A 66,876-nucleotide genomic window follows, 5' to 3' on the forward strand; every position below is an offset into this window, starting at 1 on the left:
CACATCTTTTAAACTACAGGTGGTCATATGCAAACAATTTTTGCTTCAAGTGCTCCTGAGTTTTGGGGTCATCATGCAATGCTAGACAGTATTTGGGATGTGTGGCAACAAAAAGGTGAAGAATACAAGTGGGCTGCGTTCACAGAGAAAGACGCCTTCTTGTATGGCTTCAAACAGACGAAAAGAAGTTTGTACATCGATAATGATAATTTAGCAGGCTGTGGAATAAAAATCAAATATGAAATATTCGATATGAAAGATTTGATTGAAGATGAAAATAACTTCGAGGAACCTGAAGATTTTGATGGAGGTAATATTTCTGTGAAAGTGATTAACTACGTATTGATTTTATGGGTTTGTTTATAGAAACTAGTTTTTTCCTTTTGTCGCTTAGTTTGTTAGTCACACTGAAACGTGCCTTGATTGATTTGACATACGCGTCACAGCGACGCTGTTCTATTTTATATTTTCAAAGTTACAAGCAATTCTTGCGACAGGATAAGAGCAGGAATGATTGTAAATCGCGTTGTAAATTTTTTTTACTGAACTAAAACACTAAAAAGGCCTTTCCTTTTATTACACAAGGAAGCGCGTGTCTCTGAATAGTTCTGTGTTGATCTCTTAGAAAATGTGATACCGCCGGCATGACATTATTTAGGAGGTTTAGCTGACCGCGTAATTATTTTCGTATTTATGCCATGTGCTCGAAGTAAGGAAGTAAACCATAAGAATTTTGGAAGTGCTGTTAAGAAATAATTAACTTAGTTTATACTTTAACCGCGACGACTTTTAACAGTATAATGTAAAAATGTACGATTTATTTTGTTTTAGAAGAGGAATTCCCAAGCCGAAACAGTGCATTTCAATTTGACGAAAATGGAGCATACAAAGTCAGTGATGAAGAATTCCAGGAAGAGAAAGACTTTCACGATTCGAACTTGTAATTGTAAAAAATAGAAAAAGGGGTGACATAGATGGTTACGAGAATAGATTATTGTAAACTGGGAAATGTTGTTTTTCCCTTTCTCCTATTTATTTATTTATTTGTTTGTTTGTTTGTTTATTTTCGCTTGATTAATTATTTATCAGTTTTTTTAGCTGCAAAACCTCTAGACCACTGTTAAACCACTGTTAAACCTCTGCTAAACCACTGTTAAACCACTGAGAAAACCTTTGCGCTTTAACCATATAACTGGTGTAATGTAATACATGCATTAAGTATGATGACTGATCATCAGAAGATAAAAAATAACTATATAAAACATTTATGTTATGGTGTATTATGTAAATGTTTCGCAGAAGTTCACACAATTTTTGAACAATTTAAATCATGTCTCCCTCAAACTCTTCATTGTATATACACTATTTCATTTATTTTCTGTAACATTATACAGTTCTTGGTATTTGTTAAGAAATTCTGGTTCTCGAACAGAAGTCGTTATTGAAGGAAGGTGATCCTGGAATAAAAACTGTTTCTGGAAAATACAATATTTTTCATATATTGCTCCGAAGCTACATCTTTTATTTAAGAAAGTGGTGTAATTTTATGCAAACCATGCTTGAATCGGTGTATATTTTTTAAAAACAAGGATGGTCCACCAATAACTTTGAAATTGACTTTTGATGGAATCTGTAAAATGGTGGAACTGTAGGCAATACTTTTGATGTATCGGAAGGTATCGCCTACAACTGGTCCACTTGTAAAAAGAGTTGGTTTAATTCCATGCTTTTTCTGTTATAAGAATATGCTTCATGAGAATGCTAGGGTTAACTTTCGGTTAAAAACAATAGGAATATTATTTAAAACAATAGAAAAATAAGAATAATGACTATTCTGATTGGAATTTGGGTGTTCTTACAAAATATCCTTATTTGCTTATATATAATTTACGCATTTAACGGGTTTGGTGACAAATTTGAAAGACAGGATGCTAGTGCTAATTGCTTCGGTTATGCCAAAGTTTGAATGATTGCAGGTTGCAATAGCCCGCGGTCTTTAGAACGTCACTTTACAGGATAATCCACATTAGGGCCCATAAAAACCTTTAAATTTGCAAAAAGTGGTCACGCTTGCATCAGCAGCAATTAACAAATTTGAGAGAAAGACTCTAACCACACAAGCTAACATCCTAAAATTCTAATTTCACTGTGAACAGTTAAACAGTTCGTTACAAACAGTTCGTTGCAAACAGTTCGTTGCAAACAGTTCGTTACAAACAGTTCGTTGCAAACAGTTCGTTGCAAACAGTTCGTTGCAAACAGTTCGTTGCAAACAGTTCGTTGCAAGCAGTTCGTTGCAAACAGTTCGTTGCAAACAGTTCGTTACAAACAGTTCGTTGCAAACAGTTCGTTGCAAATAGTTCGTTGCAAACAGTTCGTTACAAACAGTTCGTTGCAAACAGTTCGTTGCAAACAGTTCGTTGCAAACAGTTCGTTGCAAACAGTTCGTTGCAAGCAGTTCGTTGCAAACAGTTCGTTGCAAACAGTTCGTTACAAACAGTTCGTTGCAAACAGTTCGTTACAAACAGTTCGTTGCAAACAGTTCGTTGCAAATAGTTCGTTGTAAACTGTTCGTTGCAAATAGTTCGTTGTTAACAGTTCGTTTCAAACAGTTCATTGCAAACAGCTCGTTACAAACAGTTCGTTACAAACAGTTCGTCGCAAACAGTTCGTTGCAAACAGTTCGTTGCAAACAGTTCGTTGCAAACAGTTCGTTACAAACAGTTCGTTGCAAACAGTTCGTTGCAAACAGTTCGTTGCAAACAGTTCGTTGCAAACAGCCCGCTGCAAAAGTCTGCTGTAAGATTGACAAGTGAACTTTGACATGTTTAAATTGCGTTATTTTGTATAGAAAACCCCTAAGTAACTACTTGTGAGGACAAACTTCAAAATTTGCCGACTTGTCTCAATATATTTTTTCCGGGATTGTAGTTTATATGTATTTTAGATAATTTAATGTGATAATCCACTTCGAAAATGTGACCTGTCGAATAATAATTCTGAGGGCTCATTTATGCACGTCCCGATTTTTTTTACGTATGCACCTTTATAACATAGCGCGAAAGCGTGGCCGGGTAAATATTGGGATATCCATGCTAAAAACTATTTGGAATTACCGCTGTTCTTCGTTCGGTCTTGTGAAAGTTCAAATTAATGGATCCACTGTATACCGCGAATGCAATGTTTATATATGGGTAGCACTACGAAGTTGTTAAAGCTTACCTCCTGCGAAAATAAGCTATCTAGGAATATTTTTATTTTTTTGAAAAATCTTTAATAATACTCGAGATATTTGTCTTGAAAGTTGCACTAATAACTATTATAATTGTATAATTTCGATTCTCTGCAGTTATATAAATAAATTCTCAACATCTTTTTACTTTGCCCGATGATGGGAGACGAAATGTTACCTACGAAACTATCATGTTCAAGAAATGCTAAACTTTCCACAATCATAAAAAATATGTCCCTTACTTTATGATCGATCAAACTCTCCTTAAGTAGACAATTTAGATTGAGAGTTTATACGTATGTTGTGGTTTCTTCTATGTTTATTACGTAATTTAAAGTTTATAATAATTGTTGAAGACAGCGGTTGTGTTTGTGGGCGCTAATAGTCAATTAAACGATAGGAGAGTACATGTGTTGCATATCGTTCACCAGGTCTGCAAATTCCACTTACTGTTAGTCATTGTGTTGTAATGTTCCTATAAAGATAATCAAAACAAAAATGCTATTTTCTGATTTTCTGATAAGACAATATGAAGTATTCGAGAATATCCGTGACTGAATAATTAATCACTCATTTTAAAATAAAAATTACGACGTGTGACATTTATTATTTTTCGTTTCCGGTGTCTGTTGCCTTCTTTATATCAAGACGGTGGGACGCTGTCCTGATATCAGAGAAGATACAAGATGCGCTGAGAGCGAGGTTGAGTTGTAGGTCATTTTTTGACCTTTATATTTTCTGAAAGCTTTTTAGTTCTGTAATGTTTTTTCTCTACATGTCAAGATAAATATATTGTTATATTTACTAGTCATATATGAATCATAAACCAATTTTAAGATTTTGACTACAAACTTAAATTATAAGGGAGCATCCTAAATCCAGATAACTAGCTGCACTTATTCATTGCTATCCTTTTAAGGTTTTCATTCAGTTAGGAATAAGTGCTTTTTATCCTAGTAAATGTTGTTGTTTCTCTTTGTGGTATTTCAACAATCTGAGTTCTACTTTCACTTTTTAGCAAGAGGTATGCAACAGCTCTACCAGCTGTTCCATACCTCTTGCTAAAAAGTGAAAGTATCCGAATACCAGTTTGCTGTAACAAAGTCTTTCTTCTGCTAAATAAACTTAGGTAGCTCCTTTTATTGTAATATAAACTTTGGCGAAAGTCTAAAGTTTATTGGTTCAGGGAGCCAACAGTTTCAATTAACCTGTGATACTTAGCCAGGGTTTTTTTACCCACAATTAATTTTGCAACGACAAGCTTCAGGATGTTTTTTTTTTTTAAACTGACATTGAATTTTGTAAGGGTCTGTACAATTTGTTTAACAAAATAAAATTACTCCGTGATTGTTTTAGCTGAACGGGCTAACAAAGAGTTGTTTCCTGTGTCGCACTTAAGTTTTTTTAAAAAAGAATATTACGCCTATAGCTGTACTAAGCTCTCAGTTCGGTGTCACAAATTAATTTTTGAACTAACACGTGAACCAATTCTGCAAAATAAAAGACTGCGGTTGCGGGAAAGTCATTTTAAAAATATATATGTTACACCAGAAACACTATAATGATGTGTGCCCTTCAAATGATTTACGACATGTGGTATACCTGTACTAAATATCTATTACACGGCTGGTGTCGTACTGAATTACGCATAAAATCTTTAAGATGGTATAATGAGCGATATATTCACCAACTATTCTCTGATCACGCGTATCAAACAAATAACGAAGATTCCAGTTAAGTAATTAGCAATTTTTTAAAAATTTAAGATTTTTTTAAAACGATGGAGCTATCATGAAGATAGTTCGGTCAAGACGACCACTTTAAAAGCCGTTGAGCTTAATTGATGAGAATTTTAGAGATAGCCCCTTGATAATTTTTTGACATCCAAAAGCTTTGTATTTTACGAATATACATCCTAAGATAAAAACCTAATCTGAATTTTAGCCATTTATAGGCCTTATTGTGCATGGGTACTTTGCGCTTAAACTGACGGGTGACATAGAGCGCCCACGCGCAAACTACTTCTGCTCTGCAGTGATAAACAGTTATGTAATGTCTTTATAAACACTTATTCCAAGTAAAAAAGTGTGGATGACGTCACATATACTGAAAATAAAACCATCTTTTATTATTCGCCCCTTTAAAATCGTTTTTTTTTTATGATAAAAAACAGTTTTAAGTTTTTAGCTACAAAATTTAAAAGAGAGCAGTCTATTCAGCTAGCTAGCTGTATTTATGCTATTCCGTTAGCTATGTTTTTCAGCTAAGCATATGTGTCTTTATCACATCCAACTTTATTGTTTTATATGTGTTATATTCTATTTCTTACCAAGGTGCTGCATTCTTGTGTCTGTATATATAGAAAAGTAAAAGTGACCACATACAGTTGGCGGAGAACAAACCTTACAGAGGGTTGGCTTGTTCTTTCTCCTGTTAAAAGTTATTAGATAGCTGCACCTACCACTGTAATATAATTTTGCTTAAAACTCTAAAGTTAGTGATTCGATGAGACGATTAAACCTGCAATAACTGTGATGTATGAATATGAAAATTTCACGATTTATCAATTTTCATGTGAGGATTTTGAAAATGACATTCGTTTTCTTTAAAAAAGTTGAAAAAGTGCTGCAGCACAACAAAGAAAGTAAATTCGGGAAAGGTGTATAGTGTCGATCCTTCCTAATATTTTTTAATTGATATTATTATTTTTTTCTTTTTTTGCATAGTTGGTTTAAATTAGTTCTTAACTATTGTAAAAATGACTTTAAATAGTGGAATACATACATACAATTATACTGCAGATTTATTTAGGATACTTCGTAAAATAAAAATGTCATTCTTTGCTAAAAGGCGAACAAGAATGTACGAAATACAGATGTAAGAGATTTGTGCGACAGAATGTCCTTTGATTTTTTCCTTAGCTAACAACTAGTCTCTAAAAGAATAGACGCATTTTGTTTAAAATATTAGCAGGAATCGCTACTTTATGCGAAGGATGCAGGAACAAGCGATGCCCGGGATATGTACGGCGTGCGAAAACCTAAGAACTGGACTTTGTTAGACGGTAGAACCCGTGTTTTTTTTCTAAAGGGTTATCCCTTTAGTAACCGGTAAAATCTTTTTTGCCGACAAAATATTTCGCGATTTATGTTTGCAGATTATGTAGATAGTAAAACATGTTTATATTTTATTGTACTTTGCAACTTTAAGCATTCGCAGAATCTACTGTAAATCTGAGAGCTCTTACATAAATCAGAATCACAACGACCTATGCACGACCTACATAGACGACCTCCCATTACAGAAACCAGTAGTATTGAGTACAAACTAAGGACTAGAAATTAAGTGCGTATTTGTATTAAGTAAAAATAAGACACACCATTTCTATTGGGTATAAGGCCATTGCATTTGTATTATTTCAAGAAGTTTATTTACCCTCAACAAGCGTTTAGGCATTGAACTTTCTCATCTTTCTATTTTTGACAAACGTAATTTCTAAGTATTTTGCCTCATGTCGGTGTAAATCAAAAATAGAAAATGGAGGAGATATGAGTAAGTAATAATAAAATGTTGTCTGCCTTTTTTATATACTTACTTGGTTTGAGTTCAAAATGCACTAAATTTTCCTGGTAATCAACAATTCGGAACACAGAAAGTGGTGTTATTAGTTCACAGAGAAAAACACCGTAGATGCTGACAGATGCCTCATACTTGATCGGCAACACTATCAAACCAGGTACTATAGCTTTACACGACTTTTTGTTTTGCACTGTCATCTCCCATTGCTTGTTTTTTAGTGGATTTGAAAAAACTTTTACCATGGCACTATCTTTTTTAGAACGAACCAAGCATAGCACAAAACAAAGTCTCCTAAAATTTCTATATTTGTGTTTTTCCCATGTTTATGTTTGTAGCATTCTGGTCTTTGTAAAAATCGTTGGGTCGTACACTCTAGGGTCTCTGAATCCCGGGTCCCATTTTTACCGTATGTCAGTAATTTTTGGGGAATGTCTTTCTTGGTTCAATTTTTTAAATAAGTAACGGGCTTCACTCGACCAAAACTTTGCATACGGTGGACTGTAAGGATAGTACTTTGGTGGATATTTAGCCCACGTAAACAAGACGTAAACACCCGGGCTGCACTGGCTGCACCTTTTTGCACAAGTCAGCAAAAAATATTTTTACATATAATCCTGGTAAAAATGTGTGATATAAGTGTCTAATGTTCAATGCTATGCAGCAACAGTTATTACATCTCAGTAGTTTCGATTTAATCAAATAACCAAGTCCTAAGTCCACTCTGAACATTGTCAAGTGAACTTTTAAAAGTTGAAAATGCGTGGGCCGGATAGAGAATTAGCCTATGCAATTGCTTGTGATGGTGAGCTCTAAATTTGGCTGCCTCTGTCTCCATATTTCTTCACCAGATTGTAAATAGCAACGATCCCAATGTTTTGTAGCTATAATTCTCAAAAAATTGGCCCTCACTTCCACTATATTATGTTAACGTACATAACAAGTATGCCGTAATGTCGTTGACAATGAGAAAAAAGGATGAAATTGAAACTCCATATACTAGGAAGAGGAAGTTTGCTTTGGTTAAAGCTACATTTTTAAAAGAAAGCGTAGGATAATTTAGAAAATTTAGGGATAAAAATAAAAACCATATTTATGTGATTACTTTAATTGTTGTGTAAATTATAAAATGTTAAAAAAAATTATTTCAGCACAGGTATTATAGCTATGCTGTGCGTGTTTTGGTAATTCTTTCCTAGAATTTAAAGAGTATCTGTGCTATATAACTCAAATTTAAAGACATTAAAACATTGAGAAAAAGGCCTTTCCTTGTGCAAAACATTACAGTGGTCTCATGCCATCATTATATATACACGATATCGGGTTATTTCCATAAGATTACTGTCAGTGAGATGACGACAAGTAATAATAATCGCACGTCAAATCGAATCCATGTTGCATGAGCGGTATTACACGAATTGGAATCGCAACACATCAGTACCTGAAGAAAAAAAATTAAAACAATAATAATTATTAATCGCTGTTAATCCTTTCAATTAAGTTTTCTTGGTGGGGTACCGTGCAGATTTTCAATAATTTTTAACCTACCTTGCAATCATTTTTTTTATCACAAAGAGCTTTCTTGGCTGCGTCACTGAAACACTCTCTTTCGGTACTGCATCTCGCTTCATATACCATAGCTCCATTAGAATTTCTAAAACAATCAATCAATTTTCTTTTATTCAATTTTTAATGAAATTTTGTTACGTTTACATAGACAAAAAAACATGATTTAATCGTGAATAACAGAAGCATTTGAATGGTATTCATGTTTGCTAAACTTCTTTCCTTAAAGCGAGAAAAGGCCAAACGTAAACAAATGTCATTGGCCTCTTTTGCTGTGCTATCGTGTACAAGCTATTTTATTTATATTTAAATTTTTTGTTTCTCCTAACTTTCAAGGTTCTTTTTTTAATTTGATAAAATCAAAAAGGAATTTTTACTTTTCTTTCATTAACAAGCATCTGTCATGTGTAGCAGCACACCAATCTTTGTCTTTGATGCATTGTTTAGCGTCAGTCAAAGGCGTGTCTGTGCATTTGTAACACGACTCTAGTCCGCAACCTAAAGAAGAAAACACAGTTTTGTTGAAACATGGATGCTTAAACAAAACATTTACATTAAGTTGAAATTTGAGCATTAAAAAATGCAAAAATTCAAAGAAATTTATCTCATGTTGTTTTCGTGATATACAATAATCTTATTACAAAAGAAACATATAGCTATGTAGTTTTTTTACGTTAGTTCTCCTTTATGGTTCAGCTACACTATAACCCGCCAAGTTGAGAATTACTGAAAAAAAAGTAGTTTATTATTTTTAATTTTATATATGTATCTACCTCTCACCTTGGAGGAAAGATTTCATTCCCCCAAGCTAATAATACTTACTTATAAAGTGGGCAAAGAGCAAAATTATGCCGATACTGAGTTGAAATGAAGACATCACAGCAATCAAATAAAAAATTGTTTTCTGTACAGATATTTCGACCGTCTTGTTTTTTTTACTATATCTTCATAAAATGACAGAAGTACAAAAATAAATATTTTTTAAATATTCAATCTATCTCCAGAGAGACAACAGGTTACTAATGGAAATTGCTACAAACAGCATATGTAATGTATTAAAGTGATCTAAATATTTGATAAGTTCAATGGTTGGTTTGGTTTTACCATCGATTGGCAACATACAGTAAAAAAATTGGAACAACCTCCGTTGCCATGCCTACTAGCGTTTTTTTTTATTATAAATGATGTTACTTAAAGAGGCTACGGAACGGCTGTTGGTTTTCGACTTTAGTGACTTACACAAAAGTCGAGCTGGAAACAGCGAAAAACAAAAATCGCTATTTTTCCGGCATGTATGTAATTTACAGACTCGCACATATAGATATATCTAGAGTTTTCGTCCAGAATGAGTCTTGCTGAAATATTTCTTTGTAATATACTTTTCGGAAAAAAATATTGAAGCAGCAAGCAAAGTGCGCTGGTCTGTTTTTTTTGTATTTGTTTTTTTTTCGCTATAAGAAATTTACATACAACTATTTCAATATTACAGATACAAGTTCTACATACACATAAGTACAAGCATAAATTTCTACATTGCGATATATTTCGCCTATCTAACTTAATGTCACTAGATGAGAGGATATGATGAAAACAATAAACAAGTTACACCTAGTTGCTAGCACAAAGTTTTAAAAATGCAACAACAAAATATAACATAGAAGGACAAACACACATGACTTTTATAGCGGCGATCAGGTGCCTTTTCTCCAACTTTTGAGAATCTAGTGCTTTCTGCATTTTCGGTTCGAACTTTTTGATGGTAAAAATATAAAGAGGCTATTTACGCTACGGTAGTTATATTTAATGTCTCCAGGAGGGTCAGATATTATTTTGCCCGGTGGATCAGCAGTCGGTAACGGTATTGAAAGTCAAATTGTTTACTTTCTCTTGCTCGTGGCTCATGGCTCTCAATAAGTCGAGAATCAATGAAGATTTTTTTGAAAAAAAAGATTCCTTGATAACTTTCAAATTCTATTTTTTATCATCTTTGCCTCTTTACGAACTTATTATTTTTTAATTGGATGTGGTTGCTATGTTATAAAGTGGTTAAAAACGGGATTTTGGTGTGAGGAAAAAGACACTCTGGGTGCGAAAGTACTCTCTGAAAACATCCCACAAAACAACTTTTCTTAATAATGCGGAAACGTTTTAGAACTTGGGTTGATTTTTAACTGATTTCTATTGATATAAGCAACCATCTGCGCTTTGGGGTATATAATAAGAGCTTTCTTTTTCGCTTATACAAATGCACTTTGACACGTATCTGTGAGATTCACTGACTTATAAACATATTTTTGCTTTAAAAAGCTGCATACCTGAAGGAGTGCCTATGGTAAGAAATTTGTGTATATTCTTGCATATTATATTTCATTCAATTTAGCATAGGCTCGGTCCAATATTAACAGCGCTTTTTTATCATGTCCTGTTTTCGCGACAACTGTTATGTGTTTCCTAATTTTAGTAAATAGCTAGGTTTTTATTCATAAAAATTTCAATACACTTTAAAGGGGCTACAAACCGGTTCATCAAGCTTCCAGTCAAATCTTGCGCACTCCAAAGAATGGTTTGTAACAAACGGACCACTCAAAAGGTCAAGGCGAAAGAAGTGACGCACATTTAGAACCATGTGGTCGTCTAGACAGCTGTTTAGAAATAATTATTTTATATGATAAACTTACTATTTTTAAATAAAGATCTAAGAATAAAGACACTGACTACTTTGGCGGGAAACTAATTACAATCTGCAATATACACAAATGTCAGTAGAACGGAAATCTTTTTTACGTGAAAGTAAAGAAGTTGTAGTTCTCATATAATGCTCCATGCTGCAGGTAATAAATATCCCCAAAGAGGTATTAAAGCCATTGCTTCCTCGACCTGCTTGGTATGCCATATTCTTGTACGCTTCTACAAAAATTTTAGAAGAATACGACCAGCTGACTAGGTAAAACGTTTGGGTGCTGTCTGCAGTCAGGAAATGCAAATGTTGCTAGTTTCATTTAATTGCTTACTGCATGAAAAGTTGAGAATCAATAGAAAAATAAAAGGAATATGTGTTTATTGATTGACTCGGTGTAGTAAATCTCACAGACTCTTGTATTAGACGATTGTTGACGGTGATGGTGGTATTAGTGAATGTTGCAGTGAGGTTCATCTTTGAAATTACAACGAATCTTCTTTATGGTGTTTCGACTTATAAGTTGATACAAGGAAAAAATGTTTTATCCCGTAACATGAATTATTGTCCTTTGTATATCGCATTTCATATTTCCGTAACAAACAGTCAAACAGACAGACGACGGCTATCATTAAGGAGATGCTAGCAGAAACTTTGCCGTTCTGTTAAGTTTTTTTGAAAATTAAAATTTCTAGATATTGAAGAGAATTGGTTACGGTTTAAGAGTTATCTTGGAGTTGAAGTGATTCGTAGTGTCAGGCTCTTCTCCCTGCTTGATCAATCTTAACATGTTTCTTTCAACGATTACCAACACTGTGTGGAATGAAATTTAAAAACGTCCACCTCGAACTTCCAAGGGACCGAGGGAATGGTTCGAGCTAAAGAAGCTTTCGTAAAATCGAGTTTAATCGAAAATAAGATTATAGTTCGAGTTAAAGCGACTTTCTTTAGAGGTAAGCCAACAATTACTAGGAAAAGTTCCAATTTTGGCGATGAAAAAATCATGCAATTTCTTTGTAAATTGAATTGGCATGCAATATTATCTATATACATCAGGGGTTAATAAAAACTAACAAAAAAAACAAAAAAGATCTGACATTTATCTATAGTCTTTTTCTTAAGTAAAAAGTTGGAGTTGTCGGAAAAATTAGCCTTACGGGGATGAAAAATGGGTCGAGTGTTCAAGTTATTTAGTGTTCGGGTTACCTGGAGCTAACTTTTTATAATGCGTTGTTTCTGTCTAGGAGTATAACCTGCTTCTACATTGGATATCTTCTGTTCCTGTATCATTTGTGATCTGTATACTGGGTCTAATTGGAAATGTATTATGTTGCATTGTATGGAATCGTATTGGGAAGAAAAGTGAAACATCAAAATCATGCTCAATCTATCTGATCGTACTGGCTGTCGGAGACAGTGGCGTTCTTTTGTTCTTTTTGCTGACTACCTCGCTTCAAGTTGAATTCCCAAGTGTAAGGAAAACTTACGCGTATGCAGTACTGTATTCATGGGTAGCTTATCCGTTAATGATTTACTTCAAGGTATACAGTCGATGGGTGATGATTGCTGTGACACTTAATCGTTTCCTTGTTCTTCGCTTTCCACTGCAGTCTGCCACATTTAACACAAGAAGAAAAACAGTAATTGTATTAACGGTGTTAGCAGTTGTACTCGTTCCCTTTGTAGTACCGTTTTGGTTTTATTTTGCACCAGAAAAAAGAGGAGACGGTTATAAATTAAACAAGACAGATTTTGGAACAGGAAATGGTGGGGTAATAAACCAATTTTGGGTGCACTGTGTGTTCTTAATTTTGGTTCCTTTCTTGTCGATTTTGGTGCTGAATATTCTCATTATACGCAAGTTATCAACGCGGGCAAAGAAGACGTATTCTATTTCTAACAAAGGTAAAGATTTATATTCTTTTATTCATTCATTTGATTTCATACTCGAGAGAAAAGGCTGGATAAATGAAAAAAGGGTTAAAAAGGATAACAAAAAAAAATCCCAGGCTTTTTCTTTGTTTAGTTAAATGGTTTCAATGTTAAAAAAGTGAGCCAATTTTTATATCACAAAATGATTGGCTTCAGCATATCATTCACACATGAAAGGTGCATAAAGAATTTCTTCTTTCATAGGTTTAACGCGAGCAAAACAAATGAAAACACAATTGACCAAATCATTACTGGCTGTAACTTTCTTATTCATTGCATTACTCTTTTGGCAATGTGTATCAAAATGCTTTTACATGCTGCAGTATGGAAAAGAATCACGTCGAGTTTGGAAAATTGTTGATGGTAATTTTGCCTTGTCCAAAATTGGTTTGGTTCTAAATTCATCCATCAATACTTTAATCTATTCCGTGATTGGAACAAGATTTCGAAATGAAGTTCGACGTTTGTTTTGCTGTTCGGGAGGAGCATACACTCAGTCGCCAGCTAAAGAACAGACATTAAGTATAACTTTGTCAAGAATATAACAACAATGACAATCTCAGACGAAGAACAATTCAATGTCAAACTTAAAATCATACATAAGTCAAACATCATACACAATAATACACTCGTTTAACAAAAAGTATATCAAGATACTGTTGAGTGGATGTGTTTAATTAAAAGTATGAGATCATCTATTGGAGTAGTTAATACAGTTGGTTCTAAAATTTATGTTTTTTTAGTGTGTCAACCTTCATTCACTTTCCAAAGTCTATATGTTGCATAACTTTCATATTTGTGTAGTTAACATAAACATTACATTAGCGACTTGAAACAAGGACGGGGCTATCTACGACGAAGAATAAATTAAATATTATTTTGAAGCGCATGTGCAGATCAGGGTAAAACCCTAAAAACAAAGTTGCTGTTCTCCCTTCGACTCAAAAAGAACGATTTTAAGGTTGTGGCTAGAACGTTTTTACAAAGTAAAAATTTCATATAGAAATGGTAAAAAGCACGCAGATGAAGCTAACATATTAGGAATATATTCGTTTTCTCTAAATTTTGTGTGTTTTAACGGTTTGTTGTCAGTTTCACATTTTTTTTGCAATTTTTAACAGCAGCGATATATTTGTTTATTTTTTGTAATCAATTTTTGGCAGGGAAATTTTAGTTTAAATGTTATTTATTTTATTTAGCTTGTAACGTATTGTATCTTATCGACTTTAAATTACGTTTTCTTATCTTATCTGATCTGCTGGTTTTACTGTTTATCGCGTCGTCGGCTGCAGTCGTCAGGACATCTTTACTGAAATATTTTTAAACTGGCCGATAAAGCCCTTGGTAAAATCCACTGAGGCAGGAGATAAAAATGAAAAAGTAGTGTTATATGAATTTTGGTGATGTCAGCAATCCATGCACAAAAATTATGTGGAGCTTGAAACACTGATCAAAATGATGTATAGGATCATATGCTTTCGACAAACGCCTAAGGAGATATAAGGGTTTGAAAATTCAGCAAAGACCCGGAAAAACACACACAATTTTTTTTTTTTTTTTGATTTTTATATGCCTGGATGCCTTTATCGTATAGATCTTGAAACGCTGGTTAAGAAGATGTATAGGATCATGTATCTTTGGCAAACGGTTGCAAAAATATTAGGGTTTGAAGGTTTTTTGAGTAGGTGATCAACCCGTCCATTCCGAAAGGGATTTTGGGATCCCAGGTTTCGGAAACTTACCCAAATTGGTCCTAGGTGGTCCCTACTTACCCACGCGGTGAAAGATTATTGACGTCAGCACCTCGTTTCCAAGTTATTTGGCCACAAAGTGTTAAGTGCACTGTAATCGCTTCATTAATTTAATATGGATATTGACGTTAAATTAGTGTTATCGACGTAGCGCCGCAACGTCAGAAAATTTAACATTTCAGACATGCATTTATTGGCGACATCAAAGGAAAAATAAACATATCCACTATGCCTGTTACAGACACACGGAACTGGTGTATTTTAATGTAGATTCACTATATCTAGAATCTAAAAAGGTTACTCAAGTGTGGAATAAATATGAATGTCATTTTTTCATCTGTCATCTATGCTAACTAGTGTTTTCTTTTTATGTTTTCTTGTAGCTGTTATGAATTACTGCGAAGTTAACGTTACTAGGTACAACTGTATAGCTGTTCACAGGGTCCGTTTCATTTTTTTCTTTTCTTTATTGCAGAAGTATATAAATTTAGCAATTCCTTTAAGTCCTATTCTGCACTTTCTCATTTAGTGTGAGCGGAAGTCACTCAACTTTAGGGTTAAATTTAGTATGTATCATTTTAACATTGCTGAAACGTATTAGAAATTAATCCGTTTCTAACAGCTTGTAATGATATAAATGTCTACAAATTAAAAGAGAAATCAAACATCTGCACAGGGATATATATTCCCAGCATTATCTTTCTGTTATATTCACATGACGCTCCTCACCTATCCATATGGTTTATTTTAAATAATTTGACTTAAAAAAGCATTTATGGTAAGCAAGTTTTTTGTGTGATACATTTTTTTCTTGTATATGAAATATGAACATAAAAACAGCTAGTCTTAAATTTTAAGCAAATTTTTCCTTTTTTTATGTGTTTGTCCCAAATAAAAAATTCCATGTAGTAAAATTATATATTGCAGCATTTCATGATAAGATTTACTTTCCGATTCTAAAAATGGTACGTTATATTTGTGGTACGAGGCACCATAACATCGCTTTATTTATGTAATATATTGCAAACATGATATTTCTGTTAGAAAGCGTTCACACACAACTACACAGCACATTACACAACTCCAGCGGTTTTTTATGGGTCTATTTACGCTGTTTCAAGCACTTCTTTCCTTCATCCTGCTTTTTTCTTATTGTTGCAGTTATTGTTTTGTTTTGGCATACAAATACTATAAATACTCTAAATTCAGACGGTTTTGCCTTGCCTTGCCAATGGGAATGTATTAGCTTAGGAAGTGTCAGCAATGAAATTTTTATAGAAACAAAGAATTTAGAAATTGTTTAAAAATTTAACATAAAAGTAGCAATCGAAAAGCTTAACTTTTTTCTTACCAGGACCATCATATTTTTAGTGGGTAACTCTTCTCTTCTGTCTAGGAATATAACCTGCTTCTACATTGGATATCTTCCGTTCCTGTATCATTTGTGATCTGTATACTGGGTCTAATTGGAAATGGATTATGTTGCATTGTATGGAACCGTATTGGGAAGAAAAGTGAAACATCTAAATCATGCTCAATCTATCTGATCGTATTGGCTGTTGGAGATAGTGGCGTTCTTTTGTTCTTTTTGCTGACTACCTCGTTTCAAGTTGAATTCCCAAGTATAAAGGAAACTTACGCGTATGCAGTACTGTATTCATGGGTAGCTTATCCGTTAATGATTTACTTCAAGGTATACAGTCGATGGGTGATGATTGCTGTGACACTTAATCGTTTCCTTGTTCTTCGCTTTCCACTGCAGTCTGCCACATTTAACACAAGAAGAAAAAATCTTTGGCAAACAGTTGAAGGTTTTTAGATGACGTTTGACGTTTTTAGTGTTTGAAGGTTTTTAGATGACGTCATCAACCCGTCCACTCCGAAACGGATTTAGGGACCCAGGTTTGGAAAAGTTACCCAAATTGGTTCTGGTGGTCCCTAGCTACCCACCCGGTGAACCATCATTGACGTCACCACCTCGTTTCCAAGTTATTTGGCCTCAAAGTTTTAAGTGCACTGTAACGGCTTCATTAATTTAATATAAGATACTAGTCGATAAGGCCCGTGGAAAAATCCACTTAGGCAGAAGGACAATTGAAAAATAGGCTGTTTTAGATATTTTGCTGACGTCAGCAGTGCAATTATAAATTTCTTTTGCGAAATTTAGTTTATTCGTTGCCTGTACTGCGCAGTGGTTTAAACGCTGACCATGAAAATGTATATGATCATGTCTTTTTGATAAGCAGTTAATGAAATATGAGGGTTTTAAAATTTTGCTGACGTCAGCAATGGCCAGTCAAACGCCCCAAAATTTTTTTTTAGAATATTGTATACCTGCTTCCTTCATTGTATAGGTCTTGAAACGCTGATCAAGAAAATGTATAGGATCGCGTATTTTTGAATAACGGTTGCAGAGATATTAGGGTTCGAAGGTTTTTTGGTGACGTCATCAACCCGACCATTCTGAAACGGATTCGGGGACCCAGGTTTGGGAAACTTACCCAAATTGGTCCTAGGTAGTCCCTAGTTACCCACGCAGGAGATGACGTCAGTTATTTCCAACCGTTTCCAAGTTATTTAGCCTTAAATTTAAATGTGCAATGCAATGGCTTCACTAATCTTAATATACTTTCCTTTGACGTCATTATTGCTTTAACGTCAAAGTTTGCTAATTAACAAAACAAATTTTTAGGCGATATTTTATAGACTTTATCAAAGAAATTTTATCCACTTTGCAAAAGTGACAGACAGAACTGGCGTATTATTATATAGACTAGTCGTTGCCCGTGGAAAAATCCACGGGTTCGTCCGTCCTTTTTATTTACCCGTCGCAACAAAGTGGATAAAAATATATCGCATTTGATATTCGTGTTTCCGTAACATTATTTTCAAACTCAGCGGGGGGTCAGCGCAGAGACAGACAGACGACGGCTATTATTATAGAGATTGACGTTAAAGTAGTGTTATTGACGTCGCGCGTAACGTCATAAAATTTAACATTTGAGACATGCTTTTTTCGGCAACTTCAAAGGAAATTTCAGCGATGTTAAAGGAAAATGACGATATCCACTATGACCGTCACATACACTCCGTATTAATATAAGAGATGGATATTGACGTTAAATTAGTGTTATTGACGTCGCGCCGTAACGTCAGAAAATTTAACATTTCAGACATGCATTTATTGGCGACATCAAAGGAAAAATAAACACATCCACTATGCCTGCTACAGACACACGGAACTGGCGTATTTTAATATAGATTCACTATATCTAAAATCTAAAAAGTCTACTCAAGTGTGGAATAAATATGAATGGCATTTTTTCATCTGTCATCTATGCTAACTAGTGTTTTCTTTTTATGTTTTCTTGTAGCTGTCATAAATTACTGCGAAGTTAACGTTACTAGGTACAGCTGTATAGCTGTTCGCAGGGTCCGTTTCATTTTTTTCTTTTCTTTATTGCAGAAGTATATAAATTTAGCAATTCCTTTAAGTCCTATTCTGCACTTTCTCATTTAGTGTGAGCGGAAGTCACTCAACTTTAGGGTTAAATTTAGTATGTATCATTTTAACATTGCTGAAACGTATTAGAAATTAATCCGTTTCTAACAGCTTGTAATGATATAAATGTCTACAAATTAAAAGAGAAATCAAACATCTGCACAGGGATATATATTCCCAGCATTATCTTTCTGTTATATTCATATGACGCTCCTCACCTATCCGTATGGTTTATTTTAAATAATTTGACTTAAAAAAGCATTTATGGTAAGCAAGTTTTTTGTGTGATACATTTTTTTCTTGTATATGAAATATGAACATAAAAACAGCTAGTCTTAAATTTTAAGCAAATTTTTCCTTTTTTTATGTGTTTGTCCCAAATAAAAAATTCCATGTAGTAAAATTATATATTGCAGCATTTCATGATAAGATTTACTTTCCGATTCTAAAAATGGTACGTTATATTTGTGGTACGAGGCACCATAACATCGCTTTATTTATGTAATATATTGCAAACATGATATTTCTGTTAGAAAGCGTTCACACACAACTACACAGCACATTACACAACTCCAGCGGTTTTTTATGGGTCTATTTACGCTGTTTCAAGCACTTCTTTCCTTCATCCTGCTTTTTTCTTATTGTTGCAGTTATTGTTTTGTTTTGGCATACAAATACTATAAATACTCTAAATTCAGACGGTTTTGCCTTGCCTTGCCAATGGGAATGTATTAGCTTAGGAAGTGTCAGCAATGAAATTTTTATAGAAACAAAGAATTTAGAAATTGTTTAAAAATTTAACATAAAAGTAGCAATCGAAAAGCTTAACTTTTTTCTTACCAGGACCATCATATTTTTAGTGGGTAACTCTTCTCTTCTGTCTAGGAATATAACCTGCTTCTACATTGGATATCTTCCGTTCCTGTATCATTTGTGATCTGTATACTGGGTCTAATTGGAAATGGATTATGTTGCATTGTATGGAACCGTATTGGGAAGAAAAGTGAAACATCTAAATCATGCTCAATCTATCTGATCGTATTGGCTGTTGGAGATAGTGGCGTTCTTTTGTTCTTTTTGCTGACTACCTCGTTTCAAGTTGAATTCCCAAGTATAAAGGAAACTTACGCGTATGCAGTACTGTATTCATGGGTAGCTTATCCGTTAATGATTTACTTCAAGGTATACAGTCGATGGGTGATGATTGCTGTGACACTTAATCGTTTCCTTGTTCTTCGCTTTCCACTGCAGTCTGCCACATTTAACACAAGAAGAAAAACAGTAATTGTATTAACGGTGTTAGCAGTTGTCCTCGTTCCCTTTATAGTACCGTTTTGGTTTTATTTTGCACCAGAAAAAACAAGAGACGGTTATAAATTAAACAAGACAGATTTTGGAACAGGAAATGGTGGGGTAATTAACCAATTTTGGGTGCACTGTGTGTTCTTAATTTTGGTTCCTTTCTTGTCGATTCTGGTGCTAAATATTCTCATTATACGCAAGTTATCAACGCAGGCAAAGAAGACGTATTCTATTTCTAACAGAGGTAAAGATTTATATTCTTTTATTCATTCATTTGATTTCATACTCGAGAGAAAAGGCTGGATAAATAAAAAAAGGGTTAAAAAGGATAACAAAAAAAAATCCCAGGCTTTTTCTTTGTTTAGTTAAATGGTTTCAATGTCAAAAAAGTGAGCCAATTTTTATATCACAAAATGATTGGCTTCAGCATATCATTCACACATGAAAGGTGCATAAAGAATTTCTTCTTTCATAGGTTCAACGCGAGCAAAACAAATGAAAACACAATTGACCAAATCATTACTGGCTGTAACTTTCTTATTCATTACATTACTCTTTTGGCAATGTGTATCAAAATGCTTTTACATGCTGCAGTATGGAAAAGAATCACGTCGAGTTTGGAAAATTGTTGATGGTAATTTTGCCTTGTCCAAAATTGGTTTGGTTCTAAATTCATCCATCAATACTTTAATCTATTCCGTGATTGGAACAAGATTTCGAAATGAAGTTCGACGTTTGTTTTGCTGTTCGGGAGGAGCATACACTCAGTCGCCAGCTAAAGAACAGACATTAAGTATAACTTTGTCAAGAATATAATAACAATGACAATCTCAGACAAAGAACAATTCAATGTCAAACGTAAAATCATACATAAGTCAAACATCATACACAATAATACACTCGTTCAACAAAAAGTATATCAAGATACTGTTGAGTCGATGTGTTTAGTTAAAAGTATGAGATCATCTATTGGAGTAGTTAATACAGTTGGTTCTAAAATTTATGTTCTTTTAGTGTGTCAACCTTCATTCACTTTCCAAAGTCTATATGTTGCATAACTTTCATATTTGTGTAGTTAATATAAACATTACATTAGCGACTTGAAACAAGGACGGGACTATCTACGACGAAGAATAAATTAAATATTATTTTGAAGCGCATGTGCAGATCAGGGTAAAACCCCAAAAACAAAGTTGCTGTACTCCCTTCGACTCAAAAAGAACGATTTTAAGGTTGTGGCTAGAACGTTTTTACAAAGTAAAAATTTCATATAGAAATGGTAAAAAGCGCGCAGATAAAGCTAACATATTAGGAATATATTCGTTTTCTCTATATCTTGAGTGTTTTAACGATGTGCTGTCAGTTTCACATTTTCTTGCAATTTTTAACAGCAGCGATATTTGTTTATTTTTTGTTATCAATTTTTGGCAGGGAAATTTTAGTTTAAATTTTATTTATTTTACTTAACTTGTAACGTATTGTATCTTATCGACTTTAAATTACGTTTTCTTATCTTATCTGATCTGCTGGTTTTACCGTTTATCGCGTCGTCGGCTGCAGTCGTCAGGACATCTTTACTGAAATATTTTTAAACTGGCCGATAAAGCCCTTGGTAAAATCCACTGAGGCAGGAGATAAAAATGAAAAAGTAGTGTCATATGAATTTTGGTGACGTCAGCAATCCATTCACGAAAATTATGTAGAGTTGAAACACTGATCAAAATGATGTATAGGATCATATGCTTTCGACAAACGCCTAAGGAGATATAAGGCTTTGAAAATTCAGCAAAGACCCGGAAAAACACACACAATTTTTTTTTATTATTTTTATATGCCTGGATGTCTTTATCGTATAGATCTTGAAACGCTGGTCAAGAAAATGTATAGGATCATGTATCTATGGCAAACGGTTGCAGAAATATTAGGGTTTGAAGGTTTTTTGATGAGGTCATCAACCCGTCCATTCCGAAAGGGATTTTGGGATCCCAGGTTTCGGAAACTTACCCAAATTGGTTCTAGGTGGTCCTTACTTACCCACGCAGTGAAAAATCATTGACGTCAGCACCTCGTTTCCAAGTTATTTGGCCACAAAGTGTTAAGTGCACTGTAATCGCTTCAATAATTTAATATGGATATTGACGTTAAATTAGTGTTATTGACGTCGCGCCGTAACGTCAGAAAATTTAACATTTCAGACATGCATTTATTGGCGACATCAAAGGAAAAATAAACACATCCACTATGCCTGTTACAGACACACGGAACTGGCGTATTTTAATATAGATTCACCATATCTAGAATCTAAAAAGTCTACTCAAGTGTGGAATAAATATGAATGTCATTTTTTCATCTGTCATCTATGCTAACTAGTGTTTTCTTTTTATATTTTCTTGTAGCTGTTATGAATTACTGCGATGTTAACGTTACTAGGTACGGCTGTATAGCTGTTCACAGGGTCCGTTTCATTTTTTTCTTTTCTTTATTGCAGAAGTATATAAATTTAGCAATTCCTTTAAGTCCTATTCTGTACTTTCTCATTTAGAGTGAGCGGAAGTCACTCAACTTTAGGGTTAAATTTAATATGTATCATTTTAACATTGCTGAAACGTATTAGAAATTAATCTGTTTCTAACAGCTTGTAATGATATAAATGTCTACAAATTAAAAGAGAAATCAAACATCTGCACAGGGATATATATTCCCAGCATTATCTTTCTGTTATATTCATATGACGCTCCTCACCTATCCGTATGGTTTATTTTAAATAATTTGACTTAAAAAAGCATTTATGGTAAGCAAGTTTTTTGTGTGATACATTTTTTCACAGCCTTGTAACTCTTGCATATGAAATATGAACATAAAAACAGCTAGTCTTAAATTTTAAGCAAATTTTTCCTTTTTTTTTGTGTTTGTCCCAAATAAAAAATTTCATGTAGTAAAATTATATATTGCAGCATTTCATGATAAGATTTACTTTCCGATTCTAAAAATGATACGTTATATTTGTGGTACAAGGCACCATAACATCGCTTTATTTATGTAATATATTGCAAACATGATATTTCTGTTAGAAAGCGTTCACACACAACTACACAGCACATTACACAACTCCAGCGGTTTTTTATGGGTCTATTTACGCTGTTTCAAGCACTTCTTTCCTTTATCCTGCTTTTTTCTTATTGTTGCAGTTGTTGTTTTGTTTTGGCATACAAATGCTATAAATACTCTAAATTCAGACGGTTTTGCCTTGCCTTGCCAATGGGAATGTATTAGCTAAATGTTAGGAAATGTCAGCAATGGAATTTTTATAGAAACAAAGAATTTAGAAATTGTTTGAAAATTTAACATAAAAGTAGCAATCGAAAAGCTTAACTTTTCTCTTACTAGCTCCAACATATTTTTAGTGGGTGACTCTTCTCTTCTGTCTAGGAATATAACCTGTTTCTAAATTGGGTGTCTTCCGTTCCTGTATCATCTGTGATATGTGTACTGGGTCTGATTGGAAATGGATTGTGTTGCTTTGTATGGAATCGCATTGGGAAGAAAAATGGAGCATCAAAATCATGCTCAATCTATCTGATGGTACTAGCTGTCGGAGATAATGGCGTTCTTTTATTCTTTTTGCTGACTACCTCGCTTCAAGTTGAATTCCCAAGTGTAAATGAAACCTACGTGTATGCAGCATTTTTTTCATGGGTGGCTTACCCACTAATCATTTACTTTATAATATACAGCCAGTGGGTGATGATTGCTGTGACACTAAATCGGTACCTTGTCCTTCGCTTTCCACTGCAGTCTGTCACATTTAACACAAAAAGAAAAACCATAATTGTATTAACGGTATTAGCGGTTCTGATATTTCCTTTTGTTGTACCGTTTTGGTTTTATTTTGCGCCAGAGAAAACAACAGACGGTTATAAATTGAACAAGACAGACTTTGGAACAGGAAATGGTGGGTTGATACATGAATTTTGGGTGCACTGCGTGTCCCTCGTTGTAGTTCCTGTTTTGTCGGTTCTTGTGCTCAACATTCTCGTTATACGCAAGTTATCAAAACGAACAAGAAAATTGTCCACCATTTCTCGCAAAGGTAAGATCTCATTATTGCAGGTCGGCAGAAACGAGTAAAAATAGTTTTATTATTAGAAAAAGTAATTTAAAATCGTACATTTACCAAGATCACCATATGATTGGTGTTTAATCACCATTTTACTTCACTATATAATTCACACTGTCATAAAAAGTCTAAAATCTGTAAAAATGAGATCAATTTGACTCGAATTAGGAACATGTGCAGGAATTGGTGCACCTGAAGTTGCCTTTGCGAACTGTTGTGCGAAAATCAGTTTGTACGACAAAATGTATGAAAAAAACAATGTGGTACTAAAACTACCACGTGGCAATAGGCTAGCCACACACACACGTACACAGTTTATTTAGATGTGATGGCTCATCTGTCTTCTCTGTTTATTCTGAGGATACCTGTTGCTTTAACATTCTCAGCAGAGAATTACGTGGATAAAACGTTGATAAAGATTATAACTGCAGATAATTGCTGTGTTGTATTTCTGCTTATTTCTCCCTTTATTAGGTTCAACGCGCGTTAGAGCGGAACAAATGAAAACACAATTGACCAAATCATTACTGGCTGTAACCTTCTTATTTATTGCATTACTCTTTTGGCAATGTGTATCAAAATGCTTCTACATGCTGCAGTATGGAAAAGAATCACGTCGAGTTTGGAAAATTGTTGATGGTAATTTTGCCTTGTCCAAAATTGGTTTAGTTCTAAATTCATCCATCAACAGTTTAATCTATTCCATAATTGGAACAACATTTCGAAATGAAGTTCGACGTTTGTTTTGCTGTTCAAGAATATCGCAAACTCATTCATCAACTAATGAACGGACATTAAGTTTAACGTTGTCAAGAATCTACCAACATAACTTATCTGTAAACTAAACGACACGATATCAAGTTGATATTAATCACACTAGTTGAACTGTACACTGTAATGAAACAACTTCTTGGAACGTTCGTTTAAAGCCTTTTATTAAAAAAGTTAATGAAAAAAAATAACGGAAATACAGCTTTTTTAAATAACAAAATTTATAATGACTTATTCATTTAAATATATACTTTTTGATGTCACCTTGTTTTAATTACACAAGAAGTTTAATTTTTCAATTTTGTAGTAAACACCCCTTCTCAAAAAAAACGCCCACCTTGGAAATATTCTTAATCAGGGCGGGTATGTATAACAACAAAAATGACACTTGAAATTAGAAAACTACTTTATTATTTATTCACGGTTTTAAATTTGATTTACATACATAAATATTTATAGCCATTGTAATAAATATATTCTGTATTTGAAAAGAAAAATGTGTCCACTGTGAGATGGAACTCATAAAAATGTATTTTACTTACAAATCTGAATGTATGAAAACATAAAGGATCATATATAAATAGTAAAAAATGGAACCCTAAAGAGTTACTAAAAGCCCAAAAATGTATAAAACTATCAAAATAAAGAAAGTCATGACATGACACAACCGTTACTCTATTAATCCGCAAATAGAAGAAGGCACCTAAATATAGTCATAGAACCTGAAATTATAAAGATACGTAAAAAGTTATTGATACTGAGAACATATTCAACTACTACAAGCTAATTTTAAAATCATACCATGTGCATGGCCACACTAATAAAAGAAACGAACGGAAAATCTCCACTTCTGGTTGACAGCGTGTTGTTTGCAAGTATTGATATGAAGTCCAGCATGGTGCGACTCAACACACTGACTAGTGTTTTTATGACGAATACGATCTCGAATCATCAGTACCCAACGCTAAATAATATTATTATAAAGGTACGGTTTCAAAGGTAATTAAACAGTTTAGCACTATTCCACTGAAACTCATTTTTATTTCCCTAAAATTACTGACATTTTCCTGACAATTTCCGACATTTTACCAGTTATATTTAGGCTGACCCGGAGAGTTTTATAAAGCTTTACTTCAGAAAATGTAAATTTAATACAAGCAAAATACCCAATACTTTTTAAAAAGAGACCTAAATCCAATCCTTCTTAACCGTGTCAGGTTAAAAGAAACATGAGTTGTGAAAATGTTATCATGCTCAGCTTACTATTTTCGTTTCATGCATTTATTGATGCCGCAATCATTGTCGAAAGTAAATTATTGCCATAACTCAAGTTCAGACGATATTGGCGATTCAGGGTGGCCACAAATTTAAAAGTTCGTAATTTTAAGCGATTTTAGGAGGTTTTAGGGTGAAAACATTAAAAAACGTGTAAAAAACATTCCATATTTTAGATTTTCGGGGGAAACGTAGAATTACTGATAATTAACCCCTTGCTTATTTGGATCTCATAAAGGCTTCCAAGACAAAAAGCGAAGAATTTTGATTAAAATTTAATAACTTGCTACTTTGATTTTTCACAATTCGTTAATTGTAAGTTTAGATTAGACGGCCAAAAGTAAAAAATATGACAACCATGTTACCTGACTTAAATCTTTTTTGTCGCATTTCACTAATCGTAACACTTTATCCTTTTCGGTAGCCTGTACACACAAACCAGTGTAACTGCGGATCAGTCCTGATTTTGTCATCTCCCATTCCTGCGATAAAGCAACACAGATCATGTGACATTCTACTACTTCCATCACACAAACTATTTACACGAAACTGACAAGTAAACTCGGACACTAAATTTTCATTTGGTGGTTCAGAAAAAAAAGAATAATTCTTCCACAACAGTCGTTGCTGCAAAATCACACTCCCCCTCCATACTGGTAAAAAGGTCCGTCCAAAAGGATATTAACAACTATCAGGCTTAATTAGATGACAGAAATTTGATAAGTCTTACAAAAATCAATTACTGGCGTAATTAATGTACTCTGATTTAAAATGTTATCTTATCCTTCATTCGACAAATCATACTGGTAAGAGAAAGGGGAAAAAAGCAGCAACTGATATTCTAGTAAACCTACCTGACCTCTGTTCCACCTATGACAATGTTCTGTCGTCACAATAGCTGAAGTGTTGTCAGTAAAACATAATGGCTGCTTATTATCCATTTGTTTTAATTCACCATAAGCTGCTAGTTCGTTTGATGGTACTCTGAAACAAGAAAAGCAAGAAGTATTTGGAAATGTATTTGTTAATGTAGAAACAATGATCAGGGGCATATAGAATAATATTAAACATGCATTTTACACATTAAATTGGGGGCTAATTTTTTATTTGCAAAAGTTGCTGTTGCAGATCTGGTTCATTGATAAAAAAGTTTTCAATCTCTTCCCTTACCTCTTCTTCGATAACTACTGAAAGGCGTTGTGCGCAAATTTTATGAAAGAAATAATTTTTATAATTTGATGTCATTCTACCTTTGACGACCTTTTAGTAAATTTCATATTCAATATGCGGTACCAATATACTGACGGAAACCAGAATATTGTTTAGAAATAATTAACAATAAGATGGAATTGTGTTGGCACATCTTGGATTGATACAAAGTTGAATCAAAGAGACCTTCAATAAAATAATGACGACGGTAGCTACACTAACTGATGTCATGAGAGCGAGAAACTAATACTTTGTATGTCGTTAACATATTGCATGGGAGCAAGTAGAATTTGACCACGATCGAGCCCGCTGCCCTTCATCTGAAAGCATGTTACGGATGTACATGGGTAGGCCATCCGGATGAAGAACCTATAAGTTACTTCAATCCACAAGACAATAAAAAATTTTTACACATTAGATTTAAACTTTGAAATCTTAAAAAGGTAAACAAAAATTTGAAAAAAGTCTCTTTAAACTGCCAATAAAATACTAAGTATTCATTTTAGTTTTAGAAAGAAAAAACTACCACTTATGAAATTTATACGCATGTAGTGTCCACTTGATTGGCAGAAATTGACAGCTGAGTAGATAGCTGTGGACAAGAGAACATGTTTACCTTAACTGGGGATACACAGTTTCCAAATACCATTTAAACGATTGACATTTTAAATTCCTTCTTAACTGTTTTCTTTTTTCCAAACTAAAAAACAAAACGACAGATTAGCAAAAATGGCAACAACGTTACCGTAAGTTCGTGATTATGCGTCCACTCCCGATTAAGCGGCAACTCTAGATTAAACGCCTATCCTAAAAGGCAAAAGCCGGACCGCATAATCGAGCATTTACGGTATTTAAATTTATGAATTTACTTTCAGGTAATAAACTGTAAAGTTATATTTGGTTAATTTTCAAGCTAAGATAAAAATAACTTTAACAAACTACTTTCGAATTTAATTAGATTCTAGCTTCAATTTCTAGAATCCTGCTCATAACATTTTGAAAAATGACAGTTTTTTGGGTCATTTCCTAAAATTTGTAAACAGAATCGCCTCACGAACGCTAAATAGCCGGTGGGCTACAAAGGTTCTGCTTAAGGAGATGTGCAAGCCGGGTTTATAGTTTGGTCCAATAGTTTGCTGAACACGATTGTAGTCGATACTTTAGTACTGCGTAAAAGTAAGTTGTGGGATTAATTTGTGTTGGTTTAAGGAACACAATGGCGCTAGAGCTAATAAGGTTATAGAAATTATTCAAGGAAAGTGACAGGTTATGAATTTTCCTAAAGCTTTTTAGTTATTATGCCAGACTTTTACAAACGAGGTACTTTTGGTGAAACTTACATAATTTTTTTGCTTTAGTTGTTCGCAGAGTATAGAAATATCATGTTGTCTTAATTAACCATTTAATGACAATCTTCATTTTCTTCTTTTCATGATTTTTCTAGATTTTTTCAATACCTTTTTTTCTCTCAGGTTTTCAAATCCTACGTAAATATTTCCCACAATTATTTTTTTAAATAAAACAATTAAAATATAAAAGTTGTGGAAATAAGCAATCAAAAGTACTCGTGATAAAAAGTGTTTCATTTTGTCGTTATATTGCTGATGCGAAAAAAAAGAAACATGCTTGCTGTATTAGATCGTGTTTTCACACACAGCAAATATCAGAACTGTTTAATTTACGTTGTATTCATGTTATACTAGCAAATCGTGTTTAGCCAACAGCCATAATTAAAAATATCTTATTCGCTGTTTTGAACAAAACATATTTCGTGTATACTTAACACGAAATCAGCCCAGAGGATAAACATTTAGTTTTGTTAGTGTTATTATTGGGTCCGGCGAAGGGCTCCCTACTGCAGTTAAAGCTCTCCTTTCAGCTACAAAAGACTGCAGAAAAACCGATTCAGGTTAACGCTTTATCACAAAAATGAGGTTATATGCCCTAATAATATATTATTGGAGGTGAGGTAAACAACCCACAAAAGCGGAGCTGGTAAAAAGAAGGTATCATAGAGAAAGGACTATAGCAACAGTTGATAAGACATAGAGAAAATAATAACTTTGTTTGTTAAAAAAAAAAGAATTACCTCGCTTTAGATACAATAGTAGTCCCACCACGAGCTTTATAGACGAACTCTTTGTAGCTATCCATCCATACTTCTGCTATTCTTTGAATATTCCTGCATGACAAAAAATTTCTTTACTTCTCGTCCATCTGTTTAAGGCATTTTACAATTACCAAAGGCATAACAATTTGTAAAATTCAGTTTACGAAGGATATTTTTAAAAACTAACTTCACATATGTGAGACTGTTTCCATCAGGGAATGTATACGGATGCACTTTTCGAAATACATGTCCAACTCTCGAGCATGGTAGAATTTCCATAGTTCCCCCACACATCCACGTTTTAAATGAAATTTCTGATCGAATTAAACGAAATACATTAAGAAATACAATTTCCTTTACATGAACTCTTATAGAAAACAAGACATATTGTGATTTTTTCGAAACACAGCAAAAAAAATGTTTTGTAAGTTATTGGACTGTTGATTGCCATGGTAACAGGCTAAACAAACAAAGAAGGAGCGAACAAGTAAATAACATTTACCGAAGTTTTCTCCACCCCATATTTCCATATTAGGATCGTACGTCCGAAGTTTAAAAAACCAGTCTCTTCGAATACTAAATATTCCACCAGCGATCATGGGCGTTCTACATAAAAGAAAAAAACAACACTAGACTAGCTGATAATTAGGGAAAAAAGGATAAATATATAAATTAATGTTGGACGACTAACTTTATAGGATCAGTTGGATTATCTCGATGGTGTTTCGTATCAACCTTAGAAAGCACGTCCCATTTGAAACGCATATTCCAATCAAATCCTAAAAGTTATAAAAGGTTAATATAAGAGACCTTTGACCCTGATAACTGACACGTCCTTGTCTTTGAAGTTTTGCTAGGATGTTGCTTTCGTTTTGTGGGGAAATTGTTCACCATTCGAACTTTAAACAGTTTGCTAATAAAGACACTGTAAAGATACTTTAGAGCCAAAAATTTAAACTGTTTATTTGGTTAACCAGAAAATTGTTAAAAATTATTAGTTAAGTAACCCAGAATGCTTGTTTCCATTTGACTGCATTTTCCGCAATAGCGAAAAAATATCACAATTTTTTTTGTTACCGCGTGTGCACTTAAAAAGAACTTCAATTTTGTCCAAGTGGTCCCGCGCTAAAAAGAAAGCATTTTGCGCAATTGCGGTAAATGCAGTCGATTAGAAACGAGCTTTAAGATTATTTACAATTACATGAGGATTATAAAAATGCAACACAATGTAGCAGAACACTATTGGGTTAAAAAAGTCAGTAAGTGGTGAAAGAAGGAGTGGTAAATATTTGATTTACGTTTTTGTCCAAATGGCAACAAGTCAAACTAGAGTTAAAATGTTAGTACACCTACCAATGTTAATTAGTTCAAATTAGTGACAGTTCTAAAAAAGATTAACATATAAATTAATTACACGGAAATTCATCAATTTGCCATAATTAACAGAGCATATTTCTGCACAGAGGCACTCGTTTAGTCTTTAAAAATTTCTTAGAAAAACCAAAGTTGTGTATGAAAATGCATTTGTCAGAAGTTTAGAAGAATAGATCGTTGAATGGATCAAGAAGTAAATGAAATAGTGTTCGTATGAATACCTCCTTTTAATTCTGCACTGGAAGACAAGTAAGCAAAGTTGTCCATACTAATAATGTCAATCACCGGACACACGATGGATTTTGGTTTCTATACAACAAATATGATAGGCTTACATATTATCTAGTACATTTCGTCTGGCATTTTGAACAAAACTCCATTATAATCTACAACATTCCTCTTGCAATTTTAAACCCCCTAATGCATTAAGGGTCAAAAAGGAACAGTCAAAGAAGGGTGGGTTAATAAATAAAAATAACAAAAGGAGTTAACAGAAACACATGACTAAACAGAAGATTAGGATATAGTAAAATTATTTTACTTCGAGCATAATTAAGTAAGGAAACTCTCTACCAGCAGTTAATTTAAATTAAGTCAATTTAAATAGACTTCATGTAAAAGACGGTATCAGAATTTCCATTTTTTTAAAATCAAATACTGTAAAAGAAAGTAAGGATGATAATTCAAGCAGTAGCAAATATTCCCTAAATTGTACTTTCACAAATCACTTCAAAAATCATACCTGAATAATTCTAGTAAGTAAAGGTTCCAGCCACTTTGTGTTAACTTCACAGTGACTATCTAAGAATGTCAACACTTCACCGGAAGCTAATTTGGCACCAGATATTCTTGATCTTATTAAACCTAAAAAGACAGTAATGTTATACGTTCCTAATTGTACTGTTTTGATAATTTTGATGCTCTGGAGCTTAATCCTAACAGACTTGAATATTAAATAGCATGGAGGAATGTGTTTTTTATCTTATTAAACCTAGAAAGTTATTGATACATAATTGATTTCGTTCTTAATTTCATATTTCAATGAAGATCTTGAAGATGTTATTGGTACTAACAACAGTACTCTTAAATGTTACAAAGCTTGAGAAGAGGGGGGATCACGACCAAAAAATTTAAAATACATTATATTTTTGCAGTTTAGCAGGTGTATAGAAATGTAAAAGACCATAAAAAATAGCTAACGCCATGACTATCGGCAGGATGTCTTCATTTTAATGGCTGATATTAGCGATTGAACGGTCAAACAATAATGGCGCAGTCATCGAAAATTTAAAAACAAGTAAATTATCTTTGGTATGATAAAAATAAAGATGAGTACGCTCTTAATCTCCCTAAGAACGGGCCTTTTTTATTACCAAAATAGACAAAATCATTCCTATGGCAACACTGCTTTTTTGCTTTGCGAAGTTATAAACTTTGAAGGACGTTTCTCCATAATAGCAAGGAGTGGAAAGTTTGATATTTAAAAAATACGTTTCACCATAATAGCATGTAGCAACTATTTGTACTGTCATAGTAGTTAAAGTTGATCAATAGAAATAAAGCTATGCACCTTCTCTTTTTGCATTTCTTTTCAATACCACTTTTGGTAATTTTGAAAGGTACAAGCCATCATCAGCTAAAATCATAGTGTTATTATCAGTAATTGAAGAATACGCTACGAGGAATATAATCAATTGGAGATTATGCATATTGTCCCAGGTATTAAGTATAAGGGTTAGGGTTAGGGTTAGCATAATTCCTAAATTTACCACGATGCAACATATAATAAATACAAATGGATGCTCTACTATATATTCCCAAATTTATTTTTCTTAACACTTAAGCAAAATCTTACAAAGATAACTCTAACGCTCTGTATTAAAAATGTTCAATTTCTCCTACACAAACATGCTCGAAATGTTGATTCAAAGTTAAAATGTTCTAACAAGGCATATTAGGAAAGAGATCAATTAAAAAAGTCGTGATGAACTAATTGATTACTCTAAATCTCACTGCACAATGAAATGTGTCTAGGCTACAAATATATATATTTGGTATAGTGTAATGAATACTATTATATATAACTTACTGTTAGCACTGAAATCATCCACCAGAATTATTTCTTTCAACAGATACGAAGGACTTCTTGTAAGAATACTAGACAAAAGGATTTGAATTGGCTTGTTTAGATTATCGACACATTTCAAAAGTAATTACTTGACAAAATAAACAATCTGGGAGCAAAATAATACACACATAATTAACACGATTACATAAGACTTCTTGAAGCTCGCAGCATTGGAATTAAGCTCGAAATAACAAACACAGAACTGAAATAATTACAGAAAAATTTACAAAACACATTGTTAGAAGATATTCTCAGACTTACCTCTTTATGGTTCGTAGTAGAGTCGATCTAGCTTCATTATGAAAAGTAATTATAACACTTGTTAGTGGAAGAGCTTTTGGATAGCTTAGTGATACACACCTGTAAAATAAAACTGTTTGCAATATTGCTTCAAAATAAACATCTAAAAGTGTCTTGCCTATGTATTGTCTATTTATTGCGACTCATCTCAAAGATGAGTCGCAATACAAAGGAGGAGAACAGGGGGAGAAAAAAGAGAGCATGTGTTGAAACTGTTGTTGAATAAATAAAAAAAGATCACAAAAATAAAAAAATTAAAACATCAGCCAAGAAAGCGTTTACTAAAGTGACTAAACGTTCCATCAATTGCGCATAAAGTGTAGCTACATACTGTTTGTGTCTTGTGTCAGGTATCGTTCTATACCATGGAATTTGGTCACTTTTCCATTGATTAAACTTATGATGCTTGTATGCATTCTTTTTATCTCTTAAACAATCTTCATTTAAATAACTTTCTACATTAAACGTTTTTCCGCTCTTCAAATCTAAATTTTTTTTCTGCAAAAACAAAATAATAGATTAACGTTAAGCGAAGGTAAAATATAATTTACTGTTGTTGTGAATTAAAAACACATCATCCAACAAACAGTCTTGTTTTCAATCTCTAGGTATGTTAGGTCAAGCAAGGGAAATTACTTTGTAGTCATATGTTATGATCAGGTTTACATGTTTGTTTGTTTTTCATAAGCATGACATTTATAAGCATGCGTAGGCTCAAATTTGGTCATTTTTAAGCATATGTTAAGCATTGACTGAAGATGTTGTGAAGAGTTTTTATGGTTTTTGTTTCGTGAGCAGTTTTTCTTTTTATTCTTATGTCTGAATTAACCGGTATGTAGTGAGATTTAAGTTGTAATTACTGATGTTTAGAATTTAAATGTGCATATTCCGATAAATTTTGCATATTTTTGCTATTAAGCATATTTTGAGCCTGAAAAAGTACTTTTCACAAGCATTTTAAGTCTTATTTTGGAATTACAAATGCTTATAAAAAACATGTATTACATTAAGCCATTTTAACGTATCTTTAAAGCTGATCTTCTAACAGAAGGTATCACTTTAATACGGTTCACAAGGATAAAAATAATTAAAAAATTCATTCCCGTTATTAAAAGTATTCTATAAAAAATCCAACATTTTAGCACAGGGCACATTGAGAGTGTGGAAAGCAATGCTTGACCAATGTGTTATAAACGACTTATGAAACCAACATTGTAGCTAATAATATTTTGACATGGTATATGTAAAAAAATTGAAGACAGGTACATACCTTGATTCTGTTATGTATATGATAGTATGAAAGTTGATTGTGAATCATGAAATACAGCATGGTTATCACAAAAACTATAACCAAGGTAAGTGCACACCAACGCCAACCAGCTTTCATAATATATACTTTGTTAGTTGTTGGTGTTTTTTTTAATAGACCTATGAAATGAATTTCAATACGATTTAAAAAGGAATGTTGCTAGATTACATAATCAGAGTTAGCTGCAAATTTCTAAACCAAACTTCCTGATTTTTCGTATTTTTTTAGACACAAAAAACAGAAAAACAGCAGAGAATCATATAGCAATTTTCGAATTATTAAAAATGAAGTAGTAATCCTGCTACAAGAAAAGCCACTGTTGTAAACAAAATCGTTTGAATGTGCTTGAACGTGAAAGCTTTTTCTGGAGTAATTTCAAATCTCTAATACCTTTGAAGTACATATTGCATAAAATATCTTACAATTCCTGTAGTAGTAAGCTATAACATTGTACGAAAGGAAAATATTTCTGAAAACAAAGGTATTTCTATGCCATACTCTGATGGCATCAGGAAAAAACATAATCATTGTTAACCTATTCCCCCATAGTTGCTTAGTAAATTCAGAATGAAAGGAGTCCATTATAAAGCATCTGCGTAGAATTCACATGTTCAATGTTAAAGCTAATTTCACTGTTAATAAATACATAAACATTTTTTTGGCTCTAAATAGAATTTTGACAAACACATAAAAACACCTTAGTCAATTTTCCTCAAACCCCCTAATTTTTCTTTAAACGACAACCCTCTCCTTATAATAATATATTTGGCCAATCAACTTTTTTATGTCAGACGTTATACCATACAATTTCGTTAAAATAATTTAACAAACAACTACTACAATGGACGTACATGTACTTTTTGACACATAACCCTGCTCAAATTTCCTTCTACATTTATTTGTAAAAAGAGGAAAAGCAAAAACTGAATTCATCCAGAGTGCCAAGCTGAATATCAATTTTTCGATCGTAAAAAATAGTACACATAAAATTCAAACATATACAATAAATAGTGATTTTGATCGCAAAAAATAAAATCAATACAAGTATATATATAGCTACTAACTTGGCAAGTAGAAACGAAAAAATATATACCAAATTTCTGATTTTGTGTGTAATACTAAATTATAAATGTTATACCAAAAGGGTTTAAACTTTAAATGCATTGGAGCTGTAGCTTTTTACCACTGCCTATATTAAAATACTCCATTTTTCGTCTGTGAACCAAAATGGTAGCTGCGAATAACATAGGGCAAATTCCTGTGGATTTTCCCGTGTATGGTCATTGATTTCCATGGGCTAGCAACTAGTGATACATAAAAAAACAGTCAATTATAGAATATAGTTATTCCATAAAAGTAATTAAAAACACAAATAATAAATACTATCAGTCGTTAAAATCATTATAATGTTAAATGAATGGTTTTGATTTTGTATTGTACAATTGAAAAAAGTACAGTCCCAGATTGCGTGCTTTGTGCTCAGTATCTGTTGAGTGTCTTATTTTTTTTAGCTACCTGCATCTTGCGTGGAAATTTAGCTTTCTTGTTTAAACAAAGCAACTGAAGCAATTCTTCTTCTGCATTTGCTATTCTTAAGTCACCAAGAAAGGAAACAATACATCTTCAAAGTATACTTTTTTATAAAACTCTGCAAGTGCATAATATGAATTGTTTATGGAAAGGCTGTAGGGACTTTTATATTTTTGTGCACTATGAAAACCTGTTTTTTAATTTTTTACATTTTTATGGTACTATTTTAAAAATGGCTAAGAAAACCATCTAGTATGGCTTCATCAAACCATCCTAAATGACCCATAAACCAATGAAATCATTAGAATTTTTCAAACTAACACTATTTTTGCACAAGTCAGGTTAATCAGTTGCTTTGTATTCACTACATAGTCCATCAAAAATACATTTGATTAACATATATACACATCAATATAAATGACTACAGAATATTACTTCAAAATTTACTACTGTGCTAGGGTTAAAAATGAGGTTAAAAACCAACTACAGTCAAATCTATTACAACGCAACCTTGGATAAAGAAACCAATGTAAATGAATCACATTCACATGCACCTTAAGTATCTCTGGGAAGCAGTATCTCTGTGAAGCAACTTGTAACATAAAGCATTATTCTTATGTGTCGAATACACAGATTTGACCATATTACATTCAGTACATAACTGCTAATTCGAAAAGACATCAAAATCCAAATTAACAAACGTTTGAATTATACAGCTAACAAAATAAAAGCTTTATGACAGTAGGGTGTTAACATCAAACAGGTAAATAATTACTCCAACAGCAATCGAATTAGCAGATGTGCATTGAATATATTTTTGTGTGTACAATCAATAATACAAACAAACTTAACCAGCTGTGCTATATTTTACTGATAAAGTTAACTTCATAAAGTATATACAAGAAAATCCTAACTATGTCAATTTCTTTTGTCGTTATCTAAATCTTCCAGTTTTTTCATCAAGGCTCCTCCAAATGAGTCCACATAACTTGCACTTATATTTTGAAGTAAGCTGTATATTGTCTCATATGCAACAGGATATTTTGCGGACCCATTATCATCAGTATCAAAATCGTGGCCAATAACTTGGAAACCTTGTAGGTTTAATCTAATTGTAAATTTTTCCGATTCTTTTGTTTCGATATTAATACAAGCATTGTCCGTGGCTTGTGGTAAAACTTTAGAAAGAGCTATACTGTTGACAGCAAATCCAATATCTTTAATATGAAAGTCAATTTCTTCCAATAGATTTACGTCTTGAGTAGCCATGTTTGTTTACTTTTTAAAGAACTATAAAAACATGAAAATTGTTAAAATAAACAAAAAATATTACCCAACAGTTTTCATATTGCAATTTCTGAATTTCTAAATTGAAGGTACTACACTGCTTTTACTTTTTTACAAACAAGAAACAAGTGGAAGGAGTGCTGTCATGTTTTTTACAACAGCATTCTGAAAAATAGGCTTAAAAAAGCATTCAAAATAGTACAGGCGAGATGCATAGAGCTAATTCAACTCACATTTAGAGATATGCATTCATACTAACAAATAAGTTAATTTGAAATAGAAAGAATATTTAAGGAAGTCTCGTATTTTAACACACACAGGCTAAAAATGTAGTAACATATATATAGACATTGGTCAAAGCTATCAGAGAAATTTTAAAATTTTCTTTCAAAAATTCATTAGAGAATTGAAGAATATTTCTTACAAACAGATATTAACTTTGAAATAAAATTTACCAGATATAATTTAAAAATTTGTCAGTAGAACACCAACTCTTGATTTTTTCATCAACATGAAATTATTACCACAAAAGTACCCTGCTTTGTGTGAAAAATTTACGATAGATAACATCATATTATGCTCCTGCACTTGAATGAATCTTGGTCTATCCACTTTACGTTCACCATTCTGTGAAAATGCCATCAATGAAATCATTTATGACAAACTATTTATGCTAATAAAACAATTTATCAAAATGAATTAACATGATACTTCTCAACTAACTTCTCAATAATTTCCTCTGTGTTCATTTCCTGGTTGTTAACAAAACTCTGTCTTAACAAGAAAAACTTTGCACGTAACCAATAACGTGGCTTGTGATATTTCATGATAGCAGAAACATTATCAAAATTAATATTTTGCTGCAATAAATCTTCACTTTGGCATAATTGTTCATATAGATAATGAACAGATGTTTTAAATCTCCTTCGAAATTCAATCGGTACATCTGCCGTTAAGTCACTCCATCCAGCTTTAATTTGTTTTAAATTGAAGAGAAAATCAAACAAAGATAGAAGTTCATTCCAGTTTACATCTTTCATTTTCATCACATCTGAATGATAAAGTGCAATTACCAAACCTTTTTTGACAGTCGTTGAAAAACATGGTGGCCTATTACGTGTTCTCTGCAACTGTACCCATTTACTTAAACATCGCTTATTAGAGCGACCAATATAATGAGACACAAAGCGCCAATCAATTTTTTCAGAATTCATTTTACTTATGATAGAACGAAGGTTGTAAATTTGTTCTTTAGTCCAAGTTCCATACACATAATTATTTACAAAATGATGGTGGTATTTAACACTGAGGTCATTTGCGGTTCTGTTCATGTGTTTAGAAATAATATTCCAATTCTTTCCATACAATTTTACAAGATTTTCTAAAGCTTTTAACTCTGCTAAAGAAAATGGTCCAGTCTTAAAGCCAGCTTTGGATTTGAAGTGATGCTTAGCTTTAATACGTACATTATCTAATGTGCGCTGAACACCAAAAGAAAGTTTTCTAATAATATCAGTACATCCTTTGTTTTTCTCAGGTTTATATAAAATCATAATGATATCTGTATCAGGGTTTTCTTTCTGTAATCTTTCCAAGTTTGCTTCTAACTGATTAACTTCATGTAGTTGCCACTTTCCTTTCAATGGTACAATACCTTGTTCCCGTAACTTTTCTAAAATCATTTTGCTATTTTTATTTTTCCAAATATGCAAACAACCATATGGATCATAGATAGGTGCCTAAATTTCATAAAAAGACATTGGAATTTATCCTCAGGATTTTTTTAAGACAAAAATCTAAAAGATTAAAAGCATAATAATAATAATGTTTAACTAACAACAACTTCTTTAAGAGTAATAAAATCAAACTCTACTAGCCCTTTGAATTTTTGTAAATCTATAGTGCCTAGAATTTTTCACCATTATAGAAAAACATTTCAGTACATGTAAAAAAAAACAGCAATACTTAATCAAAATAATGGCAGCTTTTTAGAGTTTCATAGAGATTATGGGAACTAATTGAAAACATTAACATACAAAAATCTCAGGCATGTATGATTATGATCAAGTAATGAATTTACAATTCAAGTTTACAATATTAAAAAAATGTATGGCGGCAATAACAGCGCAAATAGTAGGGCAGAGATTTGTTCCCTTGTAAGCAAATATAACCTTATGGGGACTATACTGTCATGTAACTAAATTACAGAAGGTTTACTACATCTTTATCCATCTTTGTTTAAATTGGTAGCTTGATCCCTACTTTTTGCTATGAATACATGACATAGTCTGGGATGTGTACGATGGGCAAAAACCTGATGACCAGAATATATATATGACAGACAAAACATGAATTTTTCCATGGGCAAACAACTAGCATATCAATATCACTACGTGCAGATCTAATTTATTCGATTTTACATGGATAAAGATTTTTCGAAATCACTTGAAGGAAATGTGAACTGACAAAAAAAAAGCAAACAAGAAGTATATACCGTCTCATCTTTTTCACACATTATTTACCACCAAAAAATAAATGGTAAGCACAGCAAGTTCTTTTATGGTTTCAAATTTGCATGTATAAAATAGGATAACCCTAGAAAATATAACAATTAAACAATATAGTAATTCAAATGTGGAACATAATGTGTTTCACAAGAAAAATTTCTGACTGATTATACTAGCCAAGGCATACTATATCTTAATAACCACAATATACTACACCTATGCTTACTGTCCGTAAGGGTATTACTAGAGAATTTTGGCAATAAATTGGTAGCTAATAACTTATACAAGCATAGAGGAGCTTGATAAACCATAGAATGTGTTTAAAAATTAAATTTATGTTGAATATGGTATTACTGATGAAGATGCAGAGAAAAACATATTAATGTGAATTTAGTTAATTACAACTGATTAGTTAATCACAACTTTGCAACATACCTTTCAAAGACATGGATGGTACATTCTTTTTTTCAAATTTCCCCTGTACAATAAACTTACTTCCATCAGTTCTTTCATAACAACGTGGAACACATTCTTTAATCTAATAAATCATTCATTCACTTGCAGCATTTCGAAATTTGCTCTCATAGATCATTGATGTAATTTGAGCCTCCAGTTGTCACACGTAAAATACGTTATTTCATAACAAATCTAAGTAATAAAGGAAAGAACCCCACCTAAAAACAAATTATTTTCCCCACTGAGAAATCAGAGATTCAAACAAGTCTATTTTAACCTCTATGATAATAGACAAAAAATAGTTTAGACACTGGCTGTGGTTGAAATGCACAAAATTAATAACATGTAAATATTTCTTTGCAAAATCTTTGGTCTTGCTTTGAATTTTCACAATGCCGAAAAACTGATTATTCTATGTGAAATGTAAACAATTAGAGACAGAATTCAAACCAGGACAAAATGTATTGATTTAAAAATATTTTAACTTCTACCCTAGCCTAAGTAAATAAATAAAAGTTAAATAGTAAAAAAACTATCAAATAAGATACAAGAATAGACTTGTAGTAGACATATTTGAAAACCTAGTGCCCAACCCAGTTTGGACAAGTTTTGAAGATACCTTCTCATACAAGCAGTTAAAATTATGTTAGGATTTACTAATACTTACTATATTGCATAAGCAAACAGGTCTGTTTACTAATATTAACTAACATCTGCAGACTTTTTTGTACAAGAGAAAAATTATAAAATGGCAAAAGACAGCTATAAATTGTCATATTGTGAAAATATTCAATATTTCAGCATTCATAGAAAGTTTAGCACCCATAAAGACTTCGAAATGTTAATTAATTTCAAATAGTTAGCTTTTATAGACCCATTTCTTAATTTGGGGAATATTCACTAAAAAACAAAAGATATTTTTTCATAATTCTTGAAAATATGCTGTTTTGCTCCCTTTGTCGATTTTGATGTTGTTCAATCTATGCCTTTAGAATTGTTTTAGCATTACAAATGTACTTTATTTGATTACTTGTGTATATGATTTTATAAAAAAATTGCTATATCGTGTTTGTACGTATTTATGTGATCAAGGCGGATTGTTGCCACTAAAAGCTTGTCGAAATATAATACGGTTTTGTTGTTAAAAAAAACATTTTTTTATTGAGTACCTGACAGCAACAACTCCATGGTGAACATTACAGGATCCAAATAATTTTTCTTAAATAAATTACAATCCCGCTTTGATATAAAATAGGTAATCCTAAGCATTTTTATAAATAAAACAAAACAATAAAAAAATGAAAATAATGTTTGATTTAGCAGAACAAAACCTTCAAAATTGCTTTACAGAGACAGCATATTATATCTTTAAAAAATAAATTCACATAAAAACATAAACGTGTCACAACGCTTCATTAAAAAAGGAATATTGTTTAATACAAAAATACTGTAATCATTTATGAATTATCAAGGGATTGCTTTTCAACAAGTTGTCGAAACAAACCATTCTCTTTCTTCAAAAGTTCATAATAACCACCCACTTCAGCAACTGCACCATTTCGTAGGACAGCAATTTGATCAGCTGTTTTGATTGTTGACAAGCGATGAGCAATAATAATGGTTGTTCTATCTCTCATAAGCTTCTGTAATGCATCCTGCACTAGGTGCTCACTTTCAGCATCAAGAGCACTTTAACAAAAACATATTTTGGTTAATTTATAGTAGGAATAGCAGGCCGGGAAAGAGGAGAATATATATATTTTTTTAATTGTAACATAGCTAACAGCAAACTTTTAACAAAAAAACTCTGACATAAATTTTATGAAGAAAATCAACAAACAACATTACAGAAAGTTTTATCAACAAGAAGTGGTTAACAGTGCAAGAGGTTTTTGCCAGTGATAATTCTTGGCACAAAGAGTATAAGTAAATACTAGCATGATAATTAGTTGTACTTCCATTTTTTATTTGTCTATCTATTTTTGTGCACATGGTTAGTATATTGATATGTATTCATATATATATATATATATATATATATATATATATATATATATATATATATATATATATATATATATATATATATATATATATATATATATATATATATATATATATATATATATATATATATATATATATATATTTATACAAGAGAAAAAATGCTGGAATATGCAATTTCCAATGATCTACAATTCTCTTAATTTAAAAATTCGTCTTCAGGTGCTTAGGGACTTGGTAATCTTAATAAAACTTGCAATCAGTGAATGGTCATTACCACATAGTACAACTTAGAGCTCCAATTTTACCTAGTAGCTTCATCCAACAACAGAATGCAAGGATCCTAAACAAAAATTAAGCATTCTTTAATAATTTAAATAAAAAAGGGAAGAAATTCTGGTTAGTTGTGTTCTGTTATGCTTACCTTTAATATTGCTCTTGCTAATGCAATCCTCTGTCTTTGTCCGCCTATAATCAAATTATCAAAACAATAAAATTTGTTATACATTTTGTGCAAGGAAAATTTACACTATATCAGTTTGCATTGATGATGTATTTACTTTACCTGACAACATTTGGCCTCTCTCTCCAACAACTGTTTCAAAGCCATCTGGAAAGCTAGTAACAAATTCATAAGCATGAGATTTCTTGGCAGCCATGTGAATTTCTTCATCACTGACATCATTATCTATACCATATCCAATATTTTTACTGATGGTTGTTGAGAATAAAATGGGTTCCTATAAAATAATTAAATTCCTATAAAAACGAATTTGCTAAATATTGTACAATATTAATAAAATTGAATATGATTCTGTTTAATATTAGACTCCCCACCCCAAAATAACTTTCAGAAATAAATACAAAACTCTTTCTTTAATTACCAAAAGCAAAAATGAGGTTCTACATAAATTGCGTTGTTTTAGTCTATTACATTGCAAACATTTTGCCCCTTGGGGCTAACCATGGTAGCAGACCTAGTAGACATTTTATCTCTCACCTGGTTTACTGTTCCTATATGTTGGCGTAGAGAAGAAGGATCAAATGAAGTAATATCTTGGTGACCTATTTTTATACCGCCACCATTAACATCATAATGACGTAGCAGTAAGGAACCAATTGTACTCTTTCCACTACCACTCTCCCCTAAAACAAAGAAAAATAACCCTTTTAACAGTGAATAGTACCATAAAAAAAAGATGTTACAAACACAAAATCTTCCTTTTAATGCAAAACACTTATATCCTACACCTGCAACTGTGACACAATTACCAAAGTAGCTTTGGAAAGCTAATGTATATTTTATTAAAAATATAAAAAGAAATAATATTACCAACAATAGCAGTAACTGAACCAGAGGGAACATGCAGTTGAAAATTATTAAGAATTTGTATTTCAGGTCTTGCAGGATAGGAAAACATTACATTTTCAAATTGTATAGATTGATCCTTAATCGCTTCAGAAATCTGTGTACCACCTATATGACAAAAAAGACAATAATATCCAATATGTTGAATTCAATTCACCTTTAAAAAATTTTAAAAAATATGTCAATAATACACTAGTTTGGTATAAGTGTTTTATGTCATAAAACATACCACAAAAATACATGAGGGTCTAACATTCGCAGTCATATCTGCAGTATTTTGCCATTCATTTATAAATGCATTAAATAAGCTTAAAAAAAATTATAAAAGATTAACAGGTCATAAAATTAAGTTTATGTAACACTGCTTACCACTTAAAGGAATAGCAGGCTGCTTGTCAATTATATTCCATATCCTTGTACTTGCACCCAGACCTTTCATCAGCTCGGTGTAAAATGTACCAAGACCTAATAGATGCAAAATACAGCATTTTCACATAGATTATAACCACCTTCCATATTTATCCAATTAGAATGCTTATTTAATAATTGACTAATTACGAACTTTAAGTAAAATATCATAGTTTATGCTAGTTTATTTTGTTTTCCTAACACTCTGACAAAAAAAAACACAATTTTTTCACAAACAGGCAAATTCATATGCTAACTCCTTAATCCTGGATGTTTAAAATCTTTATGAAACACTGTCACACAAAAAATAAAAATAGTCCTCTTGCGACTTAAGTCGATTTTATTTAAGGACTTTTGTACAAAGACAGATAATATCACAATTAATCACCAGAAAGTTTTCATTCAAAAAAAATTATCTAACATACGGAAAACATAATCCATCTTATAAATATAGCTAGGACATATAAAGTTGAGGTTTAAAAGTTTATTTATTTTAAGTGTCAAATTTCAGATTTAAGTCAGTGATTATAACAAGGTTTTGCTAAATAAAATCCCTACTCAGTAAAATAATTGTTACATTTTATAACTAATCGTAAGCCCGTGGAAAAATCCACGGGTTCGCCCGTCCTTTTTATACTGCATTGTGTGCGTCTTGCTACTCGCACAGCTAAGCTACCATTTTGCATGACAGACAGACAGACAGACGTAGACGGGTATTATATTATAGAAGTCGTTAACCCGGGAAAAAATCCACGGGGTCACCTGTCGCGTTTGTTCGTTCTTTAAATTTACCCGTCGCAACAAAGTGGATAACAATATATCGCATTGATACTTGTGCGCATTTTAAAAATTTCGTGTTTCCGTTACGGGACACTGCTTTCGCGGACACACAGACAGACGACGGCTATTATTAAAGAGATGCTTTAGCAATTTTTCAACAAAGAGAACAAATAAAATAAGATACTATTAAAATATTAAGTATATTAGCCACACTTTATATTTTTTTTTCTGACAAGAAGCTAGTATGTGTACATCTTTACAACACACCATAAATATTTTTTCTTCAACTGTGTACACATGAATTTTTAAGAGAATTAACGCACTTCTGTAAGGAAATACAATTTAAAAAAAGATTGATTGTAATTCCATAGATGAAATATATACCTAAGCCTTTGCAGTTAGAAATATTGATTTTGTTTAGTGTCTGTTTAACTTTTTTAGGTTACCAAGAATTTTTTTCAAGCGTTTTGATTTCTTAAATAAATGTAATGTTAAATTGCATTTAGGTGACTTATTTTAACAAAAACAAAATCAAGAAGGCAAAATTATCAACCCTCAGATGCCCCTTTAAGAGCGACAATTAAAATAGGTTACCATTTAAAATGGAAACTGTATTTCAAGAGACACTTTTCCGCAAAGGGACACTTATTTAATAAAAAATGAAAGCCCACTATTATCTGTTCACTTAAGTTCGTTTTTAGTCGACTTTTTAATTTTACTGTTTATATCTTTATTACCCTCCTTAACTGTACCGTCTTTTAACCTATGAATTTATATCTAGTGAAGGTCAATATATTTGTGTATATGGTAAATACATAGTTCCTTTTCTAAAAATTAACACGAGCGAATGATTTCACTTCGTTTCCTTTGCAAATAAATTCTGAATCAGTATAAATTTTTTTAAACAATTTTTAAATATTAGCAGTACAACATACCCGATATAGATATACCAACATAAACTGTATACATTAAAAATGAAGTCAAATCACCAACAGTGATAAGTGAGTCAGCCATCATGACACCACCATTGTATAAAACAAGAAGAGCTATACAATTGCCAGAAAAACCATTCTAAAATAGAAACAAACTTTTAAATTTAGCCAATTCAAAAGTTTACATTTCATTAAAATGTTTCTAAAAACAACAACAAATTTTTGTGAGCAAAGACAAGGACAACCAACTAATGGTGTCAGTTGCGTTGTAACATTAACTGAATGAGCTAGTTAACACTAGCATAACATAACCAATAATTATTACGATAAAAAAACAAACATAAAAATTGATATTATATACAGCATAAAAGCCTTTTTAAACTTAACGTTTATTGTCAGTACATACATTCTTCAACTTTAATAAACTGGAAGCAAATATGTATTTTTTAGATTTCTGAGGATTTTTAGACAACATACAAAACCAGTATAATATATCCGTCAGGTTCACACCTGTGGATATCTGTTATAAAATTTCAATGTTATGTACTTACAAATCCAAAGAAAGCTGCTCTAGCTAGTGCTTCTTTCCTAGCAAGATCATACACATCTTGAACTTTCTGGTTATAAACTTTCATTTCGTTATGTTCCTGTGCAAACGCACGAACAGTTTTCATATTACTAAATCTTTCCTCTGCTATTTGACTGGAATCAGCAAGTTTATCTTGAACACTCCTTGTTATCTTGCGCACAAAACGTCCATACACACCAGCAAAAAGAACTACAGGTGGAACAATAAACAGAGCAACAGTCGCTAATTTGGGAGAAGTATATACCTACAAGTAAAATTATCAAATTCAATGACAACGAAAACATTTGAAATAAAATACAAATATGCCAAAAATGCATTGACACATACACAATATAATACACATATTTTTAGGAAAATTATATACGAATATATATATAAATACAATATTACCATCAAAGAAATTCCACCAATTGCTTGAACAGTTGCACGTAGACCATCTGAGACGTTATCAGTGACCGCTTTACCAACAAGTGTCGTATCCGAAGATAATCGATTTATTAATTCACCAGAGGATGTCCTATCAAAAAATGCCATCTCTTGAGAAATTATTGCAGAGAATGTTTTGCTACGTAGTCTTTGAATAATCTTTTGACCTAACAAACACCAAAATTGAAAGAGAAGAAATTTTCATCTTTTACACTGTCTTGTGTAATAAAAAAATGTAAAATATTTTTGAAAAAATACCAGCTGATTGTATCATGTAAAGTCTTCCAACATTTGCACATGCACCAAGCAAAAATACACCAGATAGAGTAAAACATATTGTTCGTAAATTTGACAGCATGCTTGCATGTTCATCCTTCGGAGTGTACATAATATCAAATATTTTACCAATAAAATACGGTACAGACATGGAAATGGAAGAAAATACAAGAAGCAAAACAACTGCGCCTAAAAAATAGAAAGTACGCATAGTGTGTAGTGACATCTTTATAGTTTCATATAGAATGATGCTTGGAAAGATAAAGATGAATTATTATCGCAATAACACAATCTTTTTTAAACATCATCAGACTTCTTTGCTTAGATTTAATTTAGTTATATATTTTCATAAAATATATAAAATTTACCTTCCTAGAACGACAAAATATATATCTACTGTACGTATTACATTTCACCATATTATTCACATTGTGCAAATCACTTCGTCCAATTCCAAAGTTGCCTTCTTTAAAATTGGTGTACATTATAGAAAGAAAAATGTTCAGTTGGTTCAGCTGAAAAATCTCTTTTTTACATTTTTTCATGTTGTGTCTTTTAAGTCGTTAAGTTTGAAAAAAGTAGTTACCATGACTGGGCAGCAAAAACATGCACCTCTTATCAATTTTCAAAGTCCTCAGACTCTTTGCAGTTTTTAGTATAAGTCATCACATTTTATCACTTTTTATTTTAAAATTAAAGAGAAACTTCTAAAACAAATGATTATGTAAAATTAATTATTAAACATTTTTACATGTTTTACATGACAATTTGAGGTTGTAAAAGAAAAAATAAGGTAAGCTTTTACTTGTAAAGTTATTTCTATTACAAAGCCCTGGAAACTTTTAAATCTCTTTGTTTTGTTAAAACATGATACAAGAAAGTAGTGGAGACTTTGATTTTTTCTTAATCTTTATAGGAGAGGTCTGATCATCTGAGCGCATGAGGAGGAGGGTGCATTTTTTAGTTCATTTTTTTTTCTTTTTGAAAATACCTTATTTATTTAAACCTACAGAAAATGTATCCTTCTTCACCAGATATTTCATTTTTGTAAATACCTTATTTATACTACCTCATTTTAAAAAGAATTTTTCAACTTTTTTTGCGACCTAATATATATTGTGACTTGGAGATAATTCAAATATACTGAGTGTGTCAAAAGGGGTTACAATTTCTTCAAATTAATTCATCTTACCTCCTATTTTCCATTTTTCTGGTCTTGCCAATGACAACAACCTCCATACATCTCTACTCTGTTGACTGGCTATATTATTTTTTGCAAGAGTATTTATGGTCAACTTAGTGTTGTGGAAATTAAGTATAGATCTAGATAAAATGCCCTGTCCACACCTGCTACATTTTTTCAAACTGGGTTTTGAATGAGTAGAAAACAATGTTATGCTGGTTTGTTTCTTAGTGAATTTCAAAATAAAATGTTGAGGTTGCCATCTTGAGGTAATTATTCTTAACATTATCTAAAATATATATAAATATATGTTAAGTCAAAATAATTTACAAAAATCTGCTGGGCCAGACATACAAAACTTTCAGAAATTAAGCAAGAAAACAATGGGCTAAAAATTTTTACATAAAAGAGAAAGTCAAACATCAGCAGACAGCCATCCTTTGCCAGCCTTTTTCAAGACATCCACTTTATCTGCACATACACAAAGATTGCTAAAATTAGGCCCCTACCCCCTACTGTACAGAAACACGGCTTGTAAATAAACTTCTAATTATATGCACCCTCTACTTTAAACATTTTATATTTACATTTAACTTTGCTACAATTTCTTAAGCTATTTTTATTTTACTTTTTCCCAGGTTCCATAACATTAACTATCTCTATATTAATACCTGTTGATCATTTGTCAACTATGACTGGGTCATGTTAATAAATCAGATATATTTTTGTTGACTTTGCTTAGACGTGTTAATTTCTGTGGATTTTAAGGGGTGAATGACTATCCATAGAAATAGATTGTTTGAAATGTTCGAGAATCAAAAATAAAACCAATTTTTTAAAAAAATTGAAATGTAATAGCTTTTATCACACAAAATAAAGAGGTTTTGTGGTGCAAAAAATATGTTTATACATTACGTGCTGTCCATAAATAATTTTACTCTTTTGGCTTGACCCCTTCTCCTTCATGCTTACATACTATGCGGGTGCCCCTTTGAAAAATGATAATTGTTGATTATTATTATTATTATTATTATTCCAAATATATAAATTGTTTCAACCTTCAACTTCCGCAAATTAAAAAGACAGGATGTCTGGTAGTCAAAAAATTAACATAGTCTCGTTGATTATAAATAACTGATGTGTTAAGAGTTTGTTCTTTTTTGCATTTATTCTTTACAAAAATTTTTTCTTTGTATCCAAAGTGACATACAAATTGAATACTGTATGCTAAGCACCAACTGACATTGGGCAGTGGGTGGGATATGGTTAATAAATCCTTTGACAGTTGAAGGGAATCCGATGTATTAAATGATGTTGGACTTATATATTATAGAGCTTAAAAAGTTGGTTAAGTCTTTTCAAATTTTTTTAAAAGGTCTTTTCATTCTCAAGATATTCACATTTACAGAATTTCAGATTTAATTATGCTGTCATATTTAAGTATTGGGGCGAATAAACGAATGTCATTTTGGCAAAAAATTTTATCTTAATGAATTCACCTTTATAATATCTATGCATTGATAAAGTTTGAATGCACATCCCTAAACAGGTCTAAAATTACTGATGACATAAAATGTCAAAATTTATGTATGCTTAAATATGACATTATAATTTATGCAGCATAATTAAATCTGAAATTCTTTAAATGTGAATATCTTGAGAACGAAAAGAGCTTTTAAAAAAAATTAGAAAGACTTGTTAACCAACTTTTTAAGCTCTATAGTATCCAACATCATTTTTTATACCTTGGGTTCCCTTTCAATACTTCATTGTGAAACATCAAATTTTCGGAGAATAAAACATTTTGAACTGATTTGTGACATAAATTAAAAAACTTAAGAATAGATGAAGGATAGGTGAACACCAAGTTACCCATGTTGGGAATACTGTCACTATTTTCTAAAATGCCAAATGGAAGTATTACAAAATTGTCTTTTAAAAAAATTACCTAACACAATTTCTTAATAGCCAACTATCAAGCCTAAAAGAACATTATTTTTGTTTGCCTCCATAAACTTTCCCAATAATAGAATACAAAAACATTTGACAAAAATAAATGGGTAATTCATGTATATATCCTTAAACATTATTTTTTGTTTTTACTTTTGGTAAAAAGTACATTCTAAAATTGATTGATGTTAGTGTACATTTTTCGTATTGTTAGTTAAAACAGTTAAAAAATATTCCTATATTCCACTCCAGTAATATTCCAAATTTCTTAGATAAGTCTTAAATTTTCATTAAGAGATGTTCTTTAATAACATATGGATTTACCACTGGCTGCTACAATATTTAAAACAAGTTTTCATAACCTAAGATAGCTTCATCAATTATTACATAATATATTCAATGCTGTTTTACATTTGCATGCTACGACGAGTCTTTAATGAAAGAGCCAATTGACGTTATTTGTCCAGTTTTCATTTCTTTCAACCTTTTCGTACCTCGCCTAACCAAATACTCAATTTGCATTATGTTTGTTCTGGGTATGTTTTTGTTTTTCTGAAATTCATTTTTAATATAAACTTTCACTCCAGGTTTTTCTGCGGCCTCACGCAAGAGTGAACGATACAGCGTCAGAACTTGCTTTTGTACTTGACTTCTTCTTGCCATGCATAAATTCTCTATAGAAAACTGAAAACATTAAATTTTAAATTACAAAAATAAGTCACTAACATGTATATACATATATCATTTTTAATCTCAAACTCCCAATTAATAAAGTTTTTCAGATACTGAGTTGCTGAAAACAGTAAAAACATATTCCTTGCAAACAAATTAAATATTAGAAAGTTGTCTAGGAATATTTGAGACAAAGAATGTTTGAGATAGCACAGGCCTATCAATAAGAAAAAAACACCCAAGCAATAAATCGCTTCCTCAAGGTTACAATAATTTAAACAGGGCGAGCAATCTCAATAAATAGAAAAAGTTTATAAACGCATATATTTTATCACAACGTCTTTTTTATTTATTTTATTTTATCTTTTGTTATATATTTTGGATGAATTGATATTGCTCGGCCAGAAAAACTTTTTTTGAATTGAGGGAGCAATTAATAGCTCCGCTAGTTTCTCATTTCTTAGAATTGGTTGAGTCTATGCGTGAGCAAGAGCAATTGCTCTCCCCTTATTGATAGGCCTGTAGCAGGAAATCCAAATATTTACTATATATACTTCACAGTAAATTTTTTGTCAGACAGATTTTTTTTAAAATTCATAGCCATCTATGGCAAGCAAAATTAACAAATTATTGACACTAGTCAAAATCAAATGTATTTTATATCTATTCCTTGAACATTGGTTTTCCAGCTTTTTAATTGTTGACACCCATACTAATCTTGTCATGAGAAGTGGCCTTTGATTGTTTTTTTTATATATACCACATCATCCAGTCCTAAAAACAATGAAACTAAAGCCAAAAAATGTACCATCATACCATCATATTAAATATAAAATGTTGACTGTTTGTTTAGCTTTAGGCCGTCAAATATTCAGATGTTGGTTGTTTTAAAATTTTATCAATAAAATATATTTTATATATACCTTCCGTTTTCTGGCTATATTGCTCTAATATAACAATACAAAGATGTATATGTGTTGTTGGACAGAAATTGGGTAAATGAGCTAAAATATTTTATTCCTGCTCTGGCACCTGATTTATAATTAACTCCTGGATTTTTTTAATGCCTGATTCTAAGGACCCCTGGTTGTTAAAAGAGCCTAACTGAAAAAGAGCCAACACATCATTACAGTGCTCATTTTTTTGTTTTTGGGGAGAGGTAAGTGGTATTGTGTTAATGAGGTTTAAGGTAGATTTTCAAAGGTCCCTTGTGTGAAAAAACACGCTTTGTGTTCAAAAGTGCAAGGAGAAAAGATTAAAGTTGATTGATCTGTGAAATTAGAATGTTGAATGTTTGTCTTAGCATTTATGCCACAAAAAAGGGTGTTAATAAGCCACAAACGCTGCATATATATAAGGGCGCATTCAGGTGACTTTTCATTTTAAATTGGTGGTTGTCCCTGAAACCGCGCGGACTTTCCCGAACTCGACCGGAGCATTCCCGAAATGCAATTTCTTGTAACAGACCATGTAGACAATAGTTGGAAAAAGGTGCTTAAAGAGAAAAGAGTTAATAAAGTTTATATATAAGTTATTTATAAAGCAAATTTTATCAAAAAACATCAAAAACAGTTCTTTTAAGAACATAGTTTATTTTAATTTTTATAGTTATTTCAGTATGCAGGTTTTTTTGGTCGAATACTCAAAATTTTCTTAAAACACCGAACTTGCCTGAAAAATCTCCCACTTTTTACGCTGCATGCGGCTTATCGGCACCTTTGTTGCCACACAAGAAACAGATACTGGAAAAACCCACTTACCCACAAACTAGCCAATGGTTGTTTCTCGTGGCAAGTTGATTTAAGTATAGATGGATTCCAGCGTGGTGCTATAATTGTTTACTTTTTAGTAGTAAGCTCTTTGGCTCTGGCATTCGTGTGTTAGGAAAAAGATGTTAGGATTTGGTGAAGAAAGGTCATCATTGAGGTTATAAACTATTATCGAAGTGTAGATTGATACTTTCTAACTTATTTAAATTCATTTAAACTCCTAAGAATCCCTTCAAGTGTAAATGGACTGGTAATAACTTTGCTTAACCTGTAACCCCTATCTTTTTTCCTGCCATGCATACAGCATCCAAAAAAGCTTACCACTGAAAATGTAAACAACAGAATATATCTATGGGCATCACTGTTCTGCTCCATATCTCAATGCTGGCCCAACTATCAACTTTTAGCCTTCCTGTTTGTAAATAGGGCACTCTGTTAAAAGTTGGGACTTCTCAACCATCAACACCTGTGTGTGCAGCATTTGAAAATGGACCACCTATCCCACAATTGAGAATGCTTGTTGAATGTACTCATAGTTATGAATTTAAAAAAACTGGCAAGTGCAATGTGCAGTTCAAAATTTGGAGACTGGTGCAGAATGAAAGTACTTCTATGAACTCGAATTTGTATGCTTTAACATTACATTTGAAAAACTTTCTATATTTGTTACTTTGCAGGGCTTAACAAATCAAGTAGTAGTAAAGCAAGCACACAAACAAACATTTAATAAAGGGCAGTATGATGGTCCCTATGGCTCACTTCTCTTCCAACTAAAAAACACTTCTCTTTTACGATCCATACAGTTATCTTCTGTATTCTCACACTTCTCTTCTGCATTTTGACACTTCTCTTCTGCACTTAACACTTCTCTGCATGTGACCTCAAAATTTCTTTTCACAACTAAAATTTAAAATCTGATCCGCAATTTTACACTATAGTTTGTATACTTATTTTACTTTTCGCAAGAAGTATACTTGGCTAACACATGCTCAATTTACGGACAGCTTATTGTGCGAGGTCCCGAAGCATGTGCATAAATAAAAGAATATCACTAATCAATTCAGAGTAGTAGCAGGTTTTTTAATTTTTAATTGAGTCCTCAAAGTCATGGTGCCAACCAAGCAAATCACATGTTTTTCTTAACTATAATGAATATGTCTAAAAATGTTTTGACTTGTCAGTCCAGTATTTTCTATTTTGATATGGTTGTTTAACATGTCGTGGACCTGAAGATATATATTTGGCGGCATTTCAAGAGATCCTTCTCTCATCATTGGGGACGCAAATGGGATGAAACATTCGTTTCATGGTATTAGTTCGGATTGAATATGCTTTATAAGAATATTAGGCTAGGATTCTAGGTTAAAAACAATAGTTCTTTTGTTGAGAACAATAAAAAATAAGAATACTGACCAGCCTGGTTAGAATTTATTGTGCATATTAAAAAAGATAAAGAAATGCCTCAACGGAATACCACAATATATTTTTTACCTAAGTATTTGTAGTGATCCGCCACAAAATTTTTGAAGAGTTATTAATTACTAAAAACACTTATTCTTTTTCATGGCAGAAGCCGATATGTCATTTATTTATCCTTGTCGCCAGGGATTTTCGTTGTCACCCATTATATTTCGAAAAGACAAAAGCCTGGGGATGAGGGTTGTCATTTTTTAAAAACTTGAGTTATCAAAATCCAGCTCAATCAATATTCCGGTCCATAATTAGGTCTGGGAATTTTTGAGTTCATGAAAGAGAAGTGCTTCTCACTTTAAGAGAAAAATGTTTCAATCGGAAGATTAGACAGATAGATAGATGTGCATATTTTACATATGCCTAGCCTCACAAATATTGAGGGAAATACCCTGTCTATTATTTCCAGGGGAGGGGCCATGGCTTAGAAGATGGAGAGTCCTAGAGTATTTAATGCTCATTTTGAGCTCTACGCAAACCCAATTAGGGCCCACGCTCTACTAGACAACAGACCATTTCGGAGATTATGCGCCATTATGGATTTTCGAAGCCCGGTGGTGCAAGTTGAACTTTGGACTTAACGTTTTATTCAGTCTTTTCCCTAATGGACGTGCTGGCGGCAGGACAGTTTTGCTTTTTGTTATCTGCTTTTATGTTTGATATACTAATTTTATGATATATATATTTTGAAAGATACTTTTATTATGCACTTATTTGTACCTTTAATTTCTTTTTGTACAATAAAGGCAACTTAATATATCCTAAAAATCTTTAAACTAGCTAGCTAGCTAGCTAGCTAGAGGTCTCCCAAAAATGCTTTTAGGACACTGTACTGTAGCTAGCTATAAGTCCGTAATTAGTGATTAATGCTTGATTAAAGGTAATTTCATTTTATGTTTAGATATTTAAAATTGTGTATTATAAAGATATTGGCATTGGATTTTAAACTTGAATTTTTAGAGAGAAATTTTTGATTTTGGAAATTCTTTACTGGATTTGGACTTGAACTTTGTTTTTGGATTTGTAAAGAAATGTTTAGGTTGTAATATTTGTGAAGATCTAGAGAGTTATAATCCATTGTCAAAATACTTGTCAAAACTCTGCAATGTTATGTATTCCTAAAGTGAAACTTAAGCTCGCAAAATAATCTGGCTTCTTCTCTATAATGGGTGTAAAAATTTTCAATACACTGCCCATAGAGATACGGTGAACAGGTTCGGTCGCAAAATTTTAGGAATAGAGTCAGTAGTCATTTTAATTGCAAATAATTTTTATTATTTTGATATTATTATAATTTTGTTTCTCGATGATAATTAAACTAATCGTATGTTTGTCCCTTGATTCGTCTACCTAAACACTCCTATCTGAAGTCTTTCAAGAGTGGTATTAGAAAGAATACCTGTCTCTCTTCCCTGCTTTTGCTATTGCCCTATTATATTTTTGTACGCTTCCCTTATTAAAAAATATCAAAAAGAGAAAAATGATGAGTTTAGTTTACAGACTAAAGTGTTATTCAATTTTTTGTTTTTCTATGTTATTTGTTTCAGTCACAATGTATATTTTACATGACTTTTTGTTATATATACGTATGTCTTTATCGGTTTCTTTATCAGGACACGCAATTATAGCAGTAATTTATTACTAAAGTGTAAATCTTTATGATAAATAAATAAATTACTCTTTGAAGCTCGTTTGAATTATTGGCATAATAGTTTCATAGCAGAGAAAGCTCTGGCGACTAACTGGCGACTCAACTATTAATCAGTCCACAAGAAGTCAGTCAGCTGCCTCACGCTAAGTTCTAAAAAATCCTTATACCTTGCAAGAGCTGACAAGAAGTCAGTCAGATGCCTCACACTAAGTTCTAAAAAATCCTCATACGTTGTAAGCGGCACAATTCGATCGTAAAAATATGTTTAAAGTTGATTAAATATATCACTCAGTATCCCTACGTCCTACACATGTATTTAATTGCTATAGATCAAATCAATACGCTTAAATAAATGTTGTCTGGTGCTATCCCTGTTACTTAGATAAAAAAAACGAGGACCTAGGCACGCTAAGAGTGTATACAAAACTCGTTTCTTTTTGTGTGGTTTAAGACAGTTTTCTACTACGGCATATAGGGTTCAAAGTTCAACTTGCACCACCGGGCTTCAAAAATCCATAATGGCGCATAATCTCTGAAATGGTCTACTCCCCGGCAACATCCAACAGCCCACACAGTGAGCCATCTGCCCAATTTCCCTCGCATGGGGGGGCCTGTATGGTAACATTCACTCGACCATGTTGAATCGTTGTCAAGAGGAATTAAACTCCGGTCTCCCGCACAGAGTACGAGAGCTATAACTACTAATCTACGGCGCCACGTAGATTTCAATCTACGGCGCCACGTAGATTTCCGAGGAAAGAAGAGAAGTGTTTTGAATAAGAAAAAAAGTGTTTTTATTACATTGTATTAAGAAGAGAAGTGAGCCATAGGGGCCATCGTAGGTCAGTTTTCTAGCAGCATACTCTTTAAAACTAAGGAGAGAAAAAGGGATAGGATGTGAACTAAGGTGAAATGTTCACGCGGCGTGTCAAGATGATTTTTTTCTACGTAATGCAAATCACACCTCTCAAAAATAGAATTGACCATCGCAATAAATCTTCCATTATGAATCAACAAGATAGACAAGGCTGAGACCCGTGACCCCGTCTTACTCTTCTACCAAAACATGCAACAGTCTCTCTCATCCTCGTCCCCAGGGTCGCTTGGCCCCTGTGCCGTTGTTACGGAGCGGACAACCTTTTTTCGCCGGCTGTCAAATTAATCAAAAAAGACTTTTTATTTTTGTATATTTCGCATAGAAAGATATAGTTACAAAAGTTGGATTCCATGACGTATATAATATACGTAACACATACTACGGATTGATAAACGTAACTTCCTTAACAATAAGCAAGATGACTCGCAAGTAGTCTTATCATCGAGCAACTAGGTTATAGGTTTATTTCGCCGGTTTATAAATGTTACAGGTTAAAATAACTTGTAATATATACAAAAATAGCCGGACCAAAAAGAAGACACAAATTGCCTTATCACTAAGCCCGTTGTTAAGCAAAAAGAAAGAGAGAGAGTTAAAATAATACTTAATATAATAAAGCAATATTCTATCTATATATATTCTATAAAAAGATAAGTTGAATTTACAAAGGTCTATGTGAGAGTGTGCATCTAAAAATATTTACAAATGTCTATAAGATCAGTCGTTAATAATTTTTTTTTTACATTTTTCTTCATAATATTAAGAGTTGAGTTTGTTTTAATATCATCAGATAAAAATTAATTCCATAGGTATGGTCCCCATGTCTAATTGAAAACGTGCAAGATTTTAATAAAATCTTTGGCACTACATAATTATTTTTTGAAAATCTAGTATCATAATTATGTTGTATTAAACTAAATTAGTTAGTAAACAATTTTGGTGGTATGTTTTGTTTCATCTTGTACATGAAAAAAAAAACATGATGCATATTTAATTGATAAATGTTCAAAGTCCCAATTTGAAGAAACAAGTGTTGTGTTGGTGCATATCTGTCTAAACCAAAAATTATGCGACAAGCATGTTTTTGTTTATACAACTTTTTTAATTTATTTACATTGTTACTGGCCCAGGATATATTACAATACGTTGAGTAGCTGTGTATAAAAGAAAAATAAAGGTTTTTTTAAGCAATGGACATTTAAGTATCGTTTGGCCTTATATAATATCCCTAAGTTTTTAGAGATTTTATTTTCAAGGGTTTGTATATGTTTACTTCATGTTAATAATTCGTCTAAAAGTACGCCAAGAAATTTTATTGTTTCTTCTCTCTTCATGTTTACGTTATTAATTGGTAGATGGTAGTTTGAGTGGAATATTATCAGTTTTGTAGCGGTTATAGAATAACACATATTTAGTTTTACTTATATTAAGTGAGAGTTTATTTGCTTTAAACCATTCGTTTATATGCGCAAGTTCTTGGTTAGCTATTTTAAATAAATCGACTTTGTTAGTATGGGAGTAAAAAAGATTAGTATCGTCAGCAAATAGAATAAATCTCAATATTTTAGACGAATTGTGTAAGTCGTTTATGTAGATTAAAAACGGTAAGGGTCCAAAATTGGATCCTTATGGAACACCACATCTTATTAGTTGAAAGAGGGTCAATTTATCGTCGTATGCTATGCATTGTTTTCGGTTAGTCAAGTAATTTGTAAACCATTTCAAATTGTTGTTTTGCACACCGTAAGATTTTATTTTGGATAAAAGAATATTATGATTTACAGTATCAAAAGCCTTTGAGAGATCAATGAATATCCCTAGTGTAAACAACCTTTTATTAAAGGATTCCGATAATTCACTTACCAATTCTATGACTGCATGATCCGTCGAATCGTGCTTTCGGAAACCAAATTGTTTGTCATATAAAATGTTATTTTGTACTAGATGGTCGTAGAGACGGTTATACATTATTCTTTCAAGAACTTTTGAGAAGCATGGCAATACGGAAATATGTATATAATTAGTAACATCGGAGTTTTCTCCTGATTTAAATATTGGAGTCACTCTAGCATTTTTTAATTGGTCTGGAAACTGTCCATACTTTAAGGAAAGACTAAAGATATAGAATAGAGATTGTTCAATAATATCATTACATCTTTCTACAATATTTACACTAATATCGTCAAGCCCTGGACTTTTGTTTGGCTGTAATGATGAAAAAGTACTTAGCAATTCTTTTATGGTAAGTTCAGATTCACTCATTAGAGTATTGCAAGTATCTAAGTAAGAGCTGTGTGTTTTTGTGGAAGATGGAATTTTAGCAGCTAGTTTTGGTCCAACATTGATAAAAAACTCGTTGAATTTGTTAGCAATTTTATCTTTTCGGAATGTAAGTTCATTTTCAATTATAAGTTGTTTTGGAAATTTCTCAATGTTGTCTTTGGTTTTGTCAATTATTTTTTTAATAACGCTCCAGGTTTTCTTAGTATTCCCTATTGATTTCGCTATTTGACCTGCATAATAATTCTTTTTTGCTCGCTTTTTAAGTTCAAAAATAGACTCATCAGATAGTAAGAAGGTCGGGAAATGATCAGATACATCAGTTTCAATCACTCCAGTTTGATATTCGTTGTTATGAAAATTATTTGTGATTATGTTATCAATTATGGTAGCAGATGTCAAAGTCACTCTCGTAGGTTTGGTTATTGTTGGAATAATATTATGTTGAAGGAGCGCATCTACAAAGGTTTTACTTCATTATTTGATGTATATTCAAGAAGGTTTAAATTTAGATCTCCGGCGATGTAAATGTGCTTATTTAAGTGGTCTAGTTTAGTGAGGTGTGATTTAAAGTGTCGTTTAAATTCTTTGAAGATTCTAGCAGGTTTTCTATACATAACAGTTACAATTATATTTCTAGTGTTTTTGTTTATAAAGTTCAACGGTTAATGATTCACAGACGTCAGTATTTATACTCAAGTTACTTCTTAATTTATAATTAATAGCGTTGTGTATAAAAAGACATGTACCACCACCAGTCCTATTTCCTGAACGTGGTTGATGTATTGACTTATAACCCGGAATGTTAAAATTTGAATTCGTTACCATGTGTTCCTTGAGCCAGGTTTCTGTTACACAAATGATTTTGAAATTAAATTTAAGGTTGCATAACATTGTTTTCAGATTTTCGAAGTTTTTGCTTATACTTCTTGTGTTAATGTTAAGCAATGAAAATTTGTTTCTACATTTTGCAGCATGAGTTTTTGCTTCAATCGGAGAAGAATTAGTAGTTTCAATTTTTAGATTTTTAAAATAACTCAAGTCTGGATCAGTCATGTCGTTCAATGTTAAGTTAGAGTTTAATATATCGAAAAAAGATGTGTTATCATCCATTTTTGTGTTAAGTTGTTATACTATGTTAAAATAAAAAATAAAAAAGTGAGTTAGTTTTCGCCTGTATTTTTCTCTTTGAATTCTCTTGTGATCAGTCTATCATAAACAATTCGCGAGAATTTTCCGTTTTCCCTGTCTTTTTTCATTTGTACTCTCAATTCCTTTCTTATTTTGGTTGTTGCATCCGAAAAATCCTCATTAATGTAGATGTTCGTGTCCTTTAATCTGTTAGCATTTTTTAATATTAGGAGTTTCTCTTTGTAATTCAGTAATTTAAATATTATTGTCCGTGGTCTGGCGTTATCTTGTGCTGTATATGGTCCCATTCTATGGATTCTTTCAATGTCTCTGTCTTTTGTGATGATTAATCGATTTTTAAACAACCTCTGTACCTTGTCTTCGATTTCCTCTGAATTCTCTCCCTCTGTTTCACCAATCCCATCTATACGAAGATTGTGTCGACGATTTCTGTCTTCTAGTGTTCGTATTTTGTGTTTCAGTTCTGTTTGTTTTTCTACGTATATTTTTTCTTTTGTTACTCGTTGCTGTTCGTTTGTTTGTTTAATCTCCTCAATCTTTTCGTTTAATGCTTTATCCATGTCCTTTATTTCGTCATCAATTAACCCTTGCGTAAATTCAAGGCTTGTTTTAAATTCACCAACCGTTGATTCCAATTCCTTTTATTTGTTTTTTATTAGTTTGATTCTTTCATTAAAACTTTTTACTTGCTCTGTCAGTTTTTCAATTTTTTCAGTTACAATTTTTGCGTTGCTTGTAATTATATTTAACAATGACTGTTCTTGAATCTCAAACTTTTCTTTCATGAGTTCGGTTATCTCTTCAATTGATGCCATTATGATTAAAAAATTTAAATTAAATTAAACCAACGATTACAACAAAAATATTTTTAATTTTACTAGAAAAATTCTTCAGCTCAAAAAACACGTCTGCTCTCAATCAACTCTGTTATGTCTACGCAAAACCTGGTCTCATTGTTACTGTTTGTGGGATGGTATTTATTTACAGTTCAATGTTACAAACAAGTGTATTCGAATCAACATAGCTATTTACAAATACAAGAAGTTTAATAAAATTGAGTGCACAGAAAAGAGTTAATAAATTTAAAAAGATGTTTTGCTTTCCAAGTCCAAATCAAATCACTTTGGAGCAGGTTTTCACTTTATACCAAACTATGTTCTCTCCGAAACGTCTTCTATATTTTATTAAAGCTGATACAAATATAGACACTGGCCCCTACATACAAAATAGACTGTTTTTAGTTTTTCTAAATGGTGGATAGTATTGGCCTGCAGATCTTGTTGTGTATTTGTTTTGAGGAATATAACAGGTATTATAAGATATTATTTCTTGCTTTTTACATTAAACAAAGCGTTATTCCGTGTCCCTCATATTTTTGTCAAAATTATATTTTGTAAAAAAAAGAACACAAAAGATAACATATATTATAGATATTATATATGTATATATGTATTATAATATTACGTATATTATATAAGTTTATGGAAACTTTTGTAACTATACCTTTTTTATGCGAAATATACCTACATACATACATAACAATATAGTTTCCTCGCCCATTCAAACCAATTCGCAGCAGAGATGTAATTGAATCTTAATGCGTTTTCCGATTATCTAAAGGTGCTAATTTCAAAACCGTTGTTTGTCCTCACGGATTTAGGACCCTTACTATAAAAAATGGTGCTGTTTATTCCATCTGGCATCTTTTTTTCTTTTTTCCTTGTGTCTTATGACTTTTCCCATAGCTCCATTTGACATTATACGTTGCTTATGGGACAAAACAGATAAAAAATTCTTAAGCCTAACGGTGAACTATCAGAAAACGCAGCCCCGTTGAAGGGGAAACTCCTCTGAAAATCTGTGAGTCAATTTAAGAATCAGTGGTTTTGTAATCACAAACGCCAGTATAATCGCACATATAATCATAGTAATAACCCCCGTCCAAGTAAACTTTACAACATCGTGGAAACAGTGGGGCATGGTTACCGACATGCGGAAAGTATGTACAGCGGGCGTTCCCCGTGGAATTTTCTTCGCAGGCTAATGACTAGTAGTGTATAATAACTATGGTTTAATATACCGCTCATACTTTAACCGCAAATTTTGGTTGATTGAAAAGCAAAACCGAACGTGGGACGATGTTAACCTAACATATAACGAGTTAATATTGGACCGAATCCTTAAAACGCCTAACCTTTTAAACTTAAGTTTTGAATGTCGTAAACAGAGTAATTAAAAAATGTTTAAAATTTACTGTCAGACTGGTATTAAAAATTGAAAGAGCTTGTAACCCATGTGTAAAAATGATTTTTAAGTTACCCTAATCCGCAGGTGCTATTGTGGTGAAAGGAAAAAAACGGAAAAACTTTGCATGTTAAAATTAAAGGAAAATTATCAGGACAAATAAATAAAATACAGCATGTGTCCCACCTGCTTCTAGGCAAAATGATTTTCTGCTGCTTTCGAGAATTTTTTAAGTGTTTTGAATTTTTCTCTGATAGGGTGTTTAGCTAAAATTTCAAAATTTCATATTACTAACTTTGCGGTATTTATCATACTAAATCCCAGTTAGCTGGTCAGATTAGTTTCTTGCGCGTTCCAATACAACAAAACTTATAAGACCTGGGAACAAGCTTGTGTGTAAAATGAACACACTGCTTTCAGCTTGTGAAGGTGTACGGGATAGTGCTAATGACGTCACACTAATAATTTAACTTAGCTTGTTGACAAATACAAGTTTTTATTTGTGTTGACGATGTGTGTACACAGAATACAAGTGACGTCAGACACAAAAGCAATAGAATATTTCGTTTATTCCTTGTTTATTGACAAAAACAATGATGTTATTGTTGTTGTTATTGTTTTTGTTTTGACCGTTATATAAACAAAGATTACAAAGTGATGAAGTTGACAAAGTTGACTTAGTTGACAAAGTATGAGTGATTTGTGACAACTTTTCTCTAATGCAATCTCCCTTGTTTTTGTGATTTATTATCCAACGCGGAAAACACTTTGTTTGTAGAGTTTGCTTCAACAGTAATAACTCAAAATCTACAAAAATTATTAACTTATTAATTTTTTTAACTTCTAATTTTTTTCATAAATATATTTTTGCTATATTTTGTTCCATATTACTTCTATACTCCTTTTATAAACATGTGCTTGCAGTAAACTTCAGTCCTGTTTATAGCGCTTTTGCTTTCCCTCCCCTTTTATTGAAATATTAAAAAGCGCCCCCTCACGAATGACCTCTCTTCTTTAAAAAGACCCCCTCCTATAAAAAATGGCGCTGTTTATTCCATCAGGCGTTCTTTTTTTCCTTTTTCCCCTGTGTCGTATGACTTTTTCCATGGCTCTTTTTGACATTTTACGTTGCTTGTGGGACAAAACGGATAAAAAATTCCTGAGCCTAACGGAGGACTATCGGAAAATACAGCGGCGTTAAAGGACAAACTCTTCTGAAAATCTATATTATAACACTCCAGTCCGTCTGTCTGTGAGCCAACTTAAGATTCAGTGGATCTGTAATCAAAAAAGCCATTATGATCGTACCTTTAAAAAGGGTGATTATACTAAACGGCGCTAATCGTTCTTTTAACAATCCACGAAGGTTCAGATAAAGATATAAACTTTGAATTTTATTAGACAAACTGCTTTTTTAACTATGGTTATTTCATAACTAAAGTTTATTCAAAACACATGCTAAAATTATTATTTCTCTGCCTAGCGGAAAGAAAAGCAAGGTCTCTGCAATATATTTAATTAGCGCCCAACTCTAACCCTTGAAAGATCTTTCTCTCAATTAATCGTTTCTCCACAAAGTTCTGTAAGAATATGGTCGCTCGGGTGCTTGTTTGACTAAATACAGTACTAATCGAAGCCTGCTATTTCTTGTATATCACTTTTGGTTCTGGATAAGGAGAGCGACAGAAAATTAAAATTGTAGGCACAGTCTTTAAAAAAAATCCGACCTTCCAGTAACAAAGTAATAACAAAAATGACATCATGTTAAAATTTATGACAGGTCACTTACAAAATTTTTATACAGATCTTTCCGACAAAGAAAAACATACAAAGTAGCATAATTTTTCCGTCGGTGTAAATAATTGACGCGAAAAAAATCTGTTGTCAAACATGGCTATATAACGCTAAGGAGATACAAAACAATTATGTAAATAAATGAAAAAAAATACTGAAGCGAAAACAGAAAAAAAAACAATGTATTAAATATATCAAATACCCATAAAATGCATCGGCTAAGGTTTATTATTAAAAAACAAAACATAACTATAACCTCATTGGTGGATCAGTTTTTTTGTTACGAATGAAAAAGTTGAATTCATTTCCTGTTTCTTTTTTTCGGAAAAAAGCAAAACGCATAATTTTATTAAACAGAAAGGTAGTTTGAAGTGTTGTTTAGCTATGCTTTTTCCAGGGGAAAAATCCGGGTTTTAGACTTATTGTATTGAGAAACAGTATTATATTGTAGCGCGTAGTAAATGCAAGCAATGGGGAACGCCCCCCATTAAAAAAAACATATCAAACACGAAGAGATCCACTCTGAACATGGTTGTTCCATTTTATCTTCATTGAAGGAATTTCATTTTAAAGTACGAATTCCACGCGTACATTAGACAATTAGCAGTAGTTTTTAAACAAAACTTAATTACCAACCACGTTTTCCGGAGGTTCTTTCCTGTTTGATATTTAGGCCAATAAGTAAGCGATATAAAGTCATCAGGCAACAAACTTATTGGACAAGGACGCTAAATTACTGCTGAAGGACGAAATCGTTAAGCAACATTTTATGACTCCAGTATTCATTAATATCAGGATGGGTAGCATAAGAACAAAGCATTTTCTGAAGATTGTTTCCACATCTAAAAATCGTCCACATTCCTGTCTGCGCGTTCCCTTCTTCGTACTGTCGGAATTTTTACGTCATTGTCGGTAAAAAGTTGCATGCATACAAATTAGGCAACAACACTATAATTGTTAAATGCTAACAAAATCTTTTTTCTCCTTATGTTCTTTTAGTTTTTTCTACGGCTTTTCATACTAAACAGTACGATTTTCTAACATTACCTGCAACGACAAGCAATATTTTAGATTGGGGAGGCAACACAACTCACATAAGTCTGTAAAAAGGATTTTTTTATTTTTCCCTGGAAGAAGTAAATCATAGTCCCGTATTAATATTTGAAACAAATTAAATTGACCAAGGATTTTGGGGAAGGTAGAGAAATACGAGGAGAATAGTCAATCATCTTTTATTTCGTTTCATCATAGACCGTGGGATTGAATGAACGTGAGAATTGGCTATATAATCTATATCAGCTATCGAATTCCCAACAATGGTAAAATACGAAGTAAATTTTTAATTACAGTAATTATTTTTTATTTGGAAATAATTTTATTATTCCGCCATTATGCTATTCTTCACAAAGAGCGTTGTAATGAAAAAAGTAATGAAATATATACTACAGGGAGGCCGTAATAACGCGTGCAAAACTTTTTTGAACACAGAGAATATGGCTATTATCAAAGAGATTTACGAAAAAGGAAAATACCATCTGAGAGTATACATATTAAATATGTCAACAATGGGCGCTATAATAATCATAAGCTTTCATCTTTTCCGACCTTGCTTCATTTTTCTTCGTGAGTTAATGAATGAAATTTTCTGGCATTTTTTTTTCTTCGTCATCGCAGTTTAATCTTTAATTATTTTGAGTTTTAATGCGTTTAAATGGTTTCAGCAAAATTGTAAGAACCTCGAACAACTTCCTCTTTCACAAATAGGTTATGTAAAACCCGCTTAAACAGTTTGCAAGTTTTTAAAATACTTAACATTCTTAACATTTCAATCGCATTAAGTACTGCCCCTTTTTGATATCGTACTGCGTGTTTTCGCAGTAGATGAAAAGGAGCCTGCCCTGGTACACTATATACGACCTGGCAACCACATACACTGGTAAAAATCGTTGGTTTTAAGAAACTTGGTTATGATTTTGTATAATAACCATAATAATAAATAATGTACAATTCGATCATGTTGTTGTTATTTTCAAACAGAACAAATCGCGAGTGGTAATTCATTTGTGAAGAGTGATCCCTGGCTGGTGGTTTCCCCTGGTTTCCCTCATCAATCCGTCCCTAGGATAATGGCCTTCAGCCTAACGCAGACCTCCTTTAAAAAAGACCAGCATATTGAAGACCAACAAGACATACGATTAAAGTTAAGAACGTTTAAAGAATACACAATCAGCGCGAAAATTGCTGTTTGTGCGATTGTCACAAATCGCATATCTTGTACTTTTTTCTCCTTGCGCTTTCATTATTTTATTGAAAACTCTGTCTCCATTAATAACTCATGTTTTTAATTACCGTGATTAAAAGATTCAATCAGATTAATTTGTCTCGCTCGTTTAATCTAAGGATGACGTAAAATATCGTGGTGTCATGAAAGATTGTGAAATATGTGTCCAATTTTGATTTGAACTACGATAAACAGATCTGACATGAAATTAAAATCATTGACATAATGATATGATATCCAGCATTTTCGTTTAATGTTAGGTTTATTTTGACCGTTTCAGATTGTCATCTATGCTGTAAGCCAACCACAACATCCCACTATAGATGTGGGATGTTACCAGGCGGAATCACCGCAAGTATAGCATGCTATGGCAAGCCCTTTTCTGCAGGAAAACTTTTAAAATGCTTTTATTTTAGTATCTACAGTTGCTCTGTGAAGATGGCGTGAAAAACATTGAATGGAATAGATACCTCCCACTTTTTATCTTGTGAATTAGTTTAATACTACTATGTTGACTACCTGTTGTCACCTGGTTACAATACCCATGTACGTCATATCGTCCTAGCAATTAACTAAAAAATTGATTACATCGACAAAGTCATAATTTTCAGCAAAACATAATTAATTAAAAAATGCAATTCCTTGCCTATCATGAACAATCATAAAATCAAGTCAATTTTAAAAAAAACGTAAAGAAAAAACAAATTTCGTGAAAGTTTTGCCTTGCAAAAAAAACATGTCTATAAAAATATGAGTGAAAACAGAATAATCTCAAGAGTTTTTTGATCCCACAACACTAGTAAGCCAAAAATGTTGCTACAGTATCTATAGTATCTAGTTGCTCTGTGGAATCCATGG

General features: G+C 32.3%; 7 protein-coding genes across 10 annotated transcripts in view; 2 read left to right on the plus strand and 5 right to left on the minus strand.

The window, feature by feature from the left end:
- Window positions 1-1,009, plus strand: part of LOC130657380 (uncharacterized) — an 8,030-nt gene extending 7,021 nt beyond the window's left edge. Inside the window, exons 6-7 of the mRNA XM_057460364.1 lie at window positions 20-310; window positions 832-1,009. Of these exons, the coding sequence (XP_057316347.1) occupies window positions 20-310; window positions 832-944 (404 nt within the window). The 3' untranslated portion in view covers window positions 945-1,009. The remainder of the gene's footprint in view (window positions 1-19; window positions 311-831) is intronic.
- Window positions 1,010-7,900: 6,891 nt separating this feature from the next.
- LOC130657938 (uncharacterized) lies at window positions 7,901-9,317 on the minus strand. Its single transcript, XM_057460935.1, has 4 exons — window positions 9,197-9,317; window positions 8,752-8,872; window positions 8,357-8,462; window positions 7,901-8,249 (listed from the first exon to the last, which is right to left on the minus strand). The coding sequence occupies exons 1-4, from the start codon at window positions 9,249-9,251 to the stop codon at window positions 8,133-8,135; spliced, it is 399 nt and encodes a 132-aa protein (XP_057316918.1). The 5' UTR covers window positions 9,252-9,317; the 3' UTR covers window positions 7,901-8,132.
- Window positions 9,318-12,219: 2,902 nt separating this feature from the next.
- LOC130657837 (galanin receptor 2a-like) lies at window positions 12,220-13,528 on the plus strand. The gene is made up of 3 exons (XM_057460833.1): window positions 12,220-12,252; window positions 12,296-12,956; window positions 13,188-13,528. Exons 1-3 carry the CDS (start codon window positions 12,220-12,222, stop codon window positions 13,526-13,528), a joined length of 1,035 nt encoding a protein of 344 aa, XP_057316816.1.
- An 11,325-nt stretch (window positions 13,529-24,853) lies between these two features.
- LOC130657665 (polypeptide N-acetylgalactosaminyltransferase 2-like) lies at window positions 24,854-34,915 on the minus strand. 2 transcript variants are annotated; one of them, XM_057460672.1, is made up of 16 exons: window positions 34,093-34,915; window positions 33,154-33,320; window positions 32,784-32,882; window positions 32,484-32,551; window positions 31,965-32,030; window positions 31,137-31,258; window positions 30,616-30,703; window positions 29,712-29,799; window positions 29,523-29,626; window positions 29,208-29,334; window positions 29,000-29,092; window positions 27,527-27,610; window positions 26,556-26,685; window positions 26,067-26,183; window positions 25,228-25,390; window positions 24,854-25,148 (listed from the first exon to the last, which is right to left on the minus strand). In XM_057460672.1, the coding sequence occupies exons 1-15, from the start codon at window positions 34,207-34,209 to the stop codon at window positions 25,244-25,246; spliced, it is 1,617 nt and encodes a 538-aa protein (XP_057316655.1). In that variant the 5' UTR covers window positions 34,210-34,915; the 3' UTR covers window positions 24,854-25,148; window positions 25,228-25,243. The 2 variants fall into 2 exon arrangements, with proteins under 2 accessions (XP_057316655.1, XP_057316654.1); XM_057460671.1 differs by having other exon boundaries at window positions 24,854-25,390.
- A 215-nt stretch (window positions 34,916-35,130) lies between these two features.
- LOC130657667 (GSK3-beta interaction protein-like) lies at window positions 35,131-37,543 on the minus strand. Its single transcript, XM_057460675.1, has 2 exons — window positions 37,404-37,543; window positions 35,131-36,951 (listed from the first exon to the last, which is right to left on the minus strand). Exon 2 carries the CDS (start codon window positions 36,928-36,930, stop codon window positions 36,580-36,582), a length of 351 nt encoding a protein of 116 aa, XP_057316658.1. The 5' UTR covers window positions 36,931-36,951; window positions 37,404-37,543; the 3' UTR covers window positions 35,131-36,579.
- On the minus strand, window positions 37,343-40,197 carry LOC130657666 (uncharacterized). 2 transcript variants are annotated; one of them, XM_057460674.1, is made up of 3 exons: window positions 39,951-40,197; window positions 39,443-39,543; window positions 37,343-38,687 (listed from the first exon to the last, which is right to left on the minus strand). In XM_057460674.1, the coding sequence occupies exons 2-3, from the start codon at window positions 39,461-39,463 to the stop codon at window positions 37,638-37,640; spliced, it is 1,071 nt and encodes a 356-aa protein (XP_057316657.1). In that variant the 5' UTR covers window positions 39,464-39,543; window positions 39,951-40,197; the 3' UTR covers window positions 37,343-37,637. The 2 variants fall into 2 exon arrangements, with proteins under 2 accessions (XP_057316657.1, XP_057316656.1); XM_057460673.1 differs by having other exon boundaries at window positions 39,891-40,197.
- Window positions 40,198-40,354: 157 nt separating this feature from the next.
- On the minus strand, window positions 40,355-50,245 carry LOC130657663 (ATP-binding cassette sub-family B member 10, mitochondrial-like). Of its 2 annotated transcripts, XM_057460669.1 has the most exons (12): window positions 47,888-50,245; window positions 46,678-46,884; window positions 46,384-46,586; window positions 45,956-46,237; window positions 45,408-45,543; window positions 43,654-43,749; window positions 43,249-43,392; window positions 42,916-43,061; window positions 42,481-42,655; window positions 42,340-42,383; window positions 42,224-42,258; window positions 40,355-41,600 (listed from the first exon to the last, which is right to left on the minus strand). In XM_057460669.1, the coding sequence occupies exons 1-12, from the start codon at window positions 48,162-48,164 to the stop codon at window positions 41,369-41,371; spliced, it is 1,977 nt and encodes a 658-aa protein (XP_057316652.1). In that variant the 5' UTR covers window positions 48,165-50,245; the 3' UTR covers window positions 40,355-41,368. The 2 variants fall into 2 exon arrangements, with proteins under 2 accessions (XP_057316652.1, XP_057316653.1); XM_057460670.1 differs by lacking the exon at window positions 47,888-50,245 and having other exon boundaries at window positions 46,384-46,510; window positions 46,678-46,880.
- Window positions 50,246-66,876: the final 16,631 nt, after the last annotated feature.

Source organism: Hydractinia symbiolongicarpus, chromosome 9 (genome assembly GCF_029227915.1).
Source record: "Hydractinia symbiolongicarpus strain clone_291-10 chromosome 9, HSymV2.1, whole genome shotgun sequence".
Classification (NCBI taxonomy): domain Eukaryota; kingdom Metazoa; phylum Cnidaria; class Hydrozoa; order Anthoathecata; family Hydractiniidae; genus Hydractinia; species Hydractinia symbiolongicarpus.

Bases quoted from the DNA above. Each gene is read 5' to 3' on its own strand.
- LOC130657938 (XM_057460935.1), bottom strand. From the start codon at position 9,251: ATGTCTTCATTTCAACTCAGTATCGGCATAATTTTGCTCTTTGCCCAC. The intron at 8,873-9,196 runs GTAAGTATTATT...TTTCTTCTTTAG, and splicing joins GCTCTTTGCCCACTTTATAA to GTTGCGGACTAGAGTCGTGT. The intron at 8,463-8,751 runs GTAAAAATTCCT...TGATTGTTTTAG, and splicing joins TGCTTGTTAATGAAAGAAAA to AAATTCTAATGGAGCTATGG.
- LOC130657837 (XM_057460833.1), top strand. From the start codon at position 12,220: ATGGGTCGAGTGTTCAAGTTATTTAGTGTTCGG. The intron at 12,253-12,295 runs GTTACCTGGAGC...GTTTCTGTCTAG, and splicing joins TCAAGTTATTTAGTGTTCGG to GAGTATAACCTGCTTCTACA. The intron at 12,957-13,187 runs GTAAAGATTTAT...CTTCTTTCATAG, and splicing joins GTATTCTATTTCTAACAAAG to GTTTAACGCGAGCAAAACAA.
- LOC130657665 (XM_057460672.1), bottom strand. From the start codon at position 34,209: ATGAAAGCTGGTTGGCGTTGGTGTGCACTTACCTTGGTTATAGTTTTT. The intron at 29,093-29,207 runs GTTAGTTTTTAA...TTTGTCATGCAG, and splicing joins AACAGTCTCACATATGTGAA to GAATATTCAAAGAATAGCAG. The intron at 26,686-27,526 runs GTAAACATGTTC...TTCTTGTTTCAG, and splicing joins ACTGTGTATCCCCAGTTAAG to AGTACCATCAAACGAACTAG.
- LOC130657667 (XM_057460675.1), bottom strand. From the start codon at position 36,930: ATGGCTACTCAAGACGTAAATCTATTGGAAGAAATTGACTTTCATATT.
- LOC130657666 (XM_057460674.1), bottom strand. From the start codon at position 39,463: ATGTGTGAAAAAGATGAGACG. The intron at 38,688-39,442 runs GTATATACTTCT...TATGAAATTTAG, and splicing joins TGTGTGAAAAAGATGAGACG to GCACCTATCTATGATCCATA.
- LOC130657663 (XM_057460669.1), bottom strand. From the start codon at position 48,164: ATGTTAAGAATAATTACCTCAAGATGGCAACCTCAACATTTTATTTTG. The intron at 42,384-42,480 runs GTAAAGTAAATA...ATTTGATTATAG, and splicing joins GAGAGGCCAAATGTTGTCAG to GCGGACAAAGACAGAGGATT. The intron at 41,601-42,223 runs GTAAAATTGGAG...TTTTTGTTAAAG, and splicing joins TTGTTGGATGAAGCTACTAG to TGCTCTTGATGCTGAAAGTG.